The 72,089-nt window shown below is 39.0% G+C and overlaps 1 protein-coding gene and 1 long non-coding RNA gene across 2 annotated transcripts; both read left to right on the top strand.

Annotated features, from left to right (window-relative positions):
• The first annotated feature begins 18,669 nt into the window (after nucleotides 1-18,669).
• Nucleotides 18,670-25,836, top strand: LOC138891089 (uncharacterized). The gene is made up of 4 exons (XR_011407401.1): nucleotides 18,670-18,928; nucleotides 19,592-19,696; nucleotides 20,710-20,876; nucleotides 25,767-25,836. It is a non-coding gene; the product is annotated as an uncharacterized lncRNA (long non-coding RNA).
• A 38,548-nt stretch (nucleotides 25,837-64,384) lies between these two features.
• On the top strand, nucleotides 64,385-65,263 carry LOC138868850 (uncharacterized). Its single transcript, XM_070146422.1, has 3 exons — nucleotides 64,385-64,450; nucleotides 64,511-64,897; nucleotides 65,198-65,263. The coding sequence occupies exons 1-3, from the start codon at nucleotides 64,385-64,387 to the stop codon at nucleotides 65,261-65,263; spliced, it is 519 nt and encodes a 172-aa protein (XP_070002523.1).
• The last annotated feature ends 6,826 nt before the right edge of the window (nucleotides 65,264-72,089 follow it).

Raw genomic sequence — 72,089 nt, 5'->3', positions numbered from 1 at the left:
TATTTTTATTTTTATATATAGTCTTGAAAATACAAAAATAGTTTCATTTTTTAATATAGTTTAGTTTAATTAATCAAAATTAGTTTTATATTTTTATATTATAATTATATAATTTTAGAAGGAGGAATTAGTTTTGGGTTGGTTTATCCCGTCGTTATGAATCTTGTAGTCCATTTTTTCAGTCTTTGGCCCAATTTCCTAGCCCATAACTCCTAGACTCATACCCCTAACCTAATCCCTACTACTATATAATATTACTAACACCTAAAAGGAGAGGAGAAGATCAGATCTACCAAAAAAGAAAAGGGGCAAAAATCTGCGCATAGCAGGAGGATTATAGATCCCTCCTCATCGAGCTTCTTCTTCTTGAACGAGAGACAAGAGAGTCACTGCTCATCTGCTTCTTCTTCAAAACCGGCGATAACATCAGGCCACTTCAAGCTCGCCGGAGAAGACTCGTTGTTGACCCCACCCCCTGACTTCGTTTTCTCCAAAGGACCCCCCCCCTGTCGTCATCTTCTTCAATGGAGACGAGTCCATTCCCTTACATCTCTTAAAGGCCCTAGCTTCTTCATCACCTTTCCGATTCTGTGAAGTTTTAGCCATCGATCCAAAACCAACAGCCCCTGCTTCCTCACTCGATCTCAACCACAACAGCCATCAACAACCTTCCCACGTACAGCCAGCCGTTACACCCACCAGACCTAAGCTTCAGCGACATAACACATACACACAACCAGGTTTTCAGCAACATAGAGTTTAATTAATGTTTGGAGCCGGATTTGAGTTTGAATCGTGTGGAGGTCGCCGTTAAAGGCAGCCCGTTCCGAATCCGACGAGGTTTCGATTTTGCTTGCGGTTTCTTGCTCGACTCTGCTGCTATTGTTTCGCTTGAGTTTGAAGTTAATATCTGAATCAGTTGGCCTATTTTCTAATTTCAGGTCCATTTCTTTTCATTAATCCTACCTGATATCGATAATGGACTTGATATTTCTTGAATGTGTTTCTTGCGCTTTCTTTGTTCATTAGCTAGTAACCTCATCATTTTGGATTACTGGTTTATATATGTTCGACCATCATGAAGGCTATTGTCCTGATTTATTGTATCGTTTAACTTTTGGATGATTTAGTCAACACGTAGAGTGGCTGTAATGGGACTTTGGTATATTTAAACTGTGCGAAGAAATGACAAAATGAAAGAACAAAGAGGAAGATATTTTTGGGTAGTGTTAGCTGGATCCGTTGCTTGTTTTCCCAGTTTCCTATTGCTCTCCATTGCTGCATTTATTAAATGTTTTGTTAAGTGTTTAGACATGTCCGTTTATATCTTAGCATGAACTGATCACATGTTTCTCGTAGTGGTCAAATTAGCTCTATCTCTACAACATTCTAATAATAGTAAATGTTGTTAGACACTGAATACTACATACAGAAAGTGGATGATGATTAACATACTCAAGTTGTTGCAGCCAGGGATTTATTGTTTGCTTCGGTCATTATGCTATAGGATGTGATGTATTTCATTTTACTAGTACCTAGTAGTATGTATTTTGGACATTTGAGTGGATTAATCTAGAGCCTTACAATCTCCTAATTGAACGCGGTTATTTTAGAGCGAGGCTTGCCATCAGTTGAATTTTTTATGGCCTTCGCAAACTTTGTTATTAATTTGAACTTCCGTAGTCGCTTTAGGCGCGACATTAAATAACATTACCTTCCTAAATTCGGGTGTGCATTTCATGTGACCCAAATCAAAATCTTAAAACGTTGACTAAATGTGTTTATGATTGCGGGTGCATTTCATGTGGCGTGATCCAAAGACACGTTTTAAACAACGTTCAATCTTCTTTAAAAATTAAATAAAAGCGGTTAAAAGTTAAAATTTGCGCATAGGTTCTTAATTGTGTAAAATCAGATAATTAAGCCGAATATAACAGTTGAGCGACCGTGCTAGAACCACGGAACTAGGGAATGCCTAACACCTTCTCCCAGGTTAACAGAATTCCTTACTCGGATTTCTGGTTCGCGGACTGTTAAACAGTGTCAAGCTTTTCCTCGATTTGGGATTCAACCGGTGACTTGGGACACCATAAATCTCCCAAGTGGCGACTCTGAATCTTTTAATAATAAATCCCGTTTCGATTGTCCTTTAATTGGAAAAACTCCCTTATACCCCTTCCGCGGAGGTGTAGGTAAAAAGGAGGTGTGACAGCTCTGGCGACTCTGTTGGGGATCGAACCCAGAATCTCTGGTTCAAGGTTCAGAATTTGAGCTTAGATGAATTGTTATAGTTGGCTTTATTTATTATCTGATTTTGTTACATGTTTGGGCCTAATGTGCTAAGTGTTGCTTTTACCGCTTTGATATTCTGTGAACTATATATGAACTGCTACGAAACCCTTCTTCTTTCTGAGTCTTCTAAATCATGGAGGAGTGTGCACTTCGTGTGACTTCTCTTCTGTCTAGAGTCTTATCCAATTTTAGAACGAGGTTCAGACAAGTTGCAAAACCGGTGAAGCTTCTGTATTCCCGGTACGCTGCCCCTCCTCGGCTCAAGCTGTCCGCTCGGGTAAGCCAGGTCTAGAACAATAAACCTAAGTTTTCAAACCTAGTATAACATAGCCTCATGCCGGATCCCTAGTAGGAACGCTTGTTTGCATCATGTGCATTTTGACTTTGGGGACTCAACACAGGGGTTGGATCCGTCTAGGACAGGTGTACCCAAAATAATAGACCATCTTGATGCATCCTATGTGCTACATGTTGCATTTTTTTTTCAAGGGTAAAAGGATCATTTGGCGGACTAATGATAGTTGAGGGTAAATGGAAAAAGAAAAAAAAATAAGAAAGAAAAGAGGTTGAAGTATAAAAATTGAAGCAAGTGGGGCCCAGTAATAATTTTCTTGCACACATTTTCAAAAAAACCAAAAAAATTGAAAATGAAAAAAAAATCCAAAAAAAGAGTTTGCATTTTCCCTTTCATTTTTCTAAAAAAGGGAAAAAATAAAAAAAATTTAGAAAAGAAAATCCAAAAAGATGTTTACATGTTTCATCATTTTTTTTCAAAACAAAAGACCAAAAAAATATTTTTTTTCCTCTGAATTAGTTGTTATTTTATTTTTCGCCCCTGTCCAATCTGCCCGAACTACGTATACCTGATTCTCATCTTTCGGGGCGTGATACGTAGGCAACCCACATAGGGTCCGGTCTTCCTAGTGAATTTAGGTTCTTGGCTTCGCGAGGTTTTAGTCAAATCTTACATTTTTAGCCACATAGGTTAATTTCAGAAAAATAGTCACAATCATGTCTTGAATATGTCCAACTGATCGATGGTCAACTCAAATTGGAAGCTGAAAAGGATGACGGGTTGAATAATTGTGCCCCTGGTTTGAGATATGCAGTTCGAAGGCTCATTCGTGGCCTTTCGTTCATCGAGAGAGTGTGCAAGGCAAGGATTTGCATTAGGCCTGACAGTATTGGTTAGTGCATTTCCATGCATAAAAATGGATGCACTGTTCAAGTTAACTGTCGACTTGTTGGAGGATCAGGACAAAGATTGCCTATTCGGATGCTTGTTTACTTCTGGGGATATTGCAATATCAGGGAAATTAACTTAAAGTGGACTGTTGATAATAAGATTCCTTATATTAAAGAGTTTGTTGGTTCTCTACTCTCGCTGGCAACAAAGAAGCTGTACTTACAAGAGCTTGCTGTCTCAATTGTTGCAGAGGTAATTGGCAAGTTACCTGTCGAAGCTTCCTTGAAACATATACTTGAAGCTCCTGGACTTAAAAAGTGGTTTGAAGGTGCAACAGAAGTTGAAATCCCGATGCTTTGCTTCTTGCCCTTACTATACGTGAAAAACTAGTGTAGATGATAAAAGTTTGGGAAGTTGCTCCCTTTTCCTTATAGCCCGGACATGCTATTTACTATGGAACATCTTTCCTTGCTTTCAAATTGCTTAAAGGAGTCCATCTTCTGTCACCCACGAACTGATAGTGTATGGTATTCCTTGGTAAATACTCTCTTACTTGAACATGTTCCACATGATTTTGATCCCTCAGAAGCTTTAAGTTCAAGGAAAAAGCATAAAAAAGCAGGAAGGGTTGCTCAGCAGAAGAAGATATTGTGAAAAATCTTAAAAACTTTTGTGAAGTTATCATTGAAGGATCACTTCTTTTATCATCTCATGATCGCAAGAACCTGGCATTTAATTTTCTTCTGCTTCTCCTTCCAAAATTGCGTGCTTCGTGGGTCTACAACATCCTTTCTTTCAAAGTTGTACATTGCTTAATGGATATACTTTCCACAAAACATGATTGACTATTCAAAACCATTCAATACTTTTTTTGAGAATTATCTAACTAGGTCAAGCATGATGATGTTAGAAGAGTGGCAATTATCGTGGCTTTACAGAAACATAGTAATGGGAAATTCGACTGCATCACTAGGTCAAAAACAGTAAAAGAATTGATGGATGAATTTAACACTGAGTCTGGATGCATGCTTCGCATTGAGAACTTGGTTGACGTGTTCCTTGATGAAGGCCCTGCTACAGAGGAGCCTTCAGATCAGAGTCAAACAACAAATGACAACTCAGACATTGGTTCCATAGAAGATAAGGATTCTGTTGGATCGATAGGAACCTCAGATTTTTTTTCAAAGGCTGGGTTATAGAGTCACTTCCCAACAACTTGAAGCATCTACCTCTGGATACAAATGCAAGGTTCAGGGTGCAGAGAGAAATTCTCAAATTTCTTGCCATTCAGGGTTTATTCTCTTCAACTCTTGGAACTGAAGTGACATCTTTGAATTGGAGGAGAAGTTTAGGTGGCCAAAGTCTGCCATTTCAAGTGATCTCTGTAAGATGTGCATTGAGCAGGTGCAATTACTGCTGTCAAATGCCCAAAAAGGAGAAGACCTCATGTTGTGGCAAGTGGTCATGAAGCTCATGATCTTAGAGTTTATTTCATGCGATTTCTTTCCACATTGCGAAACATTCCTTGTGTTTCACTGTTCAGGTCCTTGAGCGATGATGATGAAGAAACATTCCAAAATTTGCAGGCTATGGAGTCTCAGCTCTCAAGACTGGAGAGGAACTTGGGCCCATGTTTTGACGCAAAAAATTTCATTCCATGAGGTATCTGCTGATACAATTGATGCTTCAAGTCCTACTTCGGCCTGAGGAATTTTCTGAAGCTGCCTCCGAATTGGTTATTTTCTGTACAAAAGCTTTTCGATCTTATGATGTTCTTGTTTCATCCGTAGAAGGTGAAGCAGATGGAGATGACACGCCTGAATTGATGAATGTTCTAGTGGGAACCATGTTTTTTTACTGCCACAGTCATCAGCTCCAATGCAGACTGCTGTTGAGCAGGTTTTCAAATGCTTTTGCCATGATGACATGGATGACGGGTTACTTCGGATGTTACGGGTTATAAAGAAAAATCTCAAACTAGCCAGACAGCCCAGGACTACCCAGTCAGGATCGCGTATTCAAGAGTTGCTTAAGAAGATTTTTATTTTTATTTTTTATGTTTTGAGTTTGTTTTACTTTTTATGTCGTCTTTTACTTTCTAATTTTGTACAGTAATGTCGAGTTTTTTTTTTGTTATTGTACTTTCTATTTTGTATTTGAAAAGTGTGTTATAACTCAAAAATCCAAAAAAAAAAAAGATTTTGCGTTTTATATTTCCGTTAATATTTTCTTTAGAAATACTACTCCTAGAAATTAAAAAAAAATGAAATTTTGAGGTGTTTTTTCCTTAGGAAATTAATATCTAAAACTCAAAAAAAATATTGAATTTTTTTTTGCTTTTATATTTCCCTTAGGATACTAGGACTAAAAACTGAAAAACAAAAATGGATTTTTTTTTTCTTTTGATATCTCTTTATAAGTTTTCTTTAAGATATTAATTCCAAAAGCTAAAAAGGTTTCCCTATGTGGTTCTTCTTTCGGAAATTAATAAAACAAAAAAAAATTCTTTCTATTTTCACTAGAACTTTAGGATATTGTACATAGAAGGAAAAAATATATATTTTATCTTTGGTTTATCATTAGTAATTCTTCTTTAGGTAATCAAAATTTGAAATTCAAAAAAAAAATTATCTTGTTCATTTCTCGTTTTGAAATATTTCTTCAGGGATATCAAATGAAAATTCAAAATATTTTTCTTTGGTTTATTGTTTAGATTTCCTCCCTAAAAAAAATCAAAAAAAAAGTTTTTCTCTTGTAGGTTTTTTTCCTTAACAATTTCCCATAGAGTGTTTGTTTCAAAAAGAAAAAAATACATACCCGTTAAGTTTGAATTTAGGATAGGTTATAGAACATTAGGTCTAGGAAATTCAAAAAAAGACTTGCTTCTTTTGTTTCTCTTTTCTCATCGGAGTAGTCATTAAGGTAAAAAGAAAAAGAAACAAAGAACGTCAGTTTGTTTCCTTTATTCCTGATCTTCCAGAACTACGCAAAGATCTGATTCATGCGGGGCCATGATACATAAGCAACCTACATAGGGTTCGATCGAATTATTTTTTTACTATTAAAAGAAAAGAAAAAAAAAAGAAAAAAAAGAAAAAAAGAGAGAAAAAAAGAGATAAAATTGTGGGATGTGAGAAATGAGAGGAAAGAAAAGAGTGAAATTAGAAAAAGAGGAAGGAAAATGATCAAGCAAGTGCTAGAAAAAAACAAAGAAAAGAGAGGTTGAAATGAATAAATTGGGATGATGCCAAATGACCTTCATACCCTCGAAGTCATTTTAGAACCGATAACTGTGGCTAGGTGCATTGCTCATAAAGTGAGATTATCTTATGTTAAATGCCCTAACGCTAACGTGATGACTTCATTTTGTTATATCTTCATATTAGAAAGGTGGTTGGTTTGTGGTCCTCGAAGTAGTAACTCCTCTCCACAACATAAAGTCAAAAGGCAATGTCAGACAACAACAAAACTGAGTTGGTTAATACAGGTGCCCAAAAATAATTGGTTGAACAGGACAATGGGTTGGTTGAAGAGGTGAGGATGTTAAGACAACACATGGCGGACATGTATCAGGTCTGGATGACTAGGAAGGCACCACCTCTGCCACCACCTAGCTTCCTAAATACTACCCTTACCTAAACACCGGTCACAGTGCCAGATGATCCCCCACACTCTTCAGATCCACCCGCTTATCATGGCTTTCCCAACCACCCTAGTAGCTCCGTCACTCATCTTCCAATTACCTTTCCCAAAAATTGCCCTCCTGTCTTATCCACCATCCCCAACAATGAACACACACTCAAAGCTCACGATTCCCAATATTACCCCTTAAAGGTTGCCCACAAGGTTCCTAACTCATACAAGCAGGGCCCGCGGGATGAATCTCATATTGAAAATGAAAAGTTCACAGGAAGAAAAGGGCGAGATGGGATACTCAGGAGGCCAAAAGGCATAGAACAGTCCTTAAAGAACAAGCAAGGAATGGGAGACCAGGGTAGCATGTCTTACAAAGAATTGTCTATGTCCCCCGACGTTCGTCTGCCTGTGGGGTTTAAAGTGCCAAAGTTTAACTTGTATGATGGGTGTGGGGATTCAGTAGTCCATTTGAGGGATTATTGCAGTAAAATGATAAGTGTTGGCGAGAAAGATGATTTGTTGATGGCGTACTTCAGTGAGAGCCTGACTGGGGCAACTTTGGAATGCATAATCGTCAAGATGTTGGTAAGTGGCCTACATTGGGTGACATGGCTCAAGATTTTGTTCGATACTTTCAATATAGATCGGGTGTTGTCCCAGACCGCTCCTCCCTATCTCAAATGGAAAAGAAACCCAAGAAAAGTTTTAGGGATTTTTGGCTCAGATGGAACGAACAAATTGCTCGAGATAGTCCTCCCATTGATAGAAAAGATGTTGGTGATCCCCGCCAATGACAGGGTCCAGTGGTCGTTCTTGCTAAACGCTTTCAGCCTCAATGTCGACCTCGTGGATATGCTTGTAATCCCCCCCAATGCTACTTCTCCCCACAAAACTCCCAAAGTCGCACATCACTTTCCCAGTACCCTATCCATAATGCACCACCATATGCTCCACACCCACAAGGCCCGCGATGGCTCACACCACTTCCCCAAATGTCTTACACGCCCCCACGAGCCTGCCAAAATCCCCCTGGATCAGGTTTCCGGCCCAATCAAGCATTTAAGAATGAGAGGTTGCTGATAAAAGAAAAGGCTTTCACTCCTTATTGGAGAATCATATGCCAGTTTGTTCTAAAAGTTGAAGTAATTGGATATATTGAAGCCGATTCATATAAAAATGCCAAACCCTCTGTCAAAGAAGTTTGATTTTTCTCAAAGGTGTGCATATTGCTCAGATGCCCCGGGACATAACATAGAGAAGTGTTGGAATCTGAAGAAAGCAATTCATAAGCTTATTGATGCAGGCGACATTATCGTGCAAAATTCAGATGCAGCAGACACTAGCCAAAGTCCATCGCCTGTGCATAATGAGGTGCATATGGTGGGTATGGTTTATTTTGGAAAGGAATGTGAGAATTCATCTGGAAGCCTCGGAGGTCCACGTGCTACTAAGCTTCCAACGCTATCGGGGGTTGATCTTAAGAACGAGCCAGCAAAAGGAACCCAAAAGCAATTTGTTAAGAACAATGTGATGAAGACTTGTGGAGGTCCTAGTATTGCTGATGCAGAATTCAGTGGCTAAGATACCGTGCTTGGTAATTGGAAAGACATTCCATTTCTTGGTCAGTTGGAGAGGAGCTTGGTGGTTTAGTTTGTTGTCATTTCTGTTGTCCGGGTTATTGCAGGGTTGTAATCCGGATATCGTCTTATTACTCAAATCCTTCTATCCTTTATTTTGTCTAGTTCCTTTAGTTGTATTATCTCACTTAGTGTTTTCTAGGTTTGTTCTAGGTTTGTAACCCCAGTCTAGTTTGTCTGTTTTGTTGTCCAAACCCTTTCACCATCTGTCTAATGCAATTTTCTATTTTCTGTTATTTCTAGTCATTTTTGGTTAGTTCTCTTTTCCTTTTATAGTCCTTTTCCTGTTGACTCTAGTGACATGACATGCACGCGTAATTCTCAGCCTGGTTTTAAAAGTCAGTTTAGTCACGAAGCAACGAAACAATGTTAAAGATGTAGGGACGTTTGAGGGAAATAAGAGAAGGCATTTTGAGATCACTTCAAGCCCGAATTGTGTGAAATTGGGGAAGATAGAACATAAAAACACACTATTGAAATGCATCATGCTGCATCGGGTGAAGATAATGACAAGTTTTCCCCAAATTTGTAGGGGGCCGTTCGTGGTAGTGAGAGTGAAAGTGTTGTCCAATTGTGCTTTGTATGTAATAGATGTGGAAGGCGAATGTGTGGATATGGTCATCAAGTCTGATACAATCAAAAGGTGTTACGAATGTTTTCCTTGGTTAGTTTAATTGTGTTGTTTGTACTTGGCATGTTTTGAATATTGGAATGACGAAAACATTTTGTTCTGCTATCTAAACACTTTATCCTTCGTTACCCCTTTGAGCCTCATTTATTTTCTTTCATACCCCTCTTTTGGAATTAGTAGCAAAGTTCAGAAACGCAAGTGCAAAAGATAAGTAAAGGAAGAAAAAAAAAAGAGAAAGAAAAGAGAAAAAGAGAGAGAAAGAATGAAAAGAGAAAGAAAAGAAACAAAAAGAAGAAAAACAACAAAAAAAGAAAAAGAAAGCAAAAAAGAGAAAGAAAAGAAAGAGAAAGAAAAGAAAGAGAAAAGAGAAAATCACAACAACAAAGTAATTCCTATGACATGAACTACGTTCGACCTGATTCCTTTTAAGGATACGTAGGCAGCCTCACGGTTCGGTCTCATCAAAATAAAAATCCAAAAGTCCCCAAGCAAGAAACTGGGGCAGAAGTTGTGGTTGTTGTAAGAAATCTGATTCCAAAAGTTGTAATTTTGAACCCATGTGAATTGTTTTGAGCCTTTGATATCCTTTCTTTTTTAACCGTATCCAAAAGCCCACGTTACGGTCCAAAGAAAGACCTTCCGATCAGTCTTTGAGAGGTTCCAAGTCAAGCAAGGAGAGGTAATTCATATCGGGGGCAACACTATGGTCCAAGCAGAAAAATAATGAAAATGAGAGAGTCTTATTGGTGAAAGCCCTCACAGGCACCGTAAGGCGACGGGAGCTAAAAAATGTTAAAAATGAGAGAGTCTTATTGGTGAAAACCCTCGCGGGCACCGTAAGGCAATGGTAAGTTGAGAGAAAGAACAGAATGAGAGAGGCTTGATGGTGAAAACCCTTCGGGCACTACAAGTCGAATAAGGATTGTGAATCAGATTGGATAATCGGAGCACTGAAGTCCAGTTTCACGGTTTAGGGGTATAACAAGAGTTAAACATCAAACTTGTTTGACAGATTAGGCCACTTAATCAACATGTGCATGTCATGCCTTCACTCTGTTCCTTTTGTATTGTTTACTTCTTCTTCCTAAATCTGTTTGGTCAGAATAAGTGAGAAATGACTTCAAAATTTGTCACCAGCTTTTCAATTGTACAAAACGGGATCTGGCCAACACATCAAAGTGGCATAAGTTAGGAAAGAACAACAAGCACACTGAGTTGGTAGCAATCAACATGCTTTGGAGTCCATGAGAAATACAAAGGTTTGGTATATTTCAATTCGTGAACAGTGCAATAGATAGGGGGTGTAGGGTGAACGGATCAAAGGTATTTTCCGTGATAAGATTGACAAAGAAAGTGGTTAACCAGTGACAAGCAAGGTCTTCCAAGCAGAAATCAAAGTTATCATGGCAAGTGAAGGAGCAATAGACCTCAAGGCCAAGGCTAGTGGTTTAAGCAAGAAAGAACAACATACGTACTAAGTAGGTGGCAATTGGCGCACTTTGGGATTCATGTGAGACACAAAGGTTTAGTAAATGTCAGTTCATGAGCAATGCAACAAATAGAGGGTATTGGGTCTAAATGGAGAAGAGGTATTTTCTGTGATAAGGATGACAGAGAAAGTGGTTAGCAAGGTTTTCGAATGGAAATCAAAGTTATCATGGCAAGTGAAGAGCAATAGACCTCAAGGCCAATGCTAGTGGGTTAAGTCAGGAAAGAACAGCATGCATATTGAGTGGACGACAATTGACGTGCTTTGAGATTCATGTGAAACACAAAGGTTGGTAAATGTTAGTTCATGAGTAATGCAACAGATAGAGGGTATTGGGTCTGAACGGAGAAAAGGTATTTTCTGTGATAAGGATGGCAGAGAAAGTGATTAGTCAAGGAACAAGCAAGGTCTTCGGGTGGAAATCAGTTATCATGAGAAGTGAAGGAGCAACCGCCCTCAAAGTCAAGGCCACAAACCAACCACCATATTTTTAAACTGACAAGATTTTTCTTTGATTTGAAACAGGGGCAGAAAATTTCTATTGTTTCGGAGGAACCCTCCGTAAGGGGGAAAAGCAAGCACCAGACAGGTTTGACTTGTGATTTTCAGGACCCTCCTGGATAATGAGATTTAATTTAAAATTCTCAGGATCCTCCTGGATAATGGGATTTAGTTTCTAAGTTTTCAGGACCCTCCTGGATAATGAGATTTAATTTTAAGTTTTCAGAACCCTCCTGGATAATGGGATTTAGTTTTTAAATTTTCAGGACCCTCCTGGATAATGGGATTTAATTTTAAGTTTTCAGGACCCTCCTGGATAATAGGATTTAGTTTTTAAATTTTCAAGACCCTCTTAGATAATGGGATTTAATTTTAAGTTTTTAGGACCCTCCTGGATAATGGAATTTAATTTCAAAATCTCAGGACCCTCCTGGATAATGGGATTTAGTTTTTAAGTTTTCAGGACCCTCCTGGATAATGAGATTTAGTTTTTAAATTCTCAGGACCCTCATGGATAATGGGATTTAATTTAAAATTCTCAGGACCCTCCTGGATAATGGGATTTAGTTTTTAAGTTTTCAGGACCCTCCTGGATAACGGGATTTAGTTTTAAAATTCTCAGGACCCTCTTGGATAATGAGATTTAATTTAAAATTTCCAGGACCCTCCTGGATAATGGGATTTAGTTTTTAAGTTTTCAGGACCCTTCTGGATAACGGGATTTAGTTTTAAAATTCTCAGGACCCTCCTGGATAATGGGATTTAGTTTAAAATTCTCAGGACCCGCCTGGATAATGGGATTTAGTTTCTAAGTTTTCAGGACCCTCCTGGACAATGAGACTTAGTTAAAATTCAAAACGTTCATGAGTAACAAGATCTAGCTAGGCTCTACCTTGAGGAAATATAAGTTTGGCTTTGAAGTTTTCATGCTTAGGATAAGATTCAATTTGAAATTCTCAGGACCCTCCTGGAAAAGGGGACCTAGTTTAAAATTCAAAACAATCACGAGTAGCAAAATCTAGCATAAATGTACCCCAAGGAATATAAGTTTATTTCAAAGTTTGCATGTTTAAGATAAGATTCAATTAAGAGTTGTCAGGACCCTCCTGAATAATAGGACTTAGCTTTAAGATTTCGATTAGATAACAACATTTAGCGTAAGTTCTGGTGTAGGGTAATATAATTTAGTCGTAAAATTGTCACTTTTAAGATAATACTTGATTTTGGATTTTTAGGGCCCTCCTGAATAATGGGATCTAGCTTTAAGATTTTCATTAGATAACAAGATGTACCATAAGTTCTGTTGTAGGGCAGCATAATTCGGCCGAAAAGAATAGTCACTCTTAAGATAAGACTTGGTTTTTAATTTTCAGGACCCTCCTAGATAATGGGATGTAGTTTAAGACTTACTTAGATAACAAGATGTAGCAGGAGTCACACTATTAGAAGATATAATTTAGATTTTTAAAGCCATCATTTAACTAGGAGTTTTCAGGACCCTCCTGGATAATGAGATTTAACTTTCAAATTCATAGAGATATTTGGTAACATGATTTAATGCGCCCAACATCAAACTGGGGCAGAAAATTTTCTTTATTTTGTCTATTTTTGTTGCAATCAGGCGCCCACCTGAAAAACAAGGGAATACATTTCATGTTTCAGCAATCAGGCGCCCACCTGGAGAACAAGGGAACACATTTCATGTTTTGGTAATCAGGCGCCCACCTGGAGAACAAGGGAATACATTTTCAAGTTTTTGTAATCAGGCGCCCACCTAGATAACAAGGGAATACATTTCAAGTTTCAGCAATCAGACGCCCACCTGGAGAACAAGGGAACACATTTCAAGTTTTGGTAATCAGGCGCCCACCTGGAGAACAAGGGAATACATTTTCAAGTTTTTGTAATCAGGCGCCCACCTGGATAACAAGGGAATACATTTCAACTTTTGGTAATCAGGCGCCCACCTGGAGAACAAGGGAATACATTTCAAGTTTTTGTAATAAGGCGCCCACCTAGATAACAAGGGAATACATTTCAAGTTTTAGTAATCAAGCGCCCACCTGAAGAACAAGGGAATACATTTCAAGTTTTGGTAATCAGGCGCCCACCTGGAGAACAAGGGAACACATTTCAAGTTTTGGTAATCAGGCGCCCACCTGGAGAACAAGAGAATACATTTTCAAGTTTTTATAATCAGGCGCCCACCTGGATAACAAGGGAATACATTTCAAGTTTTGGTAATCAGGCACCCACCTGAAGAACAAGGGAATACATTTCAAGTTTTTGTAATCAGGCGCCCACTTGGATAACAAGGGAATAGATTTCAAGTTTTGGTAATCAGGCGCCCACCTGAAGAACAAGGGAATACATTTCAAGTTTTGGTAATCAGGCGCCTACTTGGAGAACAAGGGAATACATTTCAAGTTCAGCAATCAGGCGCCCACCTGGAGAATAAGGGAATACATTTCAAGTTTAGTAATCAGGCACCCACCTGGAGAACAAGGGAGTATAGTTCAAGTTTCAGGTTTCAAGTTCTTAGTGATATTTGGTAATATGTCAAACTCGGGTAGAAGTTTTCTTTGTTTTGTTTATTTTGTGGAAATCAGGCGCCCACCTGGAGAACAAGGGAATACATTTCAAGTTCAGCAATCAGGCGCCCACATGGAGAACAAGGGAATACATTTCAAGTTTAGCAATCAGGCGCCCACCTGAAGAACAAGGGAATACATTTCAAGTTCAGCAATCAGGCGCCCACCTGAACAACAAGGGAATACATTTCAATTTCAACAATCAGGAGCCCACTTGGAGAATAAGGGAACACAGAAACTGTCAGTAACTAGGCGCCCACCTGGAGAACAAAGGAAGACAATTCAAGTTTCAAGGGAAAGTAGTTCCGAAGGAGGACGGTTCAAGATTTTGCAATCAGGCACCCACCTGAAAAACAAGGGAATTCACTTCAAAATGCAATTCAAGTCAGCAACAAAAGAAGCTCGCGGCAAGAATGCGAGTCAACAGTCCGAAGTGATCAACAGAAGTTAGTCACAATAAACAAAAAAAAAAGAGAAAGGCAAGAAGTTAATCCAGATGCAGAAGTTGATGAAAGATATGGGCGGCTCAAGACATGACCGAGGTCACAAACACTACATGCCTGGTCTTGATCTGAAACGCTGAAAAAGGGGGAACTAGCACCTGCAACTAGCAAGCATCAAGGTTTAAATCTGAAGTCTGCATGAAGAACTACTCAAGACTTAAGATCAAGCTTCAGAAGACTTATAGATAGGAATCTTGTAACTTGTAGTTGATAGGCATAGCTAGTCTTTTCCATGTTTTGATTTTTGGTGTAACATCAGGACCGCAGACCGGAACCTCGGCAGAATGGCACCTCGACTGGCTCTCCACTTCGGCATACTCCATCATCTCACTCACCTCTGAATTGCACGTGGTCTGATTCCTTTATCGCTAAGGATATGTAGGCAGCTCAGATACCAGGGCTCGGTCACATTCCCCTTTTCTCTTAGTTTTGGTTTCTTTAAATAAGGGTCGGGTCAAAAACCTTTCTAGTCAGTCTTTGTCTGAAAACTCCGCGCGTTTCCAGTCAAAGAGGGGCAGCTGTAGACATGTGATTTTTGACTCTCCCCAAGATTTTTTATATTTTAGCACGTAAATATTTAATTTACGCCTAATATAGATATTTCAACTCATTTTTACTCTTTTACCTTATTTTATCACAAGAAAATAAAACTTACAAAAAATATTTTAGTTTACGCATCTTTCATTAATTTAAATAAAAATATACAAAAATAGTAGCTTATTTTTATTTTTATATATAATCTTGAAAATAGAAAAATAGTTTCATTTTTTAATATAGTTTAGTTTAATTAATCAAAATTAGTTTTATATTTTTATATTATAATTATATAATTTTAGAAGGAGGAATTAGTTTTGGGTTGGTTTATCTCGTCGTTATGAATCTTGTAGTCCATTTTTTTAGTCTTTGGCCCAATTTCCTAGCCCATAACTCCTAGGCCCATACCCCTAACCTAATCCCTACTACTATATAATAGTACTAACACCTAAAAGAAGAGGAGGAGATCAGATCTACCAAAAAAGAAAAGGGGCAAAAAGCTGCGCATAGTAGGAGGATTAAGAACCAAAAAATATAGATCCCTCCATCATCGAGCTTCTTCTTCTTGTACGAGAGACAAGAGAGCTACTGCTCATCTGCTTCTTCTTCAAGACCGGCGATCGCAGCAGGCCACTTCAAGCTCGCCAGAGAAGACTCGTCGTCGACCCTACCCCCTGACTTCGTTTTCTCCAAAGGACCCCCCCTGTCGTCGTCTTCTTCAATGGAGACAAGTCTATTCCCTTGCATCTCCTAAAGGCCCCAGCTTCTTCATCACCTTTCCGATTCTGTGAAGTTTCAGCCATCGATCCAAAACCAACAGCCCCTGCTTCCTCACTCGATCTCAACCACAACAGCCATCAGCAACCTTCCCACATACAACCAACCGTTACACCTACCAGACCTAAGCTTCAGCGACAGAACACATACACACAAACAGGTTTTCAATAACATGGAGTTTAATTAATGTTTGGACCCGGATTTGAGTTTGAATCGTGTGGAGGTCGCCGTTAAAGGCAGCCCGTTCCGAATCCGACGAGGTTTTCGCTTCAAGGTTTTGATTTTGCTTGCGGTTTCTTGCTCGACTCTACTGCTGTTGTTTCGCTTGAGTTTGAAGTTAATATCTGAATTAGTTGGCCTATTTTCGAATTTCAGGTCCATTTCTCTTCACTAATCCTAACTGATATCGATAATGGACTTGATATTTCTTGAATGTGTTTCTTGCGCTTTCTTTGTTCATTAGCTAGTAACCTCATCATTTTGGATTACTGGTTTATATATGTTCGACCATCATGAAGGCTATTGTTCTGATTTATTGTATCGTTTAACTTTTGGATGATTTAGTCAACACGTAGAGTGGCTGTAGTGGGACTTTGGTATATTTAAACTGTGCGAAGAAATGACAAAATGAAAGAACAAAGAGGAAGATATTTTTGGGTAGTGTTAGCTGGATCCGTTGCTTGTTTTCCCAGTTTCCTATTGCTCTCCATTGCTGCATTTATTAAATGTTTTGTTAAGTGTTTAGACATGTCCATTTATATCTTAGCATGAACTGATCACATGTTTCTCGTAGTGGTCAAATTAGCTCTATCTCTACAACATTCTAATACTAGTAAATGTTGTTAGACACTGAATACTACATATAGAAAGTGGATGATGATTAACATACTCAAGTTGTTGCAGCCAGGGATTTATTGTTTGCTTCTGTCATTATGCTATAGGATGTGATGTATTTCATTTTACTAGTGCCTAGTATTATGTATTTTGGACATTTGAGTGGATTAATCTAGAGACTTACAATCTCCTAATTGAACGCGGTTATTTTAGAGCGAGGCTATGCCATCAATTGAATTTTCTATGGCCTTCGCAAACTTTGTTATTAATTTGAACTTTCGTAGTCACTTTAGGCGCGACATTAAATAACATTACTTTCCTAAATTCGTGTGTGCATTTCATGTGATCCAAATCAAAATCTTAAAACTTTGACTAAATGTGTTTATGATTGCGGGTGCATTTCATGTGGCGTGATCCAAAGACACGTTTTAAACGACGTTCAATCTTCTTTAAAAATTAAATAAAAGCGGTTAAAAGTTAAAATTTTCGCATAGGTTCTTAATTGTGTAAAATCAGATAATTAAGCCGAATATAACAGTTGAGCGACCGTGCTAGAACCACGGAACTCGGGAATGTCTAACACTTTCTCCCGAGTTAACAAAATTCCTTACTCGGATTTCTGGTTCGCAGACTGTTAAACAGAGTCAAGCTTTTCCTCGATTCGGGATTCAACTGGTGACTTGGGACACCATAAATCTCCCAAGTGGCGACTCTGAATCTTTTAATAATAAATTCCGTTTCGATTATCCTTTAATTGGAAAAACTCCCTTATACCCCTTCCGCAGAGGTGTAGGTAAAAAGGAGGTGTGACACTATTTATTTCAACTGTATAAATCTTTAATTTTGGGTCAATTTCAAAAAAGAATAACTAAAATTTTATTATTTTTAGCCAAATAAAAAAATTAACCTAAATATAGTTCTAGCCAAGTTTTATTATAAATATTATTCGAAAAAGATTAGCTAAAAAAGTAACACACTTAAAAAGGTAAAAAAAAATATTTTAGTATTCCAAAAAATGCCACATGGGCAGGAAAATTCACGTGGCAGGTTAGTGCATGCCACTTTCCTGGGAGTAATAGCTATAGATTAATCAAATATAGGGAGTAATTAAACCATGGATAATTCAAGGATGTAACCAATAATGCGTGCCTAGTTTAGGGGGGTTTTAAGGTTTTTGCCTTATGCAAATGGCAATATACTTTTGAACTCATTCGATGTGTGTTCATCTCTCTAAGGAACTTTCAATTCGAAGGAAAGGTGACCCAAAAAGCATGCTATTGAATTAGTTCGCCATTAGGCTTCCGATCTTACAATAGTCCTTTTATTTACATATGCCTTGTAACAATGTTGATAGCTCCTCTTTCCTTCAACTCCAGTTTGGATGTATTAAAACTTTCACCCAAATGAATAAGACTGGCGTTGTTTTTATTAAACCCTCTATTAGAATATTGTTATAATAGTATCTGTTCTAGGTAAGAATTGTAGTTAACCTTTGTTTTAGTAATTCCTCCTCCTCACCAATACTCCTGTGATAGTTTTATTTCAGGAGAGCTAGTTATTGAGTTTTTTAACTATGACAGCTTAATTATTGACTGAATGAAGTTTTGTGATGATAGTGCAAATTTTCTGACCCTAGAGAAGGGTTAATGTTCTTATTGTTTGCTCCCTTCTTGGAAGTACACTTTCCTATGTCGTCTTCCTTTCATGTCGTTTTGTTCAATTCATCTTCTTCAAATTAAAATCGATTTATATTTGCATCAAAATAAATTAGCTTGATTCAGAATTTCAGTCAGCTTATTCTAACGAGAACAAGGAAGGGAACTAATAATTTATCCTCGAGATGCTACCTTATATATTTTATTGGTGGAAGATTTAGTTCTTCCCAGCTCTTTCTTTCCTTTAGCCTTGCTATCAGAAGTGTGTGAGAAATTGAACTTTGAGCTTAACTCAATTCAAAAAGTTCAACCGGTGAAAATTGTCTTATAACATATGAGGAAATTATAATAACGGCAAAGGGTCTGATATGTCCCTCTACTATCATCAATAATTTAAATAATCTCTCCGTTATACTATTGAACACAAATATCGTTATTTTAAAGATGGGCCACATGGCAACACCAAACTCATCCAGTTAGATTTAATATAGATCTGACCCAACCCATTACCCGACCCTAAAATACTAGACCCTTCTCTAAAATATCGACTGTCACAGACCTAACCTCAATTTCTCCTTTTTCTTTTCACTCTCTCGAAGCTCTAAGAGACCAGTGGTAGTGGTGACTCCAAACTGCCGATTTCATATGATCTTACTATAAAGGTTTGTTTTTTCTTCATTAAATTGCTTGATTTTTGTATTTGTTGATCGATTTTGCTGATTATTTGTTATATTATTCTTACTTTTGTGGTCTAGGGTTTTAGTTTAGACTACATCTAAGCATTATCATTTATTTTTATGTATGTACTTTATAGTTTGTCTTCTTGTAGTTGTTGCATGTTTTAGTTTTGAGGTGGCTCTGATTTGTAGTGGTTGCATGCTTCAGTTATGCTAATAAATTCGTATGGGTATATATCAAGGTAAATTTATTGTCTTCTGATTTAGGATTTTTTCTCAAAGGTGGTTTCTTAAGTGGATTATGATTTGTTTTTATCATAATGGGAAAAATGCTTTAGTTTTCTGTGATGTTGACTGAGATTCAGTGCCTTTTCTTTGTTTATTAGCTAAGGTTGTCCTAAATGTAGGACCCTTGAATGCAACTGCTTCATTAAGTGCATGTTTGCTCACTTTGTGAATTCTTTATGAAGGGGTGGCCCCCAAGCTGAACCTTTTGTGAATTCTTTTGTACATGTTGTATTTCTTTATTCATGGGACCCTCTATCTCACATGTCATTTTTTGTCTATAAATATTCCTTTTTTGTTACTTTCAGCTTATATTGGTTCTTTTACTGTTTGCTAATCATTCTTATTTGCTATATTTACTAGATTATTGGAGATGGTCTTAGTTGATTTAATATTCAATAATGAAGGTGAATGGGTTATACTTCCTAAAGTTGTGTACACAAAGAATCAACTGCACACTTGGTTAGGGTATGATTCAGACTTGCTTTCTTATATAGATATAGTCAATGAATTCACAATTGGGTTAGGGTTTGTAGAGGTTCAACAACTTATAGTTGCTGGACCTTCTGGTAAATTGTATGAGGTTGAAGGGGATGTGGGGATTAGACAGTTGATATCCTTACTTTCTAATGAATATCATGTAGTGAACCTATATGTCATGGATGAATGTGATCCCCCTATTGATTGTATTCCCAGTCTTGTACATTATAGTGAATAATAACCTTGTTTAGATGAGGCTGGTACTTACTGTAGCTTAAGTGAATTAGGATCTGACTCTAGTTCTGATTTTGAGGGATATGATTCTGAAGGATATGATTATTATGCATTACATTTACTCAAAACAAAAAAAAGACATAACTGAAAATCTGAATGATTACGAGGAGATATATAAAGTCATGGCCTTTAAGGACATACCAAAAGCTAGGAAATTTATGAAGTTGTATACTCTAGCAAACAAGAAAGTCTTAAAATTGAGGAAGAGTAACACAAGGAGGGTCATGTATAGATACATTGTGGGTTGTCCCTTTGTTTGTTTAATATTCAAAAATTGTAATGCAGGGGTTACAGTAAAGACATTAGAAACATAACATAATTGTGACACTGCATATGATAATAGTACTGTTGATTTCAATAACATTGCATATTACTTTAAGGGAAAGCTACAAAATAATCCTAAGTATAAGGTAAGAGAGATAATACTTGATTTGAAAAGGATTTTTGAGTTAAATGTGAGTCATGGAAAGTGTAAAAGGGCAAAAAGAATGATATTGGAAACCTTAGATGGGAGTTTTGCAGATAAGTACAACAAACTTGATTCTTATGCCATTGAATTGAGGGAGAGTAATCCAGGAAGTGATGTAGTGATTAACACTTCAAAAAAAGGAATTGAAATGAGAAAAGAAGATTTTTGAGGATGTATGTTTGTTTCAAAGATACGAATATGGGTTTCAAGTTAAGGTTAAGACCATTTATTGGTGTAGATGACACATTTTTAAAAGTGAAAGCCAAGGGTCAATTGCTAGTTGCTGATGGATAGGATGCACAAAATCATTGTTATCCTTTGGCATGGGCAATTGTTGATAAGGAGACAAAGCATTCTTGGAACTGGTTCCTACAGTTGCTTCAGGGATCTCTAGACATGCAAAAGGTAATGTTTCTGAATTTGTTTTCTATTGTCATCTACTTCTGTCAAGTCTTCATCTCTTTCTTTTTTTCTATTTCTATTGATGTCTAGTCTTAAGTAATGTTTTTGTGTCGATCTACTTTTGTCCATCTCTTTTTGTTTTTTGCTATTTCTATTGATGTCCAGTTTTCTATCATTTATTGTTGTACAATTTTCTGTTTTGTCTTTACTGTATGCTGTCCAGTTTTTATTTCTGTCAATTTCTAATTGAATGTTTCTAAATTTGTTAAAGGGATTAATTGATGCAATTAAAACTGTTCTACCACAAACACATCATAGGTTTTGTGTTAGACATATCGAGGCTAACTGGTGTAAGACATACAATACTGGGGAAAACAAAAAACTACTTTGGTGGTGTTCATGGTGCACTTATGAAGAAGACTTCAAAGACCAACTAAGCAAGCTATGAGAGTTAAAAAAGGATGCAACAAAGAGTTTACTGAAGTACCCACCACAGTCTTGGTGCAGAGCTTATCTAGATACAGTTTGCAAGAATCAGTCAATTGATAACAATTTGACTGAATCCTTCAAGTATGGATTTTGGAAGCAAGGAAAAAGCCAATCATTAAGATGTTGGAAGACATTAGACTCAAAGTTATGAACATGATGACAAAACATGAAGTTGAAGCTAGTACATGGAGTAATGATTGCAATCCAAAGAGCCTAAAACTATACAATGAATTCATGAAGATTGCTCAAGTGTGTAAAATTAATTCCAATGGAGAAGGGGGATATGAAGTTAGTGAAGGGTCTGACAAGCATTATGTCAACTTAAGCATGAAGAAGTGCACCTGCAGGGCATGGGACCTTACAGGAATCCTATGTCCTCATGCTATTAAAGCTATACTTCACAACAGGGTTGACTATTTGACAGAGATGCACTGGTGGTATAGTTTGGAGGCATTGCTAATTACTTATAAACACAAGCTCCAACCTGTTAGAGGAAAATATTTTTGGAAAATTGACCCATCACAAGCAATGGATCCCCTAGAGTTAGTGAAGTTGGCTGGCAGGACAAAAGTTAAGAGGGATAGGCAGAAGGATGAGGCAGTTAAAAGGCAAGGAGTCTGGTCACAATCCAGAAAAGGTAGAGTCATGACTTGTGGCAAATGTGGATAACTAAACCATAATGCAAGAACTTGCGCTCAAGTAATCTACAATTTGCACATATGCTGAACTTGTACCTATTTATGTTTTCTAACTTTGTTTTTTAATACCAACCAAAGGGAAAGTAGCTAAGCAAGGGAAAACAACCTTTGAAAAAGACAAGAACTTTGTTGGATTCTGAAACAGAAGATGAAATATACTGTTCAGCACCACAAATGACTCAACCAACTCAGGAAAGTGGATATACCTTCATGCCTATACCTAGAGTTGATCAATTAAGTATGGTTTCGAATTTCCCAGAGATGGAACATGATGAAGATGTTGTGGTTAGGCCAATAGTGATATCAGAAGTCAAGACAAGACTTCAACTGAGTCACCAGTTAAACTTACCTGCTAGGACAAGATCAATCAACTTTACTGGTGATCACACTGGTGTTAGTGAGCCCACAGATCTTCTATATTCACTAGCAGGCCTAATGTGGAAGGGTAAAGTAGCTACAACTTCAACTCAGTTAGAAAAACAAAGGAAACTGGAGATTGGAAAGCTGAAGATAAGAAAAGGAAAATGATCAAGTTGTTCTATGTAGTATTGTGTTTATCTTGGGATGTAATTACTACAAACTTAATGACAGTCTCCTATTTAATGTTCTGTTAATATTGGTACTGGTAACTGAATTGGATGTCATAGTATGATTTAGGTTGTGTTAGTTTTTGGGATTATAGTATGACATCCAATCATCAGTTTGACCTACTAACTTTACTATTTTTGGTGATATGTAATTACTGCATTGACAGTATTTCTGATATGTAATTATTGCATTGACTATTACTGCCAAGATTTTACTGCATTAGTGATATGTAGGATGAATTTACTGCATTAGAGTTTTATTAGTGAATTGCGTAGTTTTTAACTGCATTAGGGTCAATATTCTGTTCTAAAGTTGTTCTATATGCAGAACTTCTTGTTTTGTAATTACTACATCATAGAATGAATTTACAGCATTAGAGTGGATGCCTAAATTTTTATTGTTAGTGAACTTTCCAGTTTTTTACTGCATTAGAGCCATAACTGCCTAGTTTTTCTGTTAAAATCCACATTATTTTGTTAAACTAGACATTAACATGCCATATGAAGAACTATATTGATTACAACCAAGCCGACCAATACAATAAATCAGAAAAGGAAAGGTTTTAAAACCAAGCTGACCATATTTGTGCCATATTCCGTTAAAATCGACATTAACATGCCATATAAGGTATTACAACCAAGATGACCAACACAAAACATTCATGAAAATCTGGATTTTACAACAATTAACTTCATCAAAACCCTACTGCACTACACAAAATGCAAAATTCATTTTATCAACAATGCCACAACAAATCCGACTAACAGTGCAAATGCAACCATAATGAATATCTTCATCTGCATCACCTTCACTTCCATCTCCCTTGCTTTATTCACTTCAACATCATTTATAGCCTCCAAAACATCAACTTTTTCCTTCAATTTGTCCCTTTCAAGCTTGCACGCATCCAACAACATATTCAACATCCTGATTTTGACATTGGCAGCATCTAATTTAGATTTGAAATCGTTGATTACTATCAACGCTTTGTCCGGGATGGCTTCGTCTTGCCATTCTCAATATCCACATGACTCGTTCTTACAAATACAATCAATAACTATGTTAAAGAGTAGAAAAAATAAAACTTTAAATACATTGACGAGTAATGAATCACAAACAAAATTCACACTTACTTCAGGTTTAACACACTTGTAAAATCTCTTTTCGAGGTTTTTTGTAGTCGTCAAAGTGAAGTTGTTCGCAATATCCCTACAATAGCGCCTCCTTCTTGATGTAACACTAGAACTCGACATTGAACCAAGACTATCAGATAAACGAAGAAGAACAATGAAATTGAATGAGAAGTTATATCATTTCAGTTGTGGAAGAGAGGGAGGGATAGAGGGCTGCTATTGCTAGAACCAAAAATGAGTGAACAAATTAGGGTTCACATATTATTAAGGGTGAAAGGTCTAGTATTTTAGGGTCGAGTAATGGGTTTGGGTCGGATCTATATTAAAACTAACCGGATGAGTTTGGTGTTTCCACATGACCCATCTATTAAAATAAGGGTATTTATGTTTAATAGTATAACGGCAGGGGATTTAATGCTCTAATAGTATAATAGATGGCTTATTTAAACTATTTATAATAGTAGAGGGACATATCTGTTACACCCCAAGTTTTCATACGTGAGAGTATGTCGTAAGTCATTGATGTAAGCTCGGAAATGAGATTATATTTGGAAGCAAATAAAGTAAGTTAATTATGTTACCTTGGATGTTACAAATATTTAAGATCATGAATAACGAGTACCAAGAGGGTTGGAAATCTTAGAAGCTAAACCAATTGAAGAAAATAAGTTTCGTCGAAAGTCGACAAGTTTCGAATGTTATAACATATACTTTGGGGTGAGACTAGGGTTATTAACATGATAAGGAGGTTATTCTATGAGTTATTTTAGTCATATGATATTCATTTTCTACATTTTGAAGGCAAGCAAGTTGTGGAACAAGAGTTGGCAAAGGTCATCACAAGTTACATTCATAAATTTGCTGAAATTTAGGTCAAATGTATCTGAGAATTTCTCCAAATATACTTGGAATCATGGGTGTTCTACCTACCAAATTGAAGGTCTACGAGTCTAGTTTCTAACTCATTAAACCGTTTGTCAATACGACATTAGAGTAGAGAGATATTCGCGTTTTCGCGAGACCGCGCAAGCAGCTCCCAATGGGACCCACTTAGGCGGTGGTTGACCTACTTCAATTTATAAACGATTTGGACGCCTATTTTTGCTCATTTTTCAACTAAAATTCGTCTCCAAACTTCTCCTAACCCTCCTAAACATATACCACAAGGGTTTGAAGTGATTCCAAAGTGATTACACCATATTTCAACATCAAAACTTAGTTCTAGTGAAGAACAACACCTCTTTGAGGTTGTGTTGTCATTGAGGATTGTTGTGGGCTGTATTTGGATGAAATTCCAAGTTGTTGCTGCTGTCTAAGGTGAGTATAACAGCCTACTAATTGTTGCTTAATCTTGCTTGTATGTTGGTTAAGTTGTTAGGATGATAAACTACAAGATAATACTTGGATTAGCTTAAGTCACTTCTATGGTGTTGTATTGCTATTAAGGGTTGTTGTAAACTGAATATAACTTGGATTTTGACTTGAAGTTACTATAGGAGGTATTTATATTGTGTTCCTACTTGTGCCTAAGGTTATCTTGATGTTTATTAAGTTAAATGGATGGGCTAGACATGAACTAGTGAATAAAGTTGCTAGTTGGGAATAATTGAAGTTGTGGATTATTTTCTTTGTTATAAATATATGGTATAAGGATGGAATCATGATTAATGACTTCATTATTATGTTAATGGTACTTTTATGTTGAAGTAAGAAGTCTATAAGGATTGATAAGGGGTATACGGATTCCAATCGGAGCTTGCCGCTCGTCGTAATGTAGTTGTGACTTGTTGTTGTTATATGGTGTCTTGATATTGATAATTATGTATTGATGGATTGCTCTGGTCATTGTTGTTTGTATATGGTATTGGAGGAGGCCCTTGTTACAAGGGAGATGCTGCCAAAATTTACGTAAACGAGCTACTAGCTTAAGTTATAGACTTAGCCTTTGCTCAGCACTGATTTTGAATCTCCTTATACTATGATAGATTGAGTTGACTTGTTTGAAGAGTTGCTTGGAAGTGATTAAGGACTCAACGGGTTTAAGGTATGTTAAGGCACTTAATTCTTTCTTTTGGCATGATCTAAAGTGACATGAACATAAACGGTACGCTAATTCATAACGGATCTACTCCTAGAAACTAAGGTTGTCCATGTTGTTCTTTCCTTATAAAGTTATTCTAAACAAGTGTGTATGATCCTTAAATCCCACTAAGGTTCATATTGATGGTAGGGATGTCCATAATGTTAATCGAAGGTGCAATGACCTTACATCACTCCGAAAGGGTTAGAACGTGATTCCATGAGTCGAGCATGCATTATATATATATATCTATTTTACTCTACCGAGCCGCGCTATAGTCGGCCGGGTATGGCACCTATTGTGCAACCACTGATCAGTTGGGTTTACCGAGCTCCACATGGCCGGGTACGATTCTACCGAACCTTATGATGGTCGGGTACGCTTTTACCGAGTCCTCTTTGAGGCCGGGTACGATATGATGATGATGATGCCCACAGAGGCGAATGTTATAAAATTTTTATGTATATATATGTATTATGCATTTCATATCAGTAACCCCAGAGGCACTCAGATGTTACAGGTTGTATCTCCTCTATCTCTCTCTTTACATTACTGTTCTTGTTTATGCTTTCCTGCCTAACATACTCGGTACTTTATTCGTACTGACGTCCCTTTTGCCTGGGGATGCTGCATTTCATGCCCGCAGGTCTCGATTGATAGGTTGACAGTCCTCCAGTAGGCTATCAGCTCAGCGAAGGTGTTGGTGCACTCCACTTACTCCGGAGTTGCCTATTTGGTCAGTATGCTTTGTATATGTATTGATTGGTATGGCAGGGCCCTGTCCTGACCTTTATGATTTTATGTACTCTTAGAGGCTTGTAGACAGATGTCAGGTGTATGGATACTTGTATGGCCTTGTCGGCCTATGTTTCGAGTTTACTAATGGTCATGTCGGCCTTATAGGCCCGTATGTCACATATATTAGTTTGTATATCATGTTGGGTCTTCATATGTTGAGTATTCCCTTATGTTTTATTCTTGTTATCTCATGACGGGTTTTCTGGCTCATTTACTCATGATAACATGATAAGAAAGATATGTTACATTGGTACTCGGTTGAGTAAAGCATCGAGTGCCCGTCGCGGCCCTTCGGTTTGGGTCGTGACAATATCAAACCTTTTTTTCGTTATAATAATTGTTGTGGGACGTAGAACACCTCTCTCTCGCACACTTAAAGCTGAGAGTAACTGTATGACCCAAAAAATAGATTTTGGTTCTATACAATTAAAATAATAGAAAATTACAGTTAATCATAGTCAATATCAATATTCAAGGACTGATTTATCATTTTATGGTAAGTATGTTAAAGTACAACACTAGAAAAAATAACTTTAGATAATAATGAAGTAATAAAGACCTAGAAATATAAAGGAGAGAAATAAATGATAATAAATAACTTCTAAATAGTAAATGAGACAATGATCACCCGACAAAGATGACATTCTTGAAAGTGTTTTCTGACAATGATGGGTGATGATAAACCATCGTGTATTCCAATATTTCTTGGATCGGGAGAGAAGAATAACACTAGGAAAGTGTAAAGTCAAGCTTTTTTTCTATTCAATAAAGTGAGAATCTTGTACAGAGAATGTGATGAATTTCTTTACAAAAGGTCCAATCCCTTTTCTTGATCTACATCTCTTCCTATTTATAAGGGAATATGCGCCACAAAACCCTAGATAGTACAACCGAAGAGAATATCCATTGAATGTTCTTTAGGGAATCTAAATCCTAAGACTGGTCATTACTTCGTGCTGAGAATTGACGTTTTGTCCCCATCCTCGTCTTCTGTTGATCCGGTTCGGCCTCGGCTTCACTTTACCTTTCACCTTTGACTTTGACCTTTTGGAATCATATCGATACGTCACAACCTTCAAAGGATTTTATTACCATTGACCAGGTCAAACATATAAAATGATGCCCATATAGTTAGTCCCTCCGCTTGTCAAGGTCGCCCTCATGGACGGGCTAGATAAGTGGATAGTGTTGGTTGTGGTCGTTGTCACAGGCAGACGGTGTGGCATTGTGAGAGCTGCATATTTCAAATTCATGATGTTTTGATTCCCGTGTGACCTTTCGAGAGAACATGACGTTATTTTTCTTCATATTTGGTTGTGCCTCATGATTCCTTGAGTAATCCTGTGTATGTGTCCACACCGGTGGAGGATTCTATTATTGTAGATCGTGTCAGTCGCTTGTGTGTGGTTGTTATTGGGGGTCTTGAGACTAGCGTAGATCTCCTACTTTTCGATATAGTTGATTTCGATATCATTTTGGGTATGGATTGGCTGTCACCTTATCATGCTATATTGGACTATCACACCAAGACCGTGACCTTAGCATTGTCGGGGTTTCCTCAATTAGAGTGGAGAGGGACTCCTGGTCATTCTACCAGCAGGGTTATCTCTTATATGAAGGCTCGGCGCATGGTCAAGAAGGGCTGTTTGGCTTATTTGGCTTATGTTCGTGATTCTAGTGCTGAGATTCCTTCTATGGATTCTGTGCCAATTGTTCGGGAGTTTCTAGAGGTTTTTCCTGCAGACCTATCGGGGATGCCACCCAAAAGGGATATCAACTTTTGTATTGATTTGGCTCTGGGTACTCAACCCATTTCTATCCTGCCATACCGTATGGCCCCACTAGAGTTGAAGGAATTGAAGGAGCAATTTCAAGACTTACTTAATAAGGCTTTAATAGACCTAGTGTCTCGCCCTGGGGTGCACCGGTGTTGTTTGTTAAGAAGAAGGATGGATTGATGAGGATGTGCATATACTATCGGTAGTTGAACAAAGTCTCCATCAAGAACAAGTATCCATTGCCGAGGATTGATGATTTATTTGATCAGCTTCAGGGTGCCAAAGTGTTTTCGATGATTGATTTGAGATCTGGCTATCATTAGTTGAGGATTAGAGCATCTGATGTCCCTAAGATAGCTTTTCAGACTCGGTACGGGCATTATGAGTTTCTAGTGATGTTATTTAGGTTGACAAATGGCCGAACAACATTTATGGATTTGATGAACTGGGTGTTCAAGCCCTACCTGGATTCCTTTGTGATTATTTTCATTGATGATATCTTGATCTACTCCCGCAGTTGAGAGGAGCATGAGTGACATCTTCAAATCATTCTTCAGACTCTGAGAGACAACCAGTTATATGCTAAGTTTTCGAAATGTGAGTTTTGGTTGGGTTCAGTTGCTTTCTTGGGTCACGTTGTATCAGCAGAGGGTATTCAGTTGGATCCTAAGAAGATTGAGGTAGTCAAGGACTGGCCTAGACCGACATCAGCTATAGAGATCCGGAGTTTCTTAGGTTTGACGGGTTATTACCGTCAGTTTGTTGAGGGGTTTTCATCCATAGCAGCCCCGATGACAAGGTTGACCCAAAAGGGTACCCCGTTCAGGTGGTCGGACGAGTGTGAGGCAAACTTTTAGAATCTCAAGACAGCTTTGACTACGGTGCCGGTGTTAGTATTACACATAAGTTCAGGGTCCTATACAGTATATTGTGATGCATCTCGTATTGGACTTGGTGTGGTGTTGATGCAAAATGGCAAGGTTATTGCGTATGCTTTGCGGCAATTAAAGATTCACGAGAAGAATTATCTAGTTCATAATTTGGAGCTAGCAGCCACTGTTCATGCACTGAAGATCTAGAGGCATTATCTATATGGCATGTCCTGTGAGGTGTCTACGGATCATAAGAGTTTGCACTACTTGTTCAAGCAAAAGGATCTCAATTTGAGTCAGAGAATGTGGTTGGAGCTATTGAAAGACTATGATATCACCATCTTGTATCATCCCGGGAAGGTCAATGTGGTGGCCTATGTTTTGAGTAGGAAGTTAGCTAGCATGGGCAGCCTTGTATATATTCCAGTCAGTGAGACACCGCTTGTATATTTGGCAAATCATTTCGTGAGTTTGGATGTTTCTGAGCCCAGCTGTGTTCTAGCTTGTATAGTCGTTCGGTCTTCCTCGTTTTAGCATATTAGGGAGCGGTAGTATGATGATCACCATTTGTTTGTCATTAGGGACACAGTGCGGCACAGAGATTCCAAGAAGGTTACAGTTCGAGATGATGGAGTTTTAAGGATGCAAGGTTGTGTTTGTGTTCCTAATGTGGATGGACTTCATGAGTTGATTCTAGAGGAGGCCCATAGTTCCCGATATTCTATTCTTCCGGGCACTGCTAAGATGTACCAGGACTTGCGGCAGCATTATTGGTGGAGGAGGATGAAGAAGGATATTGTTGCATATGTAGCTCGGTGTTTGAATTGTCAGCAGGTAAAGTACGAGTATCAGAGACCTAGTGGTTTGCTTCAGAAGATTGAGATTCCTGAGTGGAAGTGGGAGCGTATCACTATTGATTTCGTTGTTGGACTCCCACGGACTCAGAGAAAGTTCAATGCAGTATGGGTTATTGTGGATAGGCTGACTAATTCAGTGCATTTCATTCCTGTGGCAGTTTCCTATTCTTCGGAGCGGTTGGCAGAGATCTATATCCGTGAGATTGTTCGTCTTCATGGTGTGCCCATGTCTATCATTTCTGACTGAGGTACACAGTTTACCTCACATTTCTAGAGGGCAGTACAACGTGAATTGGGTACGCGGGTCGAGTTGAGCACAACATTTCATCCTCAAACGAACGGACCATCCGAGCGTATTATTCAGATTTTGGAGCATATGCTTCGCGCCTATGTTATTGACTTTGGAGTTTCTTGGGATCAGTTCTTGCCATTAGTGGAGCTTGCCTACAACAACATCTATCAGTCGAGCATCCAGATGGCTCCCTATGAGGCATTATATGGTAGACGGTGTCAATCGCTAGTTGGGTGGTTTGAGTCGGTGTTGATACCCAATTTTTCCTCATATATTTTTTAATACATATGTATACTTTCAAAATAGTACTTATGCAGCTATAAGCATGCATAAATATTTTTATAATTTTTCTATAATTTTAAAAGCTCCAAATCAATTTATTTCTCCTCTTTTATTTATAAAATATCCAATAATTATCCTTCAAACTACTTTTGTGATTATTTAGTTATTTAAATTCATTATTTATGCCATCATAATTGTTTAAATATTTTTGGTGCACTTTTAATAATTGCACTTACATTTTTAGGCTAAATTGCACATCTTTGCAATAAAAGCTCATGTTAACGTATAATTACATTATTTATGCATAAAATAGACTTTTATATTTTTAAAATATTAAATAACTATTTTAAATCATGTTAGTGTATGAAGATATTTTTTGGTACTCATTTATTATTTTTATAAATTATTTAGTTATTAAAATTGGTTATTTAAAATCTGGCACTATTTTTATTCAATTCTGATCCTAATGCCCAGCCTAATTTTAAAACCTAGCCTATTAACTAACCCCAAATTCTTTATAAACTAGTCTAGGCCCAATACCCCACATGCCCCAACCCGATACCAGGGTCCCCCTTTCCAAAATTAAACCAAACGACCCCCAAACCCTAGTCATTTCTCATATATGGCCGCCCTTGAATCCCCTCCTCTTTGGTTCTCTTTGAAACCTAACCCTAATCTCCAATCGCCGTCACCCAAAATCAAGCCCTAATCCTTTAATCCATATCCAATCTATGGTATCCTATGGTTGTACGAAGCCTCTACTTGTCTCATATCCTTTGGTTGTTCGATTATGTGGTTTTGTGGAAGGAACTTGAAGAGATCTGGTCCAGATCTCATTCAAAGCTCTTCAAGGGTTTGTCCATGGTTTGCGAGTGATTCCTACTGAAATACCATGGTTCAAATCTCAGGTTCAAACCAGGTTTTCTTTACCCCTCCTTTTTCTTCTCAAAACCCTAATCTTTGGACATGAATCCGTTCGATCTTTGTACATTTGGAAGGGTTCTGAGTTTGTCCATAACTTTGCTTAAGATATCTTGTTTCTTTAGTATCAACCGATTTTAACACTATATCTTGATTTCTTTCCGATCTACTATTTGAATCTCTGCATACTTGAAATTGTTTTCGAGTTCCTGTGATTTTTCTTTAAGTTTCTCTTATTCCTCTACTACTGACCAATTTTAAGCACTATAATACTTCAAGTTTTTGACTTCTATGACTAGGGTTTCCCAAAATTTTCTTTCTAAAAAACGTTTAATGATTTTTGAGTGTTTAATCTTCTGTTTCTTGTTTATGAAGATTGCTTTAACCCTAATTTGTTTATGCTAAAAGCCCTAATTTTTCGATATTATTATTTGGATTTTGAGTTTTTCTAGATTACTTGGGTACTGATTTTGTCCTATGCTTTGATTTCTGTGATTCTTCTTAGCCTAATTCGATGTCTTTTGATCCTAATGTGCCTCTACTGATGTTTTTAGTTCGACTCTTCTACTGATTCTATTGTCTATGTTCATTTTTTTACCTATTCATGGTAAACCTATACTTTTCTCCTTAAATCAGTGATTGACTTGGATTCTTGATTTATCAGTTTGTTTGTTATGACCTATTCCTGACTATTTTCTTATTTGCAATCCTGAGCCGCTTTCTTACCTTCTTTGATTAATTGTGATAGTTACTGATTCTTTACCAATCATTTCCTTAATTAAAATTTTGTCTATTTACCCCTAATTACTCGTTTGATTTTCTTTCCTTAAATGTGTTCTGCCTTTCCCATTGGTTGATTACCCTTAATTAAGGGAAAATTATACTAACGGATGTATAATTGATTCTGCGGCTTCCTTAATTGCTGAAGGGTTGATTCCCTTTACCTTATTTACCTTGTTCTTCACTGATATATATGCTCTCCTTACTCCTCACTTCCAGACACGAACAATAGTTCATCTATACTCTCACACTCTCAAAGCTCTATTCTCTTCTGTTACTTGTAATTCTTACTAATCCAGCCGGCTATAAGCCAAGGCTGGCTACTTGCACTATCTCTGCTGTATACTCTGTATTATCTCTTTAACTGGTATGTCCTGATTCAATTCACATTCCAAAAACTATGTGTTTCTTGGTTGCTGCAGTTCATTAGTTGTAAATTCTAGTTCTAGTTGCTACTCTATCCAATATGTAGTCAGCATGCCTAGATTACTGTATCACACAACATGTTTGTAAATTCTAGTTCTAGTTACTACTCTATCCAATATGTAGTCAGCATGCCTAGATTATTGTATCACACAACATGTTTAAATCTGTTCTGTTAGAATCTATAATTAGTACATTATTTAGCATGCCAATACTGCTTTAGATAACTTGTTCACTAGTATGTCTAAGCTGCATTGTGTGTTTACTGTCTCACCCAACATGTCTAGATTCTGCTTGTTTTGTATATGATTAGTATTTTTAAAACCTTGAATGTTTCATGAAATGTTTATCTAGCTTGTACATCTAAGTTTAACTTGCTCTACTTCACCCATGAGATCCTGTTTGTGTCTAGGACCTGTGTGTTCTCAACTCTACTTTGCAACTACAATCTGTGTATTTGTTTGTCATCACTAAGGTGCATTCTAGGTGTTCCCCCTACCCTTTTCCCTTGTGTGAAGTCTGTTCTGAAACTGTATGTTCTGTGACTTGCTCTCTGATCCCAACATGTTCTTCATGTTTTCTCAAATTGTTTTCCACTCAAACCAGTACAGGTTTTTAGAAAACTCTTTTCCTAAGACCTTCTTTATACTATTTACCTAACTCTTTCAAATCATTATGCACTCTCACCTTACTCTTAGATTGCTAAGTTCTGCCCCTCTGATATGTGTACTGCCTTGAGACTCTTGAGATCTCTCTGAACTCTGGCATATTAGGGCTGGCACTTCCACACTGCACATAACCAGTCTTTGTTTGAGGAAAGTTTGGGTGTGAGCACTGCCCGAGATCCTTGAGATCCTTAGGGAACTCTAACACACCTAGATATGAATTGGGCTATAGAACTTTGGGTATTTGAGATCAATGAAGGCTTGGTACACCATGACTGTTTTGGGCCTGCTTCAGGCTCCCTATAGCTTATCTTCTATTTATTTATGTAATTCATATTTATTTCTTGGTCTGTAATAATTATTGTAAACAAATATTAGGGTGATTAGTGAAAAAAGGTGGGTAGTTGTGTATTGTGGGTAAATTGGATAGATAACATGCCTATATGGTCTATTTTGATTCAAAATATGATATGTTAGATAACATGCTAATAGGATCTTCTTTGGTTTAAAATAATTTCTGCATGCTTTACTTTCACACAATTAGAAACCATGTCTATATGATCTAAATGACTTTAATAATAGAGATCATTCCTATAGGGTTAAAATCAGCTTTATAATTAGATATTATGCCTATAGAGTGTAAAGTAATTAAAGTTCAGTTTTCATTACAGCATATATTCAAATTCATCTCCCTAGAAATCATGCCTATAAGTTCAAAGTCGGCTTTTAATAATTAGCATGCCTATAGGAATTAAAATCAGCTCTAATAGAAATCATGCGTATAGAACTTAAAACCAGTTTAGTTAGAAAAGCAGTTTAATTCACTTTTTTTTTATTCTGAATTGGATTAGTCGATTAATCTGTCACTTCTTTAATAAGTTTTCGAACACTGCCTTAAATTAATACTATTAGAAAGCATGTCTATAGGATCTCAAGTTGTCCGTTTAAAATTGATCACTGTTTTACTGCATTCCTAATCAATATAGATATCATGCTCATAGGACATCACTATTATGCCTAGGCAAGCCTGTAGGGCAATTAAGACTCTGACAATAAAACTGCGCTTTAAAACTGCTCACATTCACAGGTCTAAAATCAGTAGGCAAGCTGAATAGGTCTTTGACACTTCAGTCCTAATTCAATATTGTATACTTTCTGCTCACTTAGATATCATGTTTTAGGGTTTTCTTTTAAATAGTTGAAACTGTTGTTTGAGATGCGCACTTGTTTGTTATTATTGTGGGAGCAAAATGTGAGCCTTTATTTGTTCCTCCTTTAAGTGCAGTCATAATTGTTTTTGATTGACACCTAGACTTTTATCCTTTAAAACTTTGGGATGGCCTAGAACTACCTAAAATTAGAGGTCCTAAATACCTCCAGGGTCACGAGGAAGGGACGGGTAGTGCACGCATAGGATATATTTCAAGGTTGCTAGAATACTTTAGGCTATGACCAAGGGAGGGAATTGGGTAGTAAGGAATATGATGACTACGCGCTAATGTCACATGTAGTCTCTTGTTGAGGAGTATTTATCGGGCATTGTATGAGTATGATCCTGTAGGCTAACCAACCTAGGACCCCTCTTTCCCAATTCTCGTTGTTTAAATATATTTTACTTACCTTTCTATATGTGCCCCCTTGTCCAGGTCTTTTCCCTTTGTTTCATTACTTGAATCATACATATGCTCAAAAAATGCCAAAACATGCCTTTATTTGCAAGTATGTGTTTAAACTATTTATTTGTTAAAAGGACTAATTCACATAAGTATAAGTTCGGTCGGGACCCACCATTGTGGAACAAGAGGGGTGCCTAACACCTTCCCTTCAAAGTTATTTCGAGCCCTTACCCTAAATATCTGGTAATGCAAACTGGTCTAAGATGTCGAAACCCGGACTTCTCTCCGCGGAGGGAAAAAAGGGCGCGACAACATAGCGATTCTGCTGGGGATATTTTAGGCTCTTACCATAATGAACTTATCTTTTGTGAATTAGTCCAAGCATGTCTTATCCTATAACATTTCCCCTTATTTGAATTTAACTGCCTATTTTTAAGCATTTATGATTCTTTATTCCCGAAACAGACTTGTCTCCTTGTTTTCTTTTTCTGTAACTGCCTTCAATTATTTAAATACTGCATTTATTATTTTTACGTGAAAATACTTGACTACATGATATTGTCGCACCCCCCTTTACCTCGTGGAATCGGGTTCATGACACTTTCGGTATGAGACAACTCTTTTCCTTTTGGGAAAGGGGTTTGCAATTTTGAAGAGTCACCACATAATGATTTAAGGCGCATTAGGACACCTATAGGGTTCATTTCTAAATATGTTTGATAACCAAAGATAGGGTAAGGGCTTGAAATTATCCTAAGGGGAAGGTGTTAGGCACCCCTCAGAATCCACTAATGTGGTTCCCGGCCAGACAGTTTTTTGTGAATTTGTACAATTAGAAAATAGGCAAGTATTGACTCAAATAGTAGGGGATTTAAGTTTGAATACACATATGTAAGAAAATAACTTAAACAAGGTGAGATTTTGAAAAAAGAGTTATAATTTAAACATACTTGATAATGTAAAAGGGAAGGGGGGTCCTAGGTTTGTTTATAATATGGATCACGTCAATGCGACACCCGGTGTGACACTCCTCAAAGAGGGGCTACACATGGTGTTAATGCACCAATCATCGTATCCATATCTACCCTTTCCCGCCCCGTAAGGTAATTAGAGCGATGATTGGTCTCGACTTTTATTGCATGCTGCTACCCATCCCTTCCTATCAGTCTCGGAGGAATTTTAGGACTCTTATTCCTATAAGAAGGAGGTTCTAGGTAGACCTCGGGTTTCAAAGGTAAAATTGCTAAAGCGACATACAAAACATATAAGACTGCAATTAGGGGGAAACATGTAAGCAGATAGAAGGCTCAGTTATACCTCCTCAAACAATGCACAAAGACAACACGACTTATACATAGTTAAGGTCTGAATTAAAAAAAATCCTAATCAGGGTGTTAAGTTGTTGAAGCAGAACCAAATTTATTACATGACTCAGATAAGAAGTCCGAATCAGGCATGCCTGCTGGTTGTAACAGTCAATATTTAAGCAAAGGCAGTCCTGTTTTTAGTCAGGTTATCACCTAAGACTTGCCTAGGCATAAAGCGAATTGCAGCAGTTGTTCAGGGTTATTAAGACAGACGGATTGTTATTACCTAAAACATGCGGTTCTAATCGCAAAAATTGTTGCCAATTTTATTCAGAAAAACACAGTGCGAAAACTATTACTTTACTACTTTTTTCATGAATTAGTAGTTAATTAGGCATTTGGACGAAATGCAAACAGGATCCTAGACAGGATATCTAGTATGCATATGCAAATGGTAGGGTTGTTAAAGAAACAAAGTCCCTAAGGCATGATTTCAAAATGTATTCATGAGTTGCAGGATTGTTAGAATGTAACTTTATGAATACAACTTTTAGACCAATGTTATTATCACCCTAGGAGCAGGATTTATAAGCGATAGACATAAAGCATGGATTAATGAATGAGATGTTGAAGCAAGAAACATGAATCCTAAGAAAATCATTTCTAATGCATTGTATGAATCCTAGACATGGTTTCTATTGCACAATTTTGAAATATAAACCTAATAACATGTTTTCTACCCTTTAACAACTATAGCATGCATATTTCCCATCCCTTTTCACTAGCCAACTCCCATACTTATTTACAGATTATTACAGACCATGTGATTGAATTACATAATAAAAATGTAAAAATAAGAAGTTAAAACCATAGGAAGCTTGATTCTGACTTCCTCTTTGAGTTATGTAATAAACCACCTCAAATGCCAATATTGTTCCAAAGCCTTTTCCATATCTGGGTATGTTAGAGTTCCCTAAGGACCTCAAGGGATCCCGGGCAGTGCTCACACCCAGATTGCATGACCAAAAGAGGGTGAGTGCAATGTAGAAGGGCCAGCTCTTATGTGTCCAAGTTCAGAGGGAGCTCAAGGGTCCCAAAGCAAGGCACACACAAAAGGGGCAGAACTTAATGGCCTAAGAGTATATGTGAGAGTGCTTGACATAGTTTGAAAAAGAGATTGTGTAAAAAACTGGACTATCAAATCCATTTTTTTGAAAGTAATCAGTAACAGAGTTTGATTAAAAGCAATTGTAGTAGCAAACAAACTCAAACACCTTAAGAGGGGATCACACATAGAATCAGTAGTCAGACAAGGGGGTCAAGGGATTTGGGATGCACAGACATTTGTCTGTAAACACATAACCCCAGCAGAGGTCTGGTTTGGACATGCACAACAATAGCTGATATTGGCATAATCACAAACCAGCTAGAAAACATAAACACATGGAAGGGATAGGGGTCTGGGATTCATAAGATAGTAAGTGCACAGTAAGTGATTGATAGAGCATGCTTAGAAACACACATAAGAGAATGCATTAATCTAAGGGGAAACATTATAGCATGCTGGTAATGTAACTTAATAGAACCATAAGCAGAAATAGACCAACAATGAGGGAAACTGAAACAAATAAATAGGCATGTTGTTGTTGAAGCTTTAAAATTAACTAGGACATACCAGTTGAGAAAGCAAAGTGTAGAAAGGTAAAGCAAGTAGGATTCCACTGCCTAGCCTTGGCTTTCAGCCGGCTAGACAAAGTAGTAGCACAAGTAGTAGTAGAGAAAGAGAGTTTTGAGTTTATAAGTGTGTGTTCTTAACTAAATTGTTCGTCTTTAAAGAAGAGAGGGTAGGGTTTTTATAGCTTTGAAAACGAGTAGAAAATAAGATAACAAGTAAAGGTTTAACACAAATATGGCAATAATCACAATCAGAATCCCATTAATACAAGTACTTCCCTTTAATCAAGGAATTACTACTTAACGGATACTAACGGGGTAATTAAGGAAATAAAATCAATCTGAGGAAGATTGATTTCAGACCATATAAGGGATAGTAAAAATATAGAGTATACAATTGAGTCTAGGTACATAATATACTTAATTTGGGGAAAGGATTCAGCGGGGTAAAACATCACAACAAATAAAGGAAGGAATCAATCAATTTAAACAAATGAGTAAAATTAGGGTTTATAAGAAAAAAAAATTGCAATCAGCATGGTAATCAACATGGTCAAGCAGTCATGGCTCACATGTAGAACCAAAGTGAAGAAACCACTCTAACAGGTAAAGAAAGACAGAAACAAGTAAAGAACTCACAATAATAAGTGAGGAAAACCTTTTAAGAAATTAGGGTTTTAACAATAGTCGAGTTAAAAAATGGTAAGAACTCAGAAACAGATACGTCAAACAAGGAAAAGGATTCAAACACAAGAATTTAATCGAATTAAGCATGCGTATAAAATAAACAAAAAGAGTTTCAGAACCCCAGATAGAACCAAAACACTTAGAGTTTTAACACGATGAACTAGGTATAAGAAAAATATAAGCAAATCATTTAAATATAGTAAAATCATAAAACAACACCGAAAATCGGAGAAGAGATCTTTAAAAAAAAGAGTTTAAGAATCCCTAATTTTTGAAGACGGAGAGTCGCTTTGAAAAAATCGGAAAAGATTTGAGGAAAACACTTAAGAGTCTCATAACATACACAGATCTAAGATAGATCTGAAAGAAAATTGAAAGATCTTAAAGGTTAGGGTTTCAGAGAACCCAGAAAAGTGAGAAAAACTTCGAAAAGTTACCAATCTAACCGGAATAGCCATGGATCTGACTCGATCGGCCATGGATAGATGGAAAAAGACCATAGGCAGAAGTCGAGCAGGATCTGGATTAGATCTCTTTAATACCTTTCCATGGTATGACGAAAGCAGGCCACAAGGAGACATAGGAGATGAGTACACGTCTCAAACAACCATGGGAGTCCATGGATTGAGTGAGGATTGAAGGGGTTTAGGGTGGATTTGGGTGGTGGCGGCTAGGGTTAGCCTTAGGTTTTTAGAGAGGAGAGGGGATTCAAGGGCGGCAGACTGGTGAGAAATGATTTAGGTTAGGGGGTCGTTTGGGATTAAAAATGGTAAGGTGGAATGGTGGTCGTTGATCTAAATGATCAACGACCTAGATTAAATGGGGTAGGTGGGGATCTGGGTTTGGGTTGGTTTTAAAAGGGTTAGGATCGGGTTTGAATCAAAATTGGGCTGGGGATTTGGGGTCTAATTTAGGCTATAATTGAAATACAAATGGGCTGTTATTTAAATAGCCATTTTTCACTTTTTAATTTATAAAAAATAGTAAATAGTTTCTAAAAGTAAATTGAAAGTACTAAAATGATTTATAACACATAAAATAACAATTTAAAAATATAGGGCCCAATTTTATGCGTACAAAACATAATTAAACCTTAAAAGGGCCAATATTGCAATTATGTGCAATTTAGCTTTAAAAATACTAAATAAAATTGTAAAAATGTGTAAGTATTTCGTTAGCCATATTTTGGCATAAATATAAAAATCCAATAGATTAATTATCAAGATAATAATTTTGGAAATTATTATTGGGTATTTTATGGATAAAAAGGGAGAAAATAAATCAATTTAAACCTTTTAAAATTATAGAAAAACAATAAAACCTTGGATATGCTTATGTATGCATATATATGTTATTTTGAAGGTATTTTGCATATTTAAGAAATATATAGGAAAAAATTGGGTATCAACAACTACCCCTCTTTACCCGGGAAGGATGAAAGAGTTGTCGGGTAAAGATATGATGGCCAATTTTGACTAAGTGAAATGGTTTTGAAGAGGATTTAGGTCGCACCCTGGCTTCTAAGCTGCCTACATATCCTTGGTTTCACAGGAATCAGGTCGTATGTAGTTTAGGATCCATCGGCGGAGTATACCGGTGAAGACCTTTCAAGAACGGACGCAATATTTAGGGCTGGGTGAGTGAAAGGTTTACGGGGATGGTTAGGTTTGAATGGCTGAGGGAACTGGAGCGGGATCGCTCCTGCCGGGATAGTCGTTGCTCGCCTGTTTACCTGCAATTAGACACAATACAAGCATATGTTGTGCATAAATTTAAACATGATGCAAATTCCCGTTGGTCCATGAATGTTGTCTTTGGATGGTTAGGAATGGCGTCCTCAGACCATGATGTCCTGGGCCATGAAACGTATGATAAAGGATTCGCAGACCATGAAATGATGTTCTCGGGCTATGAGGATAGTGCCTCCAAACCATAACGCCTTTGAATAATGATGTGCAAAAGATTAAGAGAGATCCTCAGGCCATGACATGGTGTTCTCGGTCTATGAAGACGGTGCCTCCGAACGATGACGCCTTTGGACGAGTTGGCAATATTTTAGCCCATGAAAGATGCAGTAGTATGATGCGGACAAGATGGAGCTTAGTCTTGCGATTTGAAGGGCAAAGCTTAGCCCGTAAGAAAAGAGAGATAAATAGTGCTTGAGATGGCACTTAGTTTCAAAGAAAATTGGAGGTAGAGCTTAGCCTCGAAAGGCATAATGATAGCCTTATGCAAAATGCATATGGAGACAGCGTTTAGTCTCGGAAGGCAGAAAGGTAGCCTTATGCAAGAATGCAGATGCAGATGGAGGTAGAGCTTAACCTCGGAAGGCAGAATGGTAGCCTTATGCAAAATGCAGATGGAGACAGTGTTTAGTCTCGGAGGATAGAAAGATAGCCTTATGCAAATATGCGAATGCGGATGGAGGTAGAGCTTAACCTCGGAAGGCAGAATGGTAGCCTTATGCAATGCAAATGCGGGTGGAGACAGCGTTTAGTCTTGGAAGGTAGAATGGTAGCCTTATGCAAATTGGAAGGCAGAATAGTAGCCTTATGCAATGAAAATGCGGATGGAGACAGCGTTTAGTCTCGCAAGGCAGAATGGTAGCCTTATGCAGATTGGAAGGCAGAATAGTAGCCTTATGCAATGTAGATGCAGATAGAGGTAGAGCTTAACCTCAGAAGGCAGAATGGTAGCCTTATGCAAATTGGAAGGCAGAATAGTAACCTTATGCAATGCAAATGCGGAAGGAGATAAGGTTTAGTCTCGGAAGGCAGAATGGTAGCCTTATGCAGATTGGAAGGCAGAATAGTAGCCTTATGCAATGCAAATGCGGATGGAGACAATGTTTAGTCTCGGAAGGCAGAATGGTAGCCTTATGCAGATTGGAAGGCAGAATAGTAGCCTTATGCAATGCAGATGCAGATGGAGACAGTAGATAGCAGATTGCGATGTTGTGATTACTGGGAGCATTGTGACATACAAGACATCACTGGTGTGTGCTGATAGCAGATGTTGGCAAGTGCAACGATTTTGAGAATTATATTGTTTAACAATGTTTGTTTCATGGGCGGACAATATGTTTAGTGATTCCGCCATCCTAGCACCTGCATCCAAAGGAAAATCATGAGTTTTGTAAAGGGGAAGGTTAGTTCGTATCCCCGCTGGATTTTCTTGACTTGTTCGACTTTGATCTGGTGATACCGTCTGTATCATTGGGGTAGTGTTACTAAACAAAGCAGTTTCAATAATAAACATGCGTGATTTCGCAAAAGTATGACATAAATGTATAATTAAAAATAGCTTTTAGATGAACCGACACCTGTGACGTGGCTCGGGACATTGCAACCTCTCCTGCTACGGAATTTTGAGGGTCCTCCTCAAAATTCTACCCCAGTTTGATAGGTTGTCACTTCTGACTGTTGCTCGTGTGGCGATCGGCTAAAATTACTTTGGAATTTTGAGGGTCCTCCTCAAAATTCTGCCCCAGTTTTCAATTGCGGGGGGAAATGAAAATGTTATTGAGTTGTGACCGAACCCATAGGGTTGCCTACGTATCCCCTCTTAAACGGGAATCAGGTCAGGCGTAGTTCAATTTACATCACATAAAGAAAGCATAAAGATTACACATAGTAGCGCTTGACTGCATCTGAATTGACCAACTTTCGCAAGACTTCTCTGTCCATTTCTGCAAGTATGAGGGCTCCTCCTGTCAGAACCCAGTGGACCAAGTATGGACCCTGCCGGTTGGGAGAGAACTTCCCTTTGGCTTCATCTTGATGCAGAAAAATTTTCCTTAACACTAGCTGCCCCGGTGTGAATTGTCTTGGCTTGACTCTCTTGTTGAAGGCTCTGGACATTCTGTTATGATAGAGTTGACCATGGGAAACTGCATTCATTCTCTTTCCGTCTATAAGGGATAGTTGCTCATAACGACGTTTTACCCACTCTGCGTCGTCGAGCTCAGCTTCTTGTATGACCCTTAGGGAAGGAATTTCTACTACAGCGGGAATGACAACCTCTGTACCATAAACAAGCATATAGGGGGTTGCCCCGGTTGATGTGCGAACTGTGGTGTGATACCCCAAAAGAGCAAATGACAACTTCTCGTGCCACTATTTATGCTTCTATGTCATTTTCCTCAATATCATCTTGATCTTGAAGGTTGTGGAATTCTTGTGTCTGATCTTGAAGGTTTCACACATAGCTTTCATCAAGTCACTGTTGAGGTTGGAGCCATTATTAGTAATGATTGACTCTGGAATTCTGAATCAACAAATAATGCAGTCGTGGACAAAGTTTGCCATGACTTTCTTGGTTACTACTTTGTAAGATGCTGCTTCGACCCATTTGGTGAAATAGTCGATGTCTACTAAGATAAACATGTGTCTGTTGGAAGTGGCAGGCTCGATTGGTCCAATAAAGTCCATTCCCCAAGCCGCGAACGGCCATGGTGAGCTTGTTGTGTGAAGCTCGCTTGGAAGTACCTTTATCATGCCTGCATGTATCTGACATCGATGGCATTTCCGGACATACTGGATGCAGTCTGTTTCCATAGTTATCCAAAAGTAACCAGCCCAGAGTATCTTCTTTGCTAAGACAAAACCGTTCATATGTGGTCCGCAGGTCTCAGCATGAATTTCCTCTAGTAGCTTGGATGCTTCCTTTGCGTCGACACATCTTAATAGTCCCAAATCAGGAGTCCTCCTATATAGGATTTGTCAGCTATGAAAGAAGTTGTTGGACAATCTCCGAAGTGTGCGTTTCTGAGTAGGATTTGCAAGCTCTAGGTACTCTCCTTTTGCCAAATATTCCCTGATATCATGAAACCAAGGCTTTCCATTTGTTTCCTCTTCAACATGGGCATAGTAAGCTGGCTGATTGTGGATTTTCACCGGAATGGGATCAATTAAGTTCTTGTTTGGATGTTGTATCATAGATGATAGGGTAGCCAATGCATCGGCGAACTCATTCTGGACTCTAGGAACATGCTGGAACTCTATCTTTGTGAACCTCTTTCTCAATTCCTGTACATGAAGCAGATATAGGAGTATCTTCGAGTTCTTGGTTGCCCATTCTTCTCGTACCTGATGTATAAGTAGGTCTGAATCTCCAATTACTAGCAGCTCTTGAACGTTCATGTCAATAGCCATTTTGAGCCCTAAGATGCAGGCTTCATACTCGGCCATATTGTTAGTGCACGGGAACCTGAGTTTGGCAGACACTGAGTAATGCAAACCGGTTTATGATATTAGGACTGCTCCTATGCCAATTCCTTTGAAATTTGCTGCTCCATCAAAAAACATTCTCCAACCATCATAGGATTCTGCAATGTCTTCTCCTATGAACGATACTTTTTCATCAGGAAAATATGTTTTCAGGGGTTCGTATCCTCCATCCACGGGGTTTTCAGCAAGGTGGTCTGCCAGTGACTGTCCCTTGACCGTTACATAAATAATGTCGAATTCACTCAATAGGATTTGCCACTTGGCTAGCTTGCCAGTGGGCATAGGTTTCTAAAAGATGTACTTCAAAGGATTCATTCTCGATATGAGATATGTAGTATAGGCACAAAAGTATTGTCTCAGCTTCTGAGCTTCCTAAGTCAAATAACAACAGGTGCGTTCCAATATAGAATAACGGGCCTCGTACGGGGTGAACTTCTTACGGAGATAATAGATGGCTTGCTCCTTCCTCCCCGTTTCATCATGCTGCCCCAGAATGCAACCGAAAGCTCCTTCCAATACTGCAAGGTAGAGTAATAAGGGTCTACTTGGCTCGGGCGGGACTAAGACTGGCGGTGTTGATAGGTACTTCTTGATTCTATCGAAGGCCTTTTGGCAATCATCAGTCCATTTGGTAGGGCGTCCTTCTTCAACATCTTAAATATTGGCTCACAGATAACTGTAGACTGTGCTATGAATCGGCTGATGTAGTTGAGCCTTCCCAAGAAACTCATCACGTCCTTCTTGTTCTTTGGCGGTGGTAGTTCTTGAATGGCTTTGACTTTTGATGGATCCAGCTCTATTCCTCGGTGACTCACAATAAACCCAAGAAATTTCCTAGCAGGAACCCCAAATTCACACTTTGCGGGGTTTAGTTTCAGGTTGTATCTCCGCAATCTATTGAAGAACTTCCTCAGGTCCTCCATATGGCCAGTGGCCTTCTTAGATTTGATAATAACATCATCCACATATACCTTTATCTCCTTATGTATCATATCATGAAAAATGATAGTCATGGCCCTCATGTAGGTGGCCCCTGCATTCTTCAGGCTGAATGGCATCATCTTGTAACAATACATTCCCCACGGCATAATGAAAGCTATTTTCTCAGCATCTTCTTCGTCCATCCAGATCTGGTGATAACCAGCGAAGCAATCTACAAATGACTACAACTCATGCTTGGCGCAATTGTCAATTAGGATGTGTATATTCGTCAAAGGGAAGTCATCTTTCGGACTTGCCCGGTTGAGATCCCGGTAGTCGACACAAACTCTAACCTTCTCATCCTTCTTCGGCACTGGTACAATGTTGGCTAACCATGTCGGGTATTCTACTACCCTGAGAACCTTAGCTTTGATCTGGTTGTTGACTTCTTCCTTAATTTTCAAACTCAAATCAGGCTTGAACTTTCTGAGCTTTTGCTTTAATGGCGGACACATTGGATCAGTTGGTAGTTTGTGAGCCATAATAGACGTGCTCAGACCAGTCATGTCATTATATGATCAAGCAAATATGTCCTCATATTCCTTTAGAAATTCTATGTATTCTTCCTTTTCTGATGGCGATAGGTAAACGCTGATACGTGTTTCCTTAATGTTTTCTTCATCTCCCAGGTTGACAATTTCGATCTCGTCCAGGTTGGACTTAGGTCTGTTCTCAAAGTTCTCAACTTCTTTAACAATCTTGTCAGGTATGTCATCTTTCTCTGAATCAATGTCCGTTTATTGGTTGTCTCATGTCATTTCACGGTCGTTGGTTCATCAAGACAAGTAATAGTAATGTTGTATTGGTAAAGTAAGGAGAGATAGCAATAAATATTAAATCATAAGAAAAAATCAAAAATTCTTTTGATAAATTGAATAATTGTTTTGAACATCGAAGATCTTATTGCGGGAATTGAAAATGTGACAAGAAAATCATTTAGTAAATAAAAACAGCGAATGATGCTTGTTTTAGCCTTGCTACCCCAAGGCTCGTCGGGCTCTGGTTGCCCTGATGGTCCAATTATTGAGATGTGCACCTCTGCTTACAGCATGTATGGAAGGGCCTTCCTCTCCCTCCTCCTCAAGAATAACACAATAGTCCAGATCACTGTCTTTTAGGAACAAGTTATTCACTACTGCAAGCGCTTCTTCTTCATCTAACCCATAAATAATGTCAGCCTATTGGAAAGTCTACTCCAGATGCGGTATTGGCTGCTCCAGTGGATAGTAAAGACCGTGCCATGGTGGTGACCAGTTATTGAATTCTTCCCGGGTGTAATCATATCCCAGACTGAAAGTCGTGCCATGTTTCTTGAGTTTTATGGGCTTAGAGATTCCTTGGAGGTTCTTGCCGAGCCCTTTGCCAGGTTCGTACCCACTCCAATTTAGTATACTCTCGATTTTGCTATCCCACCATTTGTCTTTGTTAATAGCATTGATCCGTTCAATGTGGTGGTAAGTTTCTCCACCTAGTTTCCTTCTTCCTTCGATTGCCGGAATGGTCTGGCGGCTGTATATAGGGTTGTTAGCGTTGCCATGAATGATCACTTCTTGGTGATTCCATTTTAACTTTACTGCCTGATGCAGAGTTGATGCTACGTCCCCAGTAACATGAATCCATCGTCGTCCCAACAGCAAATTGTAAGCTACTAGCACATCTATGACCTGGAAATCGACCTCGAACCAAGTTGGTCCCATCTGTAAGCATAGAATAATCTCACCAATGGTGGACCTCTGGGAACCATCGAAGGCTTTCACATTGATTGCTCCATCTTTTATCTCATGCGGCCCTTTACCCAACTTCTTGAGTGTTGCCAGCGGACAGATGTCAAGACTGGAATCTCCATCGATCAAGATTCTGGTGATGAAATAATCCTCGTATTGCATAGTGATGTGTAGTGCTTTGTTGTGTCCCAACCCTTCAGGTGGCAGCTCATCCTCATGAAAGGTGATCTTACGGCTCTCCAGCACTTGTCCTACCATGTTAGTCATTTCCTTGCCAGTGATGTTACTTGGTACGTATGCCTCACTTAGCACCTTTAACAGAGCATTATTGTGCGTCTCAGAGTTTTGCAGCAAAGAGAGAACGGATATTTGTGCCGGTGTCTTGTTTAACTGGTCGATGACCGAATATTCCTTAGCCTGTATCTTCCTTCAATGATCATCCGGACCTGTTTCAATGAGGGGTGGCCAATTGGAGGCCTGCTTGCTTGATTCAGCTAGATGTTCAGGGGTATAGACTCTACCAGATCTTGTCATACCTTGTGCTACGACAGTTTCTTCAATCCTGACCTTGCTTTCCCTTCTTACCTCGGCTGTATAGGTCCAGGTACAAAATTTGTATAGAATGGTGTCATGGTTGACATCTCCATTGGGATCGGCGCGGCTATCCTTACTCCAAACGGAACATGTGCCTTGGGTGGCAAAACTGCAACCTAAAATGGTGCAGGTGCATTTGCTGGAGACATGTATTCAACCTCAATTGGTGCCGGTGTCTTTGCGGATGATGTTGTTTCAAACTCAAGCGGTACAGACATATTTATCTCAGCATCCTCAGACGGCTGGATCTGGACTATGATTGGATTGAGAGTGATTGTTGGTTTCTTTGGGTCATCACCTTCTGCGATCAACCCGATTGATCCCTCAGGACCCAGTCATCTTCTATTTCAATCATGTGGATACCTCCTCCCTTATAGTCTGGAAGAGGGTTGTTGCGGACGTTTGGAGCTGGTTCTTTTGCCACAATGATCTTGTTGTCAATCAAAGACTGGATCTTGTCTTTCGAGGAATGGCATCCATCGATGGTGTGCCCTTTCATGCCAGAGTGGTATGCATAGGACTTTTTTGGGTTAACCCACTGAGAAGGATTCTTAGGGTCTTTAGCAGGGATGGGGGTTACATAACTAGCAACTTTGATTCTCTCATACAACTGGTCGATGGGTTCAGCGATGACTGTATATTGTTTTGGGGGTCTGCGATTAAAATTAGGTCAAGGTCTAGGAAAGTTCTGGCGTGCAGGAGGTGATTGAAAGTGGGATAGTTGAGCGTTATAGGTTTGGTAGACATGAGCAGGTTGGGAGTATCTGGGTGAAGTAGGTTGATATGTAGGAGGTGGAGATGATTGATAAGTTGGTGGCAAAGCTTGGTATGAAGGTGAGGGTGCTTGGTAATTTGGGGTTGGCTGGTATGTGAGTGGAGGTGTTGGGTAAGTTTGGTATTTGAGAGGAGATTTGGTCATTTGTGCAACCATCACGGCCCCTACGTCCCTTTTCTTGGACACACCACCGGACTGTAAGGCCTTATTTGTAGCTTGCAAGGCCTCGAAGTTTGTAACCATACCGCTTTTGATACATTCTTCAATCCTCTCACCTAATTTGATAATGTCAGAGAACTTGTGGTTCTCAATCATCATTAACCACTCATAGTACTGTGGGTCCTAAGCCGGGACGAAAAACTTTTTCATTTGCTCCTCTTCTAAGGCAAGTCGGACCTTAGCAACTTCGGACCTGCAGCGAGTAGCATACTCGCGAAATGTCTCTGTGGGCTTCTTCTTCAAATTTTGTATATAGAACACGTCTGGTCCGTTCTCTGTATTAAACCTGAATCTACCATAAAGTCAAATGCCATGCCTACCTAGCTTGACCACTTCTTGGGATCTTGGCTGATGTACCAAGATAATGCATCTCCTTTCAAACTCCTCATGAACAACTTCATGCGGATCCTTTCATCCTTCCCTACTCCAACCAACTTGTCACAATATGTCCTCAGATGGACCCTTGGATCACCCATACCATCAAACATCTTGAACTTAGGAGGTTTGTACCCCTCGGGCAGTTCGACATCAGGCTGTATGCAAAGATCCTCATAGTTCAGCCCCTAAATTCCCTTGCTTCCTTCAACGCCCTAGATCCGGCTGGTCAGTTTCTTAAGCTCCTCGGCCAGGTTCCTGATAAATAGATCCTTTTCATCAGACTCAGGTGTGCCTGAGATAGGTTGGGTGGAGTGTGGCATGGGCTCCACATAGATAGGATTGTTTTGGTGGCCTGGTGTATGGGTGTGGAATTTGTCGTTTGTGGAGTTTTGAGGTTCTGGGATGAGTAGTGGAGTGTTGTTTGGGGTATAGCAGGTGTTGCATTGGTTCTTTGGTGGAGCTGCGTGATGGTGAGGTACGAGATGATTCTATTGTTTTGGGATGTTTTGAGGAGGTGTAGGGTTTTGAGTGTTGGGGAAGTTGATATCTGGGGTGCTGAGGGAAAATGACAGATTTGCCAAATTCCGAACCTGATCAAGTTCTTCTTGGAATTTCATCAGTTTCTGTTCAAGATGTGACACATTCTCATTTGGAACCCGAATGCCCTGGCCATCAGTGGCCTTAACCCGTTCAACAGTGTTCTCCTTCCTGATGTTGTTCAAGTCTTCCATCCTGCCTTTGTTCTTGCCTTTAATGGTACTAAGAGGAGGAGTGGGTGGAGGGCTCCTAGATCTCGTGGAATAAGATGATGATGCCAGAGTGCACAAACTAACCTTTGGGGAGGGGAATAATAAAACAAAAACAAAAATAAAAATAAAAACAAAAAGATAACCAAGTTAGTAAGGATTATAAAAAGTATTGCAATATTTAAACACATAGTGCGGGAATGTAAAACGTGTCCTAATTTGGGGAACCCCTTTGTGCCCAAGGTAGGCCTAGCGACAAATTGATTTGGAGAACTTAGAATGCTAAATGCCTCATTTTATTGATAAAAAGCAGATGAATCCAAAAACGACACTGAATAAACGAGAAATAAACGTTACTAATGGCCATTGGCTTTATTACATTCGTAAAGAGAAAAAGATAAATTCCTATCTACTTGGTCCCAGAAGGACCTTCCCCAGATTCGGCATCCCTGGCTCCGTCAAACAGCTTCCCCAACTCGTGAAGTCCTAGCAACAAGTATGCTCTGGCCAGATGTCCACCTTCGGTCCCTTCAGCATTTTGACAATCTTCGACCCTTTTGAGAAACTTTCTCTCCAATTCTACTATGCCTTGCTCCAAGTATCCTAGCCTCTTATTGGCACTGATAGCCATGTCTTTCCATTCCTCAATCAGCTTCTGGTTGGACTCTTGTATCTCGCGGTGTTCGCTCTCACATTCGTGGATCCTTTTGCATAGCTGGTTGTACTTGACTTGCACCTCGGGCCTTTCATCTATAATTCTGTGACCTTGAACGAACCCTAGCTGGCCCAGACTATCATGATTGTCTTCCAACCAATCTGTATAGAAAGGAGTATATCCAGCATGATATCTGTCGGGCTCGATAGTGTCTTTCCCCATTACGATCTTGCAATGCCATATATATTGGGCTTGGCACTTGTAGGGGCTGTCATCATTTTGGAAGTCAGCTCAGAAGTGGCTCATCTTGTCGACCCTGGGTATAACTTGCTTCCTACGAGCTTGCCTCATCACTCTAAGAGGGACGTAAGGGTATGTTCCTCTCAGACCGATCAGTATCAGGAAGGGTGCATCTCTAGATCGGGCAATGAACTCTTCTGTTGGAAACCACTCGAATATCCATTGAACCTATTCTTCAGTCAGATTATCAAATAGCTCAACCCATCCTTTAGCATTCTCAAGCTGAGCGAACATGTCGGGGATGTAATTTATTCGCTTTGGATGATGGAAAGCGATGTGATCATCCCAGTCCCTCCGCTGAATTTCTTGTTGGTATTCGCCCTTTTGGAGATGTTCCATGATCCAGAGTTGAAGTAGTATATTACAGCCTTCGAAGTGTTTTGCTCCTCATTGACACTTCTCTAAGCCTCGGTATATGTCTGCAATGATCATGGGTACAATGTTGAATGTCTGCCCACCAATCCCCTCCATTAGTTCTTGGTTACCATAGCCAGCCTAGTATGGATTCTCCCTTTCTTCATTGGGAACACGATCAGACCCAGGAAGCAAAACATGAAGATGAACACCCTATGATGAATATGTCCCAAGGACGTGATGGCAAACTCGTCAGGGTAGGTACGGTAGGATTTGCTGTGACCGTACCTTTCATACAAGTAATCAAAAGGGATGTACGATTCCTTCAGACATGTCAATTCTGCATTGTTCTTCAAACCCATAATTTTAAGGAAACCCTTGCCTTTGCGGTTCTCATGCATCAGCAAACCCCGAGTTTGCCATACTAGACCGGCCAAGTCTCCTATTTCTTCTAGCAAAGGTGTCATTTCGATGTCCCCAAAGCGTTTCAGAATCCCAAAATAATGTAGAAGCTTATATGATCATGTTGTTAGGCTGGACCTCCAGGAGGGATGGTAGGTTGCCCAGATATTTTCTAACGAGGGTTTGGTTACTAGAGTGTAAATCTCTCCACCAGCTTAGCAATCTTGGGTGGATGCTGGTGACCATGCCGAATCTAGGGACTTCATGCCTCATACTTCTACAAGGCAAATATGGTTAGGCCCTTACCCCCACCGGACTCGACTATTTAATATCAACAATTAGCATAAAGCATTTAGTTCTCCAAATAAATGTATAGAACGTGATGATGTCCGTTTGGATTTAGGGAAACCCAGTGGACTTTTGGACAAGGCTATCTTAAAGGGTCATTATGTGGGCAACATAACTGAACCGGCTAGGTTTGACCATGATGCATGCACAATTTAAATAGAGTAAGGTTTCTACGGGGTTTTAGACTGGTACCCTTGAGCGGACAACTCAAGGGGGAAGGCACAGAACTGTCGACTGCAATGCTGATCGACTAGGTTTACCACAAATATGCCTTTCCGAATTTAGGGGGTAATGATATAGGAAGAGCGCAACCACTCATCAAGCGTTGCTATGGTATGTGTTTGGCACGAGTGGAGTATGATGTTGAGCATGATTGTGCAATAATTAAAAGCATGTTGACATGTATTTGCACGTTTAAGAAAGCGATAAATACAGTAGTTTTATAATTTAAAGCAACAATAAAGAAAAGGAAACAAGAAAGATATGTGAGTTTTGCTTTTGAAGAAGAAATTAAATGCTTAAAGAAAATAAACAAGTAATTGCACATAGGGAGGTACAAATTCACAAGAACAACTTGAAATGGTAAAAGCCTAAAATTCCCCAGCAGAGTCGCCATGCTGTCGTGCCCCCCCTTTTCCTCGCGAAATCGGGTTCATGACACTTTGGGTATGGCACAACTCTTTTCCTTTTGGGAAAGGGGTTTGAAATTTTGAAGAGTCGCTACCTAATGTTTTAAGACACATTAGGACACCTATAGGGTTCATTTCTAACTATGTTTGATAACCAGAGATAGGGTAAGGGCTTGAAATTATCCTAAGTGGAAGGTGTTAGGCACCCCTCAGGATCCACTAATGTGGTTCCCGGCCAGACAATTTTTTGTGAATTTGTACAATTAACAATTAGGCAAGTATTGGCTCAAATAGTAGGGGATTTCAGTTTGAATACACATATATAAGAAAATAACTAAAACAAGGTGAGATTTTGAAAAAAGATTTATAATTTAAACATACTTGAGAATGTAAAAGGGAGGGGGGTCCTAGGTTTGTTTATAATATGGATCACGTCAATTCGACACCCGATATGACACTCCTCAAAATAGGAGCTACACGTGGTGTTAATGCACCGATCATCATATCCATATCTACCATTTCCTGCCCCGTAAGGTAATTAGAGCAACGATTGGTCTCAACTCTTATTGCATGCTGCTACCCGTCCCTTCCTATCAATCCCGGAGGAATTTTAGGACTCCTATTCCTATAAGAAGGAGGTTGTAGGCAGACCTCTTGTTTTAAAGGTAAAAATGCTAAAGCGACATACAAAACATATAAGACTGCAATTAGGGGGAAACATGTAAGCAGATAGAACGCTCAGTTATACCTCCTCAAACAGTGCACATAGACAGCACGACTTATACACAGTTAAGGTCTGAATTAAAAAAATCCTAATCAGGGTGTTAAGTTGTTGAAGTAGAACCAAATTTATTACATGACTCAGATAAAAAGTCCGAATCAGGCCTACCTGCTAGTTGTAACAATCAATATTTAAGCAAAGGCAGTCCTGTTTTTTGTCCGGTTATTACCTAAGACTTGCCTAGGCATAAAGCAAAATGCAATAGTTGTTCAGAGTTACTAAGACAGTCGGATTATTATTACCTAAAACATGCGGTTCTAATCGCAGAAATTGTTGCCAATTTTATTCAGAAAAACATAGTGCAAAAACTATTACTTTACTACTTTTTTCATGAATCAGTAGTTAACTAGGCGTTTGGACGAAATGCAAACAGGATCCTAGACAGGATATCATATATAAGATAACCCTACGGGTAGAATGACTAGAAGTCTCTTGCCACTCTAAACGAGGTAAATCCGGCAAGCCTAAGCTCATGGTTTTGGCATGAGCAGGATTTCTAAGCGATAGACATAAAGCATGGATTAATGAATGAGATGTTGAAGCAAGAAACATGAATCCTAAGAATATGATTTCTAATGCATTGTATGAATCCTAGACATGGTTTCTGTTGCACAAATTTGAAATATAAACCTAACAACATGTTTTCTACCCTTTAACAACTATAGCATGCATATTTTCCATCCCTTTTCACTAGCCAACCCCCATACTTGTTTACAAATTATTACAGACCATGTGATTAAATTACATAAGAAAAATGTAAAAATAAGAAGTTACAACCGTAGGAAGCATGATTCTGACTTCCTCTCTGAGTTATGTAATAAATAACCTAAAATGCCAATATTGTTCCAAAGACTTTTCCATATCAGGGTATGTCAGAGTTCCCTAAGGACCTCAAGGGATCCCGGGCAGTGCTCATACCCAGATTGGATGACCAAGAGAGAGTGAGTGCAGTGTGGAAGGGCCAACTCTTATGTGTCCAAGTTCAGAGGGAGCTCAAGGGTCCCAAAGCAAGGCTCACACAAAAGGGGCATAACCTAATGGCCTAAGAGTATATGTGAGAGTACTTGACATAGTTTGAAAAAGAGTTCGTGTAAAAAACTGGACTGTTAAATCCATATTTTTGAAAGCAATCAGTAACAGAGATTGATTAAAAGAAATTGTAGTAGCAAACAAACTCAAACACCTTAAGAGGGGATCACACATAGAATTAGTAGTCACACAAGGGTGTCAAGGGATTTGGGATACACAACATTTGTCTGTAAACACATAACCCCAGCAGGGGTCTGGTTTGGACATGCACATCAATAATTGATGCTGGCATAATCACAAACCAGCCAAAAAACATAAACACATGGAAGGGATAGGGGTCTGGGATTCATAAGATAGTAAGTACACAGTAAGTGATTGACAGGGCATGCTTGGAAACACACATAAGAGAATGCATTAATCTAAGGGGAAACATTATATCATGTTGGTAATGTAACTTAACAGAACCACAAGTAGAAATAGACCAACAATGAGGGAAACTGAAACAAATAAAGAGGCATGTTGTTGTTGAAGCTTTAAAATTAACTAGGATATACCAGTTGAGAAAGCAAAGTGTAGAAAGGTAAAGCAAGTAGAATTCCACAGTCTAGCCTTGGCTTTCAGCCGGCTAGACAAAGCAGTGCACAAGTAGTAGTAGAGAAAGAGAGTTTTGAGTGTATAAGTGTGTGTTCTTAACTAAATTGTTCGTCTTTAAAGATGAGAGGGTAGGGTTTTTATAGCTTTGAAAACGAGTAGAAAATAAGGTAACAAGTAAAGGTTTAACACAAATATGGCAATAATCACAATCAGAATCCCATTAATACAAGTACTTCCCTTTAATCAAGGAATTACTGTTTAACGGATACTAACGGGATAATTAAGGAAATAAAATCAATCTGAGAAAGATTGATTTCTTACCATATAAGGGATAGTAAAAATATAGAGTATACAATTGAGTCTAAGTACAGAATATACTTAATTTGGGGAAAGGATTCAGTGGGGTAAAACATCACAGCAAATAAAGGAAAGGAATCAATCAATTTAAACAAATGGGTAAAATTAGGGTTTATAAGAAAACTTTTTTGCAATCAGTCGTAACTTAAGGAATTCAAGATCAATCAAGAAATGGTCATGATTCTGCACTTCAACATATAAATAGAAAAGAATGAACCGACGTATTAGACATGCAGGGTCAAACATATTGACAAAAATGAGCAAACTAGATGAGCATAAACATACAGGAGTGACATGAATAGGCTAAGGACTATTCAAAGCATGGTAATCAACAAGGTCAAGCAGTCATGGCTCACACGTAGAACCAAAGTGAGTAAACCAGTCTAACAGGTAAAGAAATCCAAAAACAAGTAAAGAACTCACAGGAATAAGTGAGGAAAACCTTTTAAGAAATTAAGGTTTTAATAATAGTCGAGTTAAAAATGGTAAGAACTCAGAATCAGATAAGTCAAACAAGGAAAAGGATTTAAACACAAGAACTTAATCGAACCAAGCATGCGTATAAAATAAACAAAGAGAGTTCCAGAACCCCGGATAGAACCAAAACACTTAGGGTTTTAACACGATGAACCAGGTAGAAGAAAAACATAAGCAAATCATTTAAATATATTAAAATCATAAAACAACACCGAAAATCAGAGAAGATATCTTTAAAAAAAATAGTTTAAGAAACCCCAATTTTTGAAGACGGAGAGTCGCTTTGAAAAAATCGGAAAAGCTTTGAGGAAAACATTTAAGAGGCTCATAACATACACAGATCTAAGATAGATCTGAAAGAAAATTGAAAGATCTTAAAGGTTAGGGTTTCAGAGAACCCAGAAAAGTGAGAAAACTTCAAAAAGTTACCGATCTAACCGGAAAAGCCATGGATCTGATTCGATCGGCCATGGATAGCTGGAAAAAAACCGTAGACAGAAGTTGAGCAGTATCTGGATTAGATCTCTTTGAGATCTTTCCATGGAATCACGAAAGCAGGCCACAAGGCGACATAGGAGATGAGTACACGTCTCAAACAGCCATGGGAGTCCATGGATTGAGTGAGGATTGAAGGGGTTTAGGGTGGATTTGGGTGGTCGCGGCTAGGGTTAGCCTTAGGTTTTCAGAGAGAGTTTGAGAGGAGAGGGTATTCAAGGGCGGCGGACTGGTGAGAAATGATTTAGGTTAGGGGGTCGTTTGAGGGTTAAAAATGGTAAGGTGGAATGGTAGTTGTTGATCTGAATGATCAACGACCTAGATTAAATGGGGTAGGTGAGGATCTGGGTTTAGGTTGGTTTTAAAAGGGTTAGGGTCAGGTTTAAATCAAAATTGGGCTAGGGATTTGGGGTCTAATTTAGGCTATAATTGAAAAACAAATGGGCTGTTATTTAAATAGCCATTTTACTTTTTAATTTATAACAAATAGTAAATAGTTTCTGAAAATACATTGAAAGTACTAAAATAATTTATAACACATAAAATAATAATTTAAAAATATAGGACCCAATTTTATGCGTACAAAACATAATTAAACCTTAAAAGGGCCAATATTGCAATTATGTACAATTTAGCTTTAAAAATACTAGATAAAATTGTAAAAATATGTAAAAATTACCTTAGCCATATTTTGGCATAAATATATAAATTCAATAGATGAATTATCAAGATAATAATTTTGGAAATAATTATTAGGGATTTTATGGATAAAAGGGGGGAAATAAATCAATTTAAACCTTTTAAAATTATAGAAAAATAATAAAAACCTTGGATATGCTTATGTATGCATATATATGCTATTTTGCATATTTAAGAAATATAGGGGAAAAATTGGGTATCAACAGCTATTTATTGCTGCATAAATCATGCTCCACATCATATTCTACTCGTCCGTATCAAATCCTATAGCAATGCTTGATGAGTGGTTGCGCTCTTCCTATTTATTACCCTTAAATTTGGAAAGGTTTAATTGCGGTAAAACTAGTTAATCAGCGGTGCAATCGACGGTTCCGTGTCTTTCCCCCTCAAGTTGTCCGCTTGAGGGTACCAATCTAGACCCCCATAGTAACCTTACTCTGATTGAAATTATGCATGCATCATGGTGAAACCTAGTCGGATTAATATGTTGTCCACATAATAATCCTTTAAGACGAGCCTTATCCAAAAGTCCACCGGGGTTTCCATAATCCCAACGGACACAACCATGTTTTGTGCATTAATTTGGAGAACTAAATGTCAATATGCTAATGATGAATGTATAAATAGTCGAGTCTGGTGGGGGAGAAGGGTCTAACCTTTTGTTTTGCAAAAAATGAGGCACGAGATCCCCAGATTCGGTATGGTTAGCAACATTACACCATTGCTGCTAGATTGGTGGGAGGACCTTTCCTCAAGTGACAAGAAACATGTAAGAAAGTACCTAGGTAACTTGCCTTCCCTGCTAGACATTCAGCCAAACAACAGGTTGATCGCGGCTGCCACTTTGTTCTGGGACAGTGAATGATCTATGTTCCGTTTCGGCGACATAGAAATGACTACACTCCTAGAGGAAATTGGGGGACTTGCGCGATTGACTTGGGATAGCCCTAGGTTGTTGGTACCGGAGAACCGTATTGGTAAGGGGTTCCTAATGATGATGGGGTTGAAGAAAAATGCTGACTTGGGATGCCTGGAGAAGTCCTACATACCCTTCGAATACCTATACGAGAGATATGGCCATAGCAAGTCCTACCGTACCTTCCACGACAAGCTTTCTATCACTTCTCTTGGACACATCCACCGCAGAGTGTTCGTGTTCATCGTATGCTTCTTGGGCTTGATAGTGTTCCCAATGAAAAGGGAAAGAATCCACACTAGGTAGGTCATGGTCGCCAAAACTCTGATGGAAGGGATCAATGGACAAACATACACTATAGTTCCCATGATCATAGCCGACATCTATAGGGCTCTGAAACGCTGTCAAACGGGGATCAAACATTTCGAGGGTTGTAATCTGCTGCTGTAGTTGTGGTTATTAGAGCATCTTCAGAAGGGTTATTATCACCAAGAATTTCTGCGAAGGGTTTGGAACGACCATATAGCCTTCCACCACCCCAAGCAGATGACTTACATTCTGGACAGATTTGCTCAGCCGGAAAGTGCCAAAGAGTGGGTAGAGTTCTTCGACAATCTGACTGAGGAACAGGTACAATGGATGTTTGAATGGTTCCCAACAGATGAATTCATCATTAGATCCAGGGATGCTCTACACTTGGTATTGATCGGGTTGAGAGGGATATACCCTTATGTCCCTATCCGAGTTATGAAGCAGGTAGGCAGGAAGCAGGTTGTACCCAGAATTGCCAAGATGAGCCATTTCAGAGATGACTTTCAGAATGACGATGTTCCTTACAAATGCCAAGCTCAGCACATGTAGCAGTACAAGATCATCGTGGAAAAGAACACCATCAAGCCAGACAAGTATCATACAGGGTGTGAACCTCTCTACCCATCATGGTTAGAAGACAATCCGAAAGGAATAATAATGCCAGGACATGACCGAGGAAATAGAATCATAGACGAAGAAGCTGAAGCGCAAGTCAAATACAACAGGCTACGCAAGAGGGTCCACGACTCTGAGAATGAGCACCGAGAAATACACGAGAGAAACATGAGGTTGATCGATGAATGGAAAGAAATGGCTATCACTTCCAACAGAAAGGTGGAATATCTGGAACGAGGACTAGTGGAGTTGGAGGGTAAAGTCATAAAGAGGATTGAGGATTGCCAGAATACTGAAGGAAGTGAAGGAGGACATCTAGCCAGAGCCTACCTGTTGCTAGGTCTGCGCGAGCTGGGGAACCTATATGATGGAGTCAAGAAGATCGAATCTGGGGAAGGTCCTTCTGGGACCAAGTAGGCTAGATTTATTTGCTTTCCTAAATGTAATAAGGCCAAGTGCCAGTAGTGAACTTGCTTTTCTATTGTCGTAGTGACATTTTGGAATTCGTCTATTTTTACATTATGAAATGAAGTATTTACTGGCATCTAAAGTTCTCCAAATCTATTTGTCGCTAGGCCTACCTTGGGCACAACGAGGCTCCCAAATCAGGACACAAATTTATATTCCCGCAATATGTGTTTAAATACTGCAAATATTTCAGAACCCTCACTGACTTGTCTACCTTTTTGTTTTTTTATTCTTTACTCCCATCCCCTAAGATTGGTTCGCTCATACTAGCATCATCAGCATATCACACCAGATCTAGAGGCCCTCGACCTCCTCCTCCTCCAAGCAATACAAAAGGCAGAGGAAAAGCAAAAATGGATGACTTAAGTGGTATCCGAAATGAGAATATTGAGAACACAGAAACTTCAGATGGACGGAGTACTCTGACACCAAATGATCTAGTCTTGAGACTGAACAAAAGATATTGTAATTACAAGGAGAACTTGAGCAGGTTCGCAAATTGGCAAACATGACACTCACCCTGAATGTCCCCGACATCAACCAACAAAACACAAAGAACCCAGCACCTCCCCAAAATACACAAAATCAACATCCACAAAACCCTCCTGTACCGCCCCAATATGCAACCCCACCCCAAAATCTCAATCATTTACCAATACCAACTCCGCCACAACATCACCATCAACCAATTCAATACCCTCCAACAACCACTTACCACACTCTCAAAAACACACCACAACCCATTCCCGATCCTCAAAACTCAACCAATGACCATCATTACGCCCAAGTCCCCGACACCCATCAAAGCAACCCTATATATGTGGAAACTGTACCTCACTCTATCCAACCAATCTCCTATACACTCGAATCCTCCGAGAAGGACTTGCTCATTAAAAACATGGCTAAAGAACTCAAGAAGTTGATGACTCGGGTTCAGGGTGTCGAAGGCAACAAAGGAATAGAAGGTTTGAACTATGAAGACTTATGCATATAGCCATACGTAGAACTGTCATATGGGTACAAACCTCCCAAGTTCGAGATGTTTGATGGTACATGTGATCCCAGGGTTCATTTGAGGGCCTATTGTGACAAGCTTTTCGGGGTCAGAAAAGAAGAAGAGATCTAGATGAAACTCTTTATGAGGAGTCTTACTGGAGATGCCTTGTCCTGGTACATTAGCCAGGATCCCAAGAAAAGGTCCAATTAGGTGAGTATGGCATCCGATTTCATGAATCGGTTTAGGTTCAACACAGAAAATGCACCAGATGTTTTCTACATCCAGAATCTTAAGAAGAAACCTATCGAGACTTTCTGTGAGTATGCTACCGTTGGAGGTCGGAAGCAGCCAAGGTCAGGACATCTTTGGACGAGGAATAAATGAACAAGTTCTTCGTCAGAGCACAAGATCCACAATATTATGAAAGGTTGATGGTTATTGAAAATTATAAATTCTCTAATATCATCAAACTCGGAGAAAGAATTGAGGAGGGCATCAAAAGCGGAATGGTAACAAATTTTGAGGCATTACAGGCCACAAATAAGCCATTGCAATCAGGTGGCATATCGAAGAAGAGAGACATCGGGGCAGTAATGGTGGCTCAGGGCCCGAAATCTCCACTTACCTATCAAACACCTCCACTCGCATATCAAACGCCTCCAGCCACATATCAAACACATTCGCCCACATACCAAGCACCACCGCCCGCATATCAACCCTCATCTCCCAGATATTCCCAACCAGCCACTGTCTATCACACATATAACTCCCAACCATCCCATTTCCAATCACCCCCAACTCGTCAAAACTATCCAAGACCAAGACCCAACTTCTACCGCAAGCCACCCAGACAATACACTGCCATTGTTGAACTCATCGACCAGTTGTATGAGAGGTTGAAAGCCGCGGGTTACGTCACTCATGTTCCCGCTGTGGCATTAGAATATCCATCCCAATGGGTCAATCCAAACAAAACTTGTGCGTACCATTCCGGTATGAAGGGGCACACCACTGATAAGTGCCGAACATTAAGGATAAGATCCGGGTGCTAATTGATAACAAGGTTATACAAGCGAAGGAAATCGCACCTAATATTCATAACAACCCCCTCCCTGATCATAGAGGTGGTAGGATACATGTGATAGAGATGAATGAAGAGTGGGACCCTAAGGGGTCGATTGGGCTTATTCGAGAAGGCGATAACTTTAAAGTTGTAGTCACACTTACTCCTATTGTGGTACAGACTCAGTAACCAATAGAGGTTGAGGTATCTGCACCAATTCCATTTGAGGTAGAGATAGCTCTACCTGCGGCCACCCCCGCTCCATTTGAAGTAGAAGTGGTCACATATTTCATAGTGACAGTATTAACCACACCTCCTTTTGACTCAAAAGCAATACCCTGGGATTATGTTACCGAGGCTAGGTGAAAGGGAAAGGCAAAGATGGAGAAATCTGATGCTACCCAAGGAATGACTAGGAATGGAAGAGTCTATACACCTGAACACTTGGGAGGACCAAGTAAGGATGCCACTACCATGCAGCCTGTCATTGAAATAGGGCTAGGTGACATGTGGAGGAAAGTACAAGCAAAGAAGTATTCCATCATTGACCATTTGAATAAAACCCCAGATCTGATATCTATCCTGTCACTGTTGAAAATTCAGAGGCGCATAAGAATGCTTTAATAAAAGTGTTGAGCGAGGCTTATGTACCCAATAATATCACTGGCAATGAAATGGCCAATATGGTAGGGTAGGTACTGGAAAGTCATAAGATCATCTTCTATGAAGATGAGCTACCGCCTGATGGAGGTTGGAGCCTCAATATTTTCCCGTTGGACACTTCGAAAAGGTTGGACAAAGGTTTTCATGAAATACGGGTAGGAAGCATGAACGTAAAAGCTTTCGATGGGTCTCAAAGGGCCACGATCGGGGAAATTAACCTTTGCTTGCAGATGGGGCCAACTTGGTTCGATGTTGAGTTTCAGGTGCTCGACATACCGGCCTCATATAATCTTCTGTTAGGACAACCATGGATCCATGCCGCTGGGGCCATGTCTTCTACACTACATCAAACCGTGAAGTTTGAATGGAATCGTTAGGAGGTGATCATTCACGGAGATGGGAGTAATCCCATTTACACTAGTCAAACCATCCCGGCTATTGGACATAGAAGAAGGCTAGGAGGGGAAACCTATCATCACATTGAACGTGTCAATGTCGTCGAGAAAGATAAATGGTGGAGCAGTAAAATAGAAAGCATATTGTCATGGTCTGGATATGAACCTGGGAAAGGGCTGGGTAAGAATCTCTAGGGTATCACCAAACTGATACGGTTGAAGGGTCATGGTACTACCTTTGGCTCGGATATCAGTACACATGGAAAGAATACAATGATTGGTTGCCTCCATGGCACGAACCGTATTACCCTCTCGAGCAACCAGTTCCACGTCTATATCAAGATTTTCACCAAGCTAATACAATATGGGGAACTGCGGAAGAGGAAGCATCAGCTAGGTTGAAGAATCTGTTCTTGGAGGATGAAGACATGGACTGCAGTGCCATAATTGAGGAGGAGGAGGAAGGACTCACTATTCAGATCGTGAAGAAGGGAGCTATTCTTAGGAACTGGATCGACACACCATCCCGGGCCTACCGAGTCCCTAGGTAGCTTGACATGTAACGAGGCAACACAACATGAGAATAGTGATTCAGAAGATGAAATACCCGAGGAAGTTGTTAGGGAAGTTGAAAATTTCGAGAATAATCCCAAGTATAATCTGGACGAAACCGAAGCAGTAAATTTGGGGGACGCCGAGACCGTCAAGGAGACTCGCATCAGCATTCACTTATCACCAACAAAGAAGGAAAAGTACATCCGTTTCCTAAAAGAGTATGAGGACATTTTCGCATGGTCATATGATGAGATGACTGATTTGAGCACGTCCATAGTGGCTCATAAGTTGCCTACTAATCCCATGTGTCCTCCAATGAAGCAAAAACTCATAAAGTTCAAACCAGACATGAGCTTGAAAATCAAGGAAAAAGTTACCAAGCAAATCAAAGCTAAAGTTCTCAGGGTGGTTGAGTACCGGACCTGGTTAGCTAACATCGTGCCAATTCCAAAAAAGAATGGGGAAGTCAGAGTATGTGTTGACTATCGGGACTTAAACAGAGCAAGTCCCAAGGACGACTTCCCACTGCCAAATATACACATCCTGATCAATAATTGCGCCAATCATGAACTCCAATCTTTTGTAGAATGCTTCGCGGGTTATCACCAGATCTGGATGGGCAAAGAAGATGCAAAGAAAACAGACTTTATTATGCCATGGGTGGTATACTGCTACAAGATGATACCATTTGGTCTCAAGAATGCCAGGGCTACCTACATGAGAGCGATGACAACCATCTTCCATGATATGATACATAAAGAAATAGAGGTGTATGTGGACGACGTCCTTATCAAATCCAAAAGGGCTGCAGATCACATAACGGACTTGAGAAAGTTCTTTGACAACTAATGAAGGTACAACTTGAAGCTGAACCCCGCAAAGTGTGCATTCGGGTTCCCCTTAAGAAAGTTACTGGATTCATTGTTAGTCATCGAGGGATCGAGCTGGATCCGTCTAAAGTCAAAGCTATTCAGGAGTTACCGCCTCCTAGGAGCAAAAAGGACGTGATGAGCTTCCTAGGGCATCTCAACTATATCAGTCGCTTCATAGCACAGTACACAGTCATAAGTGAACCTATCTTCAAAATGCTGAGAAAAGATGCCGAGACAAGTTGGACCGAGGATTGTCAGAAAGCCTTCGACAAAATTAAAGAGTACCTATCCATACCACCAGTTTTGGTCCCACCAGAGCCGGGGTAGCCTTTGCTACTCTATCTATCTGTTTTGGACAGAGCCTTCAGATGTGTTCTGGTATAACATGACGAGACGGGGAGAAAGGAGCAAGCCATATATTACTTGAGTAAGAAGTTCACACCTTATGAAGCACGGTACTCTCTGCTAGAACGCACTTGCTAAACTTTGACCTGGACTGCTCAGATATTGAGGCATTACTTCTACGCCTATACCACATACCTCATATCCAGGATGGACCCTCTGAAGTACATATTTCAAAAACCCATGCCGACTGGGAAGTTAGCCAAGTGGCAGATACTGTTGAGTGAGTTCGATATCGTCTATGTAACTCAAAAGGCGGTCAAAGGACAGGCATTGGCAGACCATCTTGCTGAAAATCCAGTGGGAGGAGAATACAAATCCTTGGAAATGTATTTTCCTGATGAAGAAGTGTCATTCGTAGGAGAATACATTACCGAAGCATACGACGGTTGGACAATGTTCTTTGACGGGGCTGCAAATTTCAAAGGAGTGGGCATTGGATCAGTTTTGGTATTAGAAATGGGTCAACATTATTCGGTATCTACTAAACTCAGATTTTCCTGCACCAACAACATGCCAGAGTATGAAGCCTGCCTATAGGACTCAACATGGCAGTCGACATGAATATTCAGGAGTTATTGGTAATTGGTGATTCAGATTTGCTTATGCACCAGGTATAAGGAGAGTGGGCCACTAAGAATTCCAAGATATTGCTATATCTACACCATATGCAGGAATTGAGAAAGAGGTTCACAAAGATAGAATTCCAACATGTGCCCAGAATTCAGAATGAGTTTACCGATGCATTGGCCACCTTGTCATCTATGATACAACGCCTAGATAAGAATTTCATTGCTCTCATCCCAGTAAGAATCTATAATCAACCAGCTTATTGTGCTCATGTTGAAGAAGAAACAGATGGAAAACCTTGGTTCCATGACATCAAAGAGTATTTGTCAAAGGGAGAATATCCGGAGCATGCAAACCACACTCAGAAACGCATACTCCGGAGACTGTCCAATCACTTCTTCCATAGCGGAGGAAATCTATATAGAAGAACTCCCGATTTGGGATTGCTAAGATGTGTTGACGCAAAAGAAGCTTCTAAACTGCTTGAGGATGTACATGACGGGACCTGCGGCCCGCATATGAATTGTTTTGTCTTGGCCAAGAAGATACTTAGGGCCGGTTACTTTTGGATGACCATGGAGACAGATTGCGTCCAGTATGTCCGCAAATGCTACCAATTCCAAGTGCATGCCGATATGATAAATGTGCCGCCAAATGAGCTCAATGCCACAAGCTCACTTTGCCCATTCTCCACCTGGGGAATGGATGTCATCAGTCCGATTGAGCCCACTGCTTCAAACGGATACAGGTTTATTCTGGTAGCCATTGATTACTTTACAAAATGGGTAAAGGCTGCATCTTACAAAGCTGTAACCAAGAAAGTCATCGCAGATTTTGTCAAAGATCGTATTGTTTGACGATTCGAAGTTCCCGAGTCCATTGTTACTGATAACGCTGCCAATCTCAACAGTGATCTGATGAAATCTATGTGTGAAACATTTAAAACCAAGCACAAGAATTCCATAGCCTACAGACCTCAGATGAATGGAGCCATAAAAGCCGCGAACAAAAACATCAAGAAGATACTAAGGAAGATGGTGGAGAACCACAAACAATGGCACGAGAAGCTAGCTTTTGCTTTATTGAGATACCGCACTACAGTTCGTACATAAATCGGGGCAACTCCCTACATGTTGGTTTATGGTATCAAGGCTGTCATCCCAGCCGAAGTAGAAATTCCTTCCTTAAGAATCATACAGGAAACTGAACTAAGCGATGCAGAATGGATAAGGAGCCGCTATGAACAATTGGCCCTTATCGATGGAAAGAGGATGAACGCAGCGTGGCACAGGCAACTTTATCAAAATAGAATGTTCAGAGCTTTCAACAAAAGGGTCAAACCAAGGAAATTTGCACCAGGATAGCTGGTGCTGAAGAAGATTTTCCCACATCAAGATGAAGACAAAGGGAAATTCTCTCCCAACTGGAAAGGTCCGTACACGGTTCACAGGGTACTGATAGGAGGAGCACTCATACTTGCAGAGATGGATGGAGAAATCTGGCCAAAACCATTCAATTCAGACGCAGTCAAGAAATACTATGCTTAGATTATTTACATTTCCTCATCTGATGTAATTGAACTATGCTTGACCTGATTCTCATTTAAGAGGGGATACGTAGGCAGCCTTATGGGTTCGCTCATATCATAATAAAATTTTCAATTCCCCCCAGGATCAGAAACTGGGGCAGAATTTTGAGGAGGACCCTCAAAATTTCGGAGCAAGTCCAACCAACACCAACATATATCAGACGGTCAGAAATCAATTAAGAAACAGGGGCGGAATTTTGAGAAAGATTCTCAAAATTCCGAAGAAGGTTCAACAAGGCTCATTACCCGCAAACGGTTGACGGGTCATCTACCAAAATGGGGCAGAATTTTGAGGAGGACCCTCAAAATTCTAACGTAAGAGAGCTGCAATGTCTTTGAAATGTGTTACAGTCACCAATTCATCTAAAAAATCACTTGATATATCAATGTGTTTCCAAAATGACTCTATTTTTTACCAATAATTGCATATTTTCGAAAACTCTATTTCCGTAACAGCCAGGTGTTACCCGGGGAAACTCAAAAAGGCCTCCAGAATGGAGCAAAGCAAGACTAGCGGATACAAGCACGAACCAACCTCCCCCCACAGTACTTACAATTTTTCTTTGAACGCAGGCACATCTGACATAGCAATAGCGTATGCAAATATATACACGTAACAAGATCACTATCAATCATGCCCTCAGACACCGAATATATCTCCAGCTAAGACATACACTACTCTTATTTTCTACTCGTTATTTGCATGGGACCAAGCCTTGTCCCGCATACTTGCATGAGGCTAATCCTTGCCTCCATACTTGCATGAGGCTAATCCTTGCATCCATATTTGCATCCATATCTGCATGAGGCTAGTCCATGCCTCCATAATTGTATGAGGCTAATCCTTGCCTCCATACTTGTATGAGGCTGCCTCCCCTATCTACATGAGGCTAATCCCTGCCTCCATAATTGCATGAGGCTAATCCTTGCCTCCCTAATCTGCATGAGGCTAATCCTTGCCTCCATAATTGTATGAGGCTAATCATTGCCTTCATATTTGCATGAGGCTAATCTCTGCCTCCATACCTACATGAGGCTAATCCTTGCCTCCGTATTTGCATGAGGCTAATCCCTGCCTCCATATCTGCATGAGGCTAATCCTTGCCTCCATATTTGCATGAGGCTAATCCCTGCCTTCATACCTGCATGAGGCTAATCCCTGCCTCCATAATTGCATGAGGCTAATCCTTGCCTCCATATTTGCATGAGGCTAATCCTTGTCTCCATATATGCATGAGGCTAATCCCTGCCTCCATACTTGCATGAGGCTAATCCTTGACTTCATACTTGCATGAGGCTAATGCTTGCCTCCATATCTGCATGAGGCTAATCCTTGTCCCCATACTTGCATGAGGCTAATCCTTGCCTTCATACTTGCATGAGGCTAATCTTTGCCTTCATATCTGCATGAGGCTAATCCCGTCCTCCATATCTGCATGAGGCTAATCCTTGCCTCCACATTCACATGGGACTAGGCACTGACCCTCTTTGCATATATATTTCTCCATTTCTAGTACTACCTATTTGCTTTTCAATCGGGCTAAGCTTTGCCCTTCATTTCACAAGACTAAGCATTGTCTTGGTAGCATCATATTATTGTACCTCATGGGCTGAAATATCGCCAACCTATCCAAAGGCGTCATAGTTTAAACGGCATCATCCTCATAGCCAGAAGACACCATGTTATGGCCTAAGGATCCCTCGAATTTGCATATCATTATTCAAAGGCGTCATGGTTCAAAGGCACCATCTTTATGGCCCGAGAACATCATTTCACAGCCCACGAATCCCTTATCATACTCTTCATGGCCCAGGACGTCATGTTCCAAGGACGCCATCTTTAACCGTCCAAAGACAACCTTCATAGTCCTAAGGAAATCTGCATCATGTTTAATTTTTTGCGCAAATACATGTCGGCAGCATCTTTTCATCTGCAGGTGACCAGCAAGCAACCGCTATCCTAGTAGGAGCGACCTCGCTCCAGTTCCTTAAACTGTCTCAAACTTTTAACCGCTCACCATACCGCTCTTGCATCTCGTGTCCGTTCTTGCAATGACTTCATTGGTATATTCCGCCAATGAATCCAGAAATACACATGGCCTGATTCCTATAAGACCAGGGATATGTAGGCAACTCAAGACCAGAGTCCGGCCTCTATTTTCTAAAACATTCTATCCGGTCAAAATTGGCCATCATTTCTTTACCCGAAAACTCTTTCATCCTTCCCGGGTAAAGAGGGGCAGTTGTTGATACCCAATTTATCCTCATATATTTTTAATATATATGTTTACTTTTAAAATAGCACTTATGCAGTTATAAGCATGATAAGCATTTTTATAATTTTTCTATAATTTTAAAAGCTCCAAATCAATTTATTTCTCCTCTTTTATTGATAAAATATTCAATAATTAGCCTTCAAATTACTTTTGCGATGATTTAGTCATTTAAATTCATTATTTATGCCATCAGAATTGTTTAAATATTTTTGGTGTATTTTCTATAATTGCATTTATATTTTTAGGTTAAATTGCACATCTTTGCAATAATAGCCCATGTTAACGTATAATTACATTATTTATGCATAAAATGGTCTTTTATATTTTTAAATGTTAAATAACTATTTTAAATCATGTTAGTGTACAAAGATATTTTTTGGTACTCATTTATTATTTTTATAAATTATTTAGTTATTAAAATTGGCTATATAAAATCTGGCCCTATTTTTATTCAATTCTGATCCTAATGCCCAGCCCAATTTTAAAACCTAGACTATTAACTATCCCCAAATTCCTTATAAACCAGCCCAGGCCCAATACCCCACCTGCCCCAACCCGATACCCGGTCAAATCCTGGTCGTTGATCATTTTGATCAACGGTCCAGGGTCCCCCTTTCCAAAACTAAACCAAACGACCCCCAAATCCTAGTCATTTCTCATATACGACCGCCCTTGAATCCCCTCCTCTCTGGTTATATCTGAAACCAAACCCTAATCTCCAATCATCGTCACCCAAAATCAAGCCCTAATCCTTTAATCATTGTCCGATCTTTGGCATCCTATGGCTGTACGAAGCCTCTACTTGTCTCTTATCCACTTGGTTGTTCGATTATGTGGTTTTGTGGAAGGAACTCGAAGAGATCTAGTCCAGATCTCATTCAAAGCTCTTCAAGGGTTCGTCCATGGTTTGCGAGTGATTCCTACTGAAATCCTATGGTTCAAATCTCTGGTTCAAACCAGTTTTCTTTACCCCTCCCTTTTCTCCTCAAAACCCTAATCTTTGGACATGAATCCGTTTGATCTTTGTAGATTTGGAAGGGTTCTGAGTTTGTCCATAACTTTGCTTTAAAGATATCATGTTTCTTTAGTATCAACCGATTTTAACACTATATCTTGGTTTTTTTGCTATCTACTGTTTGAATCTCTGCATACTTGAAAATGTTTTTGAGTTCCTGTGATTTTTCTTTAAGTTTCTCTTATTCCTCTACTACTGACAGATTTTAAGCACTATAATACTTCAAGTTTTTGACTTCTTCGACTAGGGTTTCCCGAAATTTTCTTTCTCAAAAACGTTTAATGATTTTTGAGTGTTTAATCTTCTGTTTCTTATGTGTTTTGACTGATTTCGTGAAGATTGCTTTAACCCTAATTTGTTTATGCTAAAAGCCCTAATTTTTCGACATTATTGTTGGGATTTAGAGTTTGTCTAGATTACTTGGGTACTAATTTTGTCCTATGCTTTGATTTCTGTGATTCTTCTTAGCCTAATTCGATGTATTTTGATTCTAATGTGCCTCTACTGATGTTCTTGGTTCGACTCTTCTACTGATTCTATTGTCTATGTTCATTTTTTTTTACCTATTCATGGTAAACCTATACTTTTCTCCTTAAATCAGTTATTGACTTGGATTCTTGATTTATCAGTTTGTTTTGTTAAGATCTATTCCTCACTATTTCCTTATTTTCAATCCTGAGCCGTTTTCTTACCTTATTTGATTAATTGTGATATTTACTGATTCTTTACCAATCATTTTCTTAATTAAAATTCTGTCTATTTACCCCTAATTACGTGTTTGATTTTCTTTCCTTAAATGTGTTCTGCCTTTCCCGTTGGTTGATTACCCTTAATTAAGGAAAAATTATACTAACTGATGTATAATTGATTCTGTGGCTTCCTTAATTACTGAAGGGTTGATTCCCTTTACCTCATTTTCCTTGTTCTTAAGTGCTATATATGCTCTCCTTACTCCTTACTTCTAGACACGAACAATAGTTCATCTATACTCTCACACTCTCAAAGCTCTATTCTCTTATGTTACTTGTAATTCTTACTAATCCAGCCGGCTGTAAGCCAAGGCTGGCTACTTGCACCATCTCTGCTCTATACTCTGTATTATCTCTTTAACTAGTATGTCCTGATTCAATTCACATTCCAAAAACTATGTGTTTCTTGGTTGCTACAGTTCTTTAGTTGTAAATTCCAGTTCTAGTTGCTACTCTATCCAATATGCAGTCAGCATGCCTAGATTACTATATCACACAGCATGTTTAAATCTGTTATGTTAGAAGTTATAACTAGTACATTGTTTAACATGCCAATACTGCTTTAGATAACTTGTTCACTAGTATGTCTAAGTTGCATTGTGTGTTTACTGTCTCACCCAACATGTCTAGATTCTCCTTGTTTTGTATGTGATTAGTATTTTTAAAACCTTGAATGTTTCATGAAGTGTTTGTCTAGTTTTTACATCTAAGTTTAACTTGCTCTACTTCACCCATGAGATCTTGTTTGTGTCTAGAACCCGTGTGTTCTCAACTTAACTTTGCAACTATAATCTGTGTATTTGTTTGCCATCACTAAGGTGCATTCTAGGTGTTCCCCTACCCCTTTCCCTTGTGTGAAGTCTGTTCTGAAACTATATGTTATGTGACTTGCTCTCGGATCCCAACATGTTCTTCATGTTTTCTCAAACTATTTTCCACTCAAACTAGTACATGTTTTCAGAAAACTCTTTTCCTAAGACCTTCTTTATACTATTTACCTAAATCTTTCAAATCATTATGCACTCTCACCTTACTCTTAGATTGCTAAGTTGTCCCCTATGATATGTGTACTGCCTTGAGACCCTTGAGATCTCTCTGAACTCTAGCATATCAAGGCTGACACTTCCACACTGCACATAATCAGTCTTTGTTTGAGGAAAGCCTGGGTGTGAGCACTGCCTGAGATCCTTGAGATCCTTAGGGAACTTTTACACACCTAGAAACAAATAGGGTTATGGAACTTTGGGTATTTAAGATCAGTGAAGGCTTGGTACACCATGACTGTTGTGGGCCTGCTTCAGGCTCCCTATAGCTTAGCTTCTATTTATTTATGTAATTCATATTTATTTCTTGATCTGTAATAATTATTGTAAACAAACATTGGGGTGATTAGTGAAAAAGGGTGGGTAGTTGTGTATTGTGTGTAAATTGGGTAGATAACATGCCTATAGGGTCTATTTTGATTAAAAATATGATCTGTTAGATAACATGCCTATAGGATATGCTTTGGTTTAAAATAAATTCTGCATGCTTTACTTTCAGACAATTAGAAACCATGTCTATAGGATCTAAATGGCTTTAATAATAGAGATCATGCATAATCAGCTTTATAATTAGATAGCATGCCTATAGAGTGTAAAGTAATTGAAGTTCAGCTTTCATTACAGCATGTATTCAAATTCGTCTCCCTAGAAATCATGCCTATAAGTTCAAAGTCGGCTTTTAATAATTAGATATCATGCCTATAGGAATTAAAATCAGCTCTAATAGAAATCATGCATATAGAACTTAAAACCAGTTTTGTTAGAAAAACAGTTTAATTCACGTTTGTTTATTCTGAATTAGGTTAGTCGATTAATTTGTCGCTTCTTTAATAAGTTTTCGAACACTACCTTAAATTAATACAGTTAGAAAGCATGTTTATAGGATCTCAAGTTGTCCGTTTAAAATTGATCATTGTTTAACTGCATTCCTAATCAATATAGATATCATACTCATAGGACATCACTATTATGCCTAGTGTCACGACCCCGATTCTCCCTCCGTGAACCATCG

This window comes from Nicotiana sylvestris, chromosome 5 (genome assembly GCF_000393655.2).
Source record: "Nicotiana sylvestris chromosome 5, ASM39365v2, whole genome shotgun sequence".
Lineage (NCBI taxonomy): Eukaryota > Viridiplantae > Streptophyta > Magnoliopsida > Solanales > Solanaceae > Nicotiana > Nicotiana sylvestris.
This window is presented reverse-complemented; position numbering and strand designations above follow the sequence as displayed.

Excerpts from the sequence above, each read along its gene's own strand:
- LOC138868850 (XM_070146422.1), top strand. The coding sequence starts at position 64,385 with ATGGCAGTCGACATGAATATTCAGGAGTTATTGGTAATTGGTGATTCA. Across the intron at positions 64,451-64,510 it reads CAGATTTGCTTATGCACCAG|GAATTGAGAAAGAGGTTCAC; the intron begins GTATAAGGAGAG and ends CACCATATGCAG. Across the intron at positions 64,898-65,197 it reads CTTCTAAACTGCTTGAGGAT|GCTGCATCTTACAAAGCTGT; the intron begins GTACATGACGGG and ends AAATGGGTAAAG.